General features: G+C 45.6%; 2 protein-coding genes and 1 long non-coding RNA gene across 12 annotated transcripts in view; 1 reads left to right on the top strand and 2 right to left on the bottom strand.

Moving 5' to 3' along the window:
* Positions 1-8,797, bottom strand: part of LOC127573883 (uncharacterized) — an 11,346-nt gene extending 2,549 nt beyond the window's left edge. The window contains exons 1-2 of the long non-coding RNA XR_007956834.1: positions 8,648-8,797; positions 4,784-4,914 (exon numbers count right to left, since the gene is read on the bottom strand). This is a non-coding gene — a long non-coding RNA (uncharacterized LOC127573883). The remainder of the gene's footprint in view (positions 1-4,783; positions 4,915-8,647) is intronic.
* Positions 8,798-16,710: 7,913 nt separating this feature from the next.
* LOC127573879 (T-cell-specific guanine nucleotide triphosphate-binding protein 2-like) lies at positions 16,711-64,597 on the bottom strand. Of its 7 annotated transcripts, none has more exons than XR_007956833.1 (4): positions 35,506-36,112; positions 26,271-26,414; positions 18,260-18,339; positions 16,711-16,883 (listed from the first exon to the last, which is right to left on the bottom strand). XR_007956833.1 is itself a non-coding variant. In XM_052022432.1 (4 exons), exons 1-4 carry the CDS (start codon positions 64,560-64,562, stop codon positions 16,785-16,787), a joined length of 1,080 nt encoding a protein of 359 aa, XP_051878392.1. In that variant the 5' UTR covers positions 64,563-64,597; the 3' UTR covers positions 16,711-16,784. The 7 variants fall into 7 exon arrangements, 5 of the variants coding, with proteins under 5 accessions (XP_051878392.1, XP_051878388.1, XP_051878391.1 ...); XM_052022432.1 differs by lacking the exons at positions 18,260-18,339; positions 26,271-26,414; positions 35,506-36,112 and adding exons at positions 17,451-18,222; positions 62,434-62,550; positions 64,471-64,597; XR_007956832.1 differs by lacking the exon at positions 26,271-26,414 and having other exon boundaries at positions 35,506-35,969.
* On the top strand, positions 39,843-52,144 carry LOC127573881 (interferon-inducible GTPase 5-like). Of its 4 annotated transcripts, none has more exons than XM_052022435.1 (3): positions 39,843-40,149; positions 43,383-43,517; positions 48,385-52,144. In XM_052022435.1, the coding sequence occupies exons 2-3, from the start codon at positions 43,498-43,500 to the stop codon at positions 49,583-49,585; spliced, it is 1,221 nt and encodes a 406-aa protein (XP_051878395.1). In that variant the 5' UTR covers positions 39,843-40,149; positions 43,383-43,497; the 3' UTR covers positions 49,586-52,144. The 4 variants fall into 4 exon arrangements, with proteins under 4 accessions (XP_051878395.1, XP_051878394.1, XP_051878397.1 ...); XM_052022434.1 differs by having other exon boundaries at positions 43,380-43,517; XM_052022437.1 differs by lacking the exon at positions 39,843-40,149 and adding an exon at positions 40,575-41,103.
* Positions 64,598-71,536: the final 6,939 nt, after the last annotated feature.

The following is a 71,536-nucleotide window of genomic DNA, read 5'->3' as shown; positions in this document are numbered from 1 at the left end:
GCTACTTAGTTTCTGACTCCCTTACTTCTTGAAATATTACAATCCAAGTTAGAGCAATCTCAGAAATTTAAACTAATGTGTCCATAATTCAACAGCTTTGGCTTCAATTTAAATAAGAAGGTAGAGTTGTTTGGAGTGGATGGGCTAAATACACTCAGGGATAGATCAGTGGATGAGCTCTGATAGATATTTAAGCAGCTAGTTCATAATGCTCAGCAGAACTTTATCCCAATTAGAAAGAGGGATTCCCTGAAAAAGATGAGCCATCTGTGTTTAACAAAGGAGGTCAAGAAAAAAAATACTAAACCTAAAACTAGAGCTTACAAAGTGTCAAGGGCTAGAGGTAGATGAGAGGACTGGGAATTTTACAGGAACCAGCATCATGAGCCTAAAAAGCTAAGGGGGATGGAGAAAACTGACTATGATCAAAAGTTGGCAATTAATATCAAAGCAAACATTAAGAGCTTCTAAGGATAAACGAAAAGGAAGGGGATAGCTAAGGTAAGTATAGGACCCCTGGAGAGTGAGACTAGGGAATATTGGGAAATAAGGAAATGGCAGATAAGTTAAATCAATATTTTGTGATGGAGGATGTTGCAATATTCCAAAGATAATAAACAGAGAAGAACATGTCTCTCAAGATAGGGATTGTTACAAGGTATTGGAAAAGCTAATGGAACTAAAGGCAGATAATTCACTAGGACCCAGAGGTTTGCACCCAAGGATTTAAAGTGTCTGCAGAGATCATTGGTTGAAGGTTTTCATAAGTCACTTGGGCACACTCCCACAACTAAGAAAAACCACAAATGTGGCTCTTTTCAAGAAGGGAGAGAGACAAAATGCAGGAAACTGTAGGCCTGCTAGTTTAACATCTGTTGTTCGGAAGATGTTAAAGTCCTCAATCAAGTAAGGCTCCGTCAATTGGAAAGCTTAATATAATCAAACCAAGTCAACATAATAAACCCTGTTTGACTAAACTTGCTAGAGTTCTTCAAGGGATGGGACAGGCAGAGTCAATAGAGGATAACTTAAAGATTATTTGATTTTCCAGAAGGCAGTTGACGAGGTGCCACATAAAAGGATGGTGCACAAGATAAGGGCTCATGGTATGGGGTTTGGGGAGGTGCGTGTTAGCATGGATTGAAGACCAGGTATTGCATACAAAACAGAGTCAGACTAAATGGGCCTTTTTCAGACTTGAAGGATGCAACAGGTGGAGTGTCCCTCAGATGAGAATTTGGCTGTTGATCATTTACTATCAACATTAAATCACATAGAGGAGGCCAGAGGACAAGCTATCAAATTTACTGTTGACACTAAAATAGATGGGAGGGCATGTTGTAGTGAAGAACTTTGGACTCTGCAACAGAATATAGATGGGTTGAGTGAGTGGATGAAAACTTAGCAAATGGAGTTTGAAGCGAGAAAGTGTGAGGTCAGATACTTTGGCAAGAAGAATCTAAAGTCAGATTGTTATCTAAATAGAGGGAAAATAGAAGCAAGTGAAGTACAGAGAGATCTAGGTGTTCACATACATGAATCACAAAGAGTTAACAAGCAGGTGCACCAAATGGTTGGGAAGGTGATTGTGTATTTGCATTTATTGCAATAGGATTGGAGTTAGAAGGAGGGAAGCATTGCTACAATGGCACAGGGAACTGGTGAGACCACACCTGGAACATCATGCACAGTTTTGGTCCCATTATTTAAGAAAGGACATACTAGCATGAGAGGCAGTTCAAAAGAGATTCACCAGACTAATTCTAGGGATGAGAAATCTGTCCTATCACAAGCAGCTAGAGAGGTTGAGTCTGTATTCTTTGCAGTTTTGAAGAATTGGGGGAGGGGGGGGGAGCGCGGTGAATCTTATAGAAAGACAGGATCCAAAGAGGGTTTGACAGGGTAGATGTTGAGATGTTTCCACTAGTGGAAGAGTCTCGAACAAGGGAACATATTTACAATATTAGAGAGCAGTCATTCAAAACTGAGGTGCATAGAAACTTCTTGCAGAGGGTAGTAAATCTCTGGAATTCTCTGCCCTAGAAGGTTGTGGGAGCTGGATCACTGGAGAGATTTAAAGAGGAGGTCGATGAAGTTTTCAAGATTGGGGAATTGCAGTTACATTTTCAGATCACAGATTTTCATTAATTCTACTGTCATCCATTTGGTCATTCCCCTGGGTAAAGTCACAACTCTATTAACCTTAAGTGCTTGTGTGGTTTTCAATAGGAAAAACTCATCTTTGGCAACTGCTTTCAGGTGTAGGTCTTACAATGTTCATGATTAATCAATGCCCGAGTGAAAGATCTAATAGTGATGTAACACCACAGAGCAAATCAATTTAACCACCAACCTAAAACAATAAACTATTGCAGTTCTAAATGCAAAATGTTTCAATGGATTTGACTTCACTGATGTTTACAATCATAGAATCTTGCACTGTTGAAGATAATTCAGTTCCATGGCCTTTGCTGCTGGTTCTTTGATAAAACAAAGCCACCCTTTCTCCACATCTTGCCTCAATTTCTTTCCTTTTCATGTACTTATGTAATTGCCTTTGATGTTGTTTTTGGAGAAGTGTAGTGCACAAGACACAACGCAGCTGCAAGGCCAAGAAAAATACCTCCAAACCCAAGAGTTAGTTGAGATTCAATGCAAGACAACACCTTCCTGCAGATAAGCATTTCCACTGCAGCTGAAGATGGCAAAGGATATCATGCACACACTAAATCAGACAGCGGCACTAGAATGGCCAACGATGGAAAATCTCAGGAATTCTCTACCCCAGAGGGTTGTGAAGGCTGGATTGCTGGGTGGTTTTTAAAGAGGATACAGATATATTTTTGAATGATCAGAGATTTAGGGCCATGGGGAACAGGCACAGAAGAATTGAGGCCTAGGGCAATTCAGCCATGATCATATTGAATGGCAAGGCAGGGTTGGTTGGCATGGTGGCCTACTCCTGCTTCTATTATCTTGTGTTAATTCACTTAACTTGCTTGTTCCAGTGCAGGGTGCCCAAAAGATTCATGCAGCCACACTATCATGATGTCCACAGCGAGTGCACTACTTATTGTGTCTCCGAATGTTTATGGGGTTTGATTTGTGCACGGCTTTAACTGATTGTACTGAAGCCATAGAGGAGCAGAAGCGGCTTATTTCCTGTAATTGGTGGCAATTTTTACACACTTGAAGAACTTGTTCCATCCAGCGGGTGGAACACACTGCTCAAGGCAATAGTGGAAGCAAATGCTTACAACACTTTAGTAGTATTTATATGGGCATTTAAAATCCCAAGGCATAGAGGGCTATGGCAAGTGCTGGCAAATAGGGTTTGTACAGATAGGTATGTGATATCCAACATGCTATGGTGGGCTGAAGGGCCTGGTTCTGTGCTCTGTGACTTGGAGAGGTTTGTGAAGCAGCTCAGATGACATGCACTCCCAATATTGATGGAATTCTGAGTGCCTTATAAGTATGATGGTGGCAAGGAGGCAGGTTCTCCATCTGCAGGATTCTGGAAAGTCACACAGGTGGGTGGTCAATCTTCAGTGAGAGGTGGTCACATGTGAACCTGGGGTGAAGGACTAAGAACATGGATGCACTGCTTGTAGGTAGTCACACCCAGTGCAAAACTAACCCCACACACTGCTACATTCACCCAATAACCTTTATCAAATCATAACCCCTACCACAGAGGAGATTTACGAGTATATTGCCCCAATTGGAGGACTTTAGTTATGAGGAGAGATTGATGAGGCTTAGCTTGTTTTCCCTGGAACAGAGAAGGCAGAGAGGCAACCTGATGGAAGTATATAAAATTATGAGGGGTTAGATAGGGTAAATATTAAGAATCTTTTACCCATGATGGGGGTGTCAAAACAAGAGGACAAACATTTAAGGCGAGTTTTAAAGGAGATCTGAGGGGAAAGTTCTCCAAATAGGTGGTCAATCTCTGGAATGTGCTCCAGAGGAGTTGGTGAAATCAGATACAGTCATTAAGAGACATTCAGATAGGCACTTAAATAGGCAAAGCATAGAAGGGTATGAACTTAATGCAGATAAATGGGATTAGTGTAGATAGATACAGTGGCTGGCACAGATGTGATACTGAATGACTTATTTGTGTGCTCTCTGACCTGTTGTTCATATATACAACACACATTTAATAATATCCAGTCCTCTCAAACACCACACATACCCACTGCCAGCTATTCAACTATGGCAGGCACATTAGTCATCATGCAACCCAGTCACAGACACAGGACCCACTCTCTTCCAGGATAGGGAAGCATACACCTGGGGCTAGCAATACAAGCCTGTGGCTGATAACTACTCACCCATCCCCTCAGCCACAGGAGAGTTGACTGACCATTTCCTGCAGGTTCTGTGGCTACATTAGTGGCCAATGCAGCCAACACCGAATGTACCTCTCCACTCCCACATCCCCTTGTTCCAGTCTCTTCTGATTTGCAAGCAGTGGGTGATCTGAGCAGTACTGCGTCCTCTCTACCCAATCCCTTGCTGAAAAGCTCCGCCCCTGAGCAACAAGACCATGACCCTTCAACTGCCTGACAAACCCTCTCCAGTACGGATCCTAGGACACTGCAATTTATGAGAATGAAAGCAAATCAGCACAGGTGCTGGAAATCTGAAATAAAAACAGCCAGGATCCTCAGCAGGTTGATGATCTGCTGTGATTCCCAGCATTTGCTGACTTTATTTGACACACACACACTTTGGGAAAGCAATAGCAAGGTGGTCCAGTGCACATTGTACGCACCCTCTTGTGTTGGCAGTGGATTCTTTACTCGGACTTCTGTCTTCTTTAAGCTGCCCCTGTTGAACCTCTTCACCTCTGACATGTCCTGCTTCTCACTGTTGCTCGGTTTGTCTGGCATCTTTTGCCGTTTACTGCAACAAAAATAAAACAAGTTTGATATTTAGAAAGCTTTCCCCAAAAAGAAAAGATCCTGAAAGAAGTGGCAAACACTGAAACAACAGGAACTAAAGTTGGACATAACTCAGGAAGAGGGATAAGAGGAATGAAAATAATAGTGCAAGGAAGTGGATTTTCTGCTTTATTTTAAGATTACATAGAGAAAAGAAGTAACCTAATGATGTGCTTGACACACTCTATCCATGAGAGCACTGATAGCAAGTCCAGGAGCCATCTGAAGTGATGTGCAGCTATCTTGAACTGATACAGTCTCTGGAGAGGCCCCACCTGTGAATATTGAGATACAAACCTATCCCATCCCACACAGAAGCCAAGTTGGTGTGACTTGGGAGGTGACTCTGCAGTGGGAGCATTCCTGTACACCTGTTGATTTCCCCACTGTCCAACTGGAGGCCGATAAAAGTAATCCCATGAAATGACAGACCGAGGTGCCAGACTGTCCTGTCAGAGATTGTCACCTTGCTTGCCATTCAACAGCCTTTGTTTGAACACTATCTTACCATGTTACACTTGGACACAAACTGCTACATTATCTGAGAAGTTGCAAACAGAATTGCACATTACGTGGTCAACTTATCATGAAAGGAATATCACTGATGAAGCAGCTGAAGGTCATTAGGTCAAGGACCAGATCCCAAGGAACTCCTGTAGTGATGTCCTGGGGCTGGGATGATTGACCTGCAACAACCACAACCATCTTTTTGTTTGATGTCTGACTCCAACCACTGGAGTGTTTTCTCCTTAATGCCCGTTGAGCAGTTTCACCAGGACTACTCAACGTGACACTTGGTCAAATGTTGCCCTGATGTCAAGAATACAAGGAGCAGGAGTAGGCCACTCGGCCCCTCAAGCCTGCCACTTGACTTACACTAGGCCTCATCCCCTCTTCTGTGCCAGTTCCTCATTGCCCTCAATTTTTCAAAAATTAGCTACCTCCACTTTAAGTACTTCTAATGAGCTAGCCTGGACAACTTGTTGGGGTAAAAAATTCAAAGATTCACTGAGAATAAATTTCTATGTGCCTATGACCAGCTCCTCATCATGAAACTATATCCCTTTGTTTGAGACTTTCCCTATAAGTGAAAACATACCACCACCTACCGTGCCTTGTTCCCCAAGGCAGTCCCTCTCACCTCACTGCTGAGCATGCATTCCTTCATCAAACCTCCACCCTGCTTGTCCCTCTCACCTCATTACTGGGATCCTACTCAAATCCACATTTGACCCAAGTGGTTCTGGCAGAACCCAAGCCCAGGGAGGAAGTGAGTTATTCTGAGTGTCTGCTGCTTTACAGCGCTGTTGACCTCACCTTCCATTGGGTGGATCACTTGAGCCGAATGAAACAGAAAAGTAGCAGGATTGTTTTCTCCCCTGCTTTCCATGAGCAAGACAAATGGGGGAAACAGTTCCACTATGTCAAGCATATTCCAGTACTGCAACAGCTTGGCTCAAGCAGGGCCAGTTTGAACCCAGGGACAGCAGACTGTCAGTGACGCAAGGCTTTCATTGTCATCAACTGTTTCTTCACAGCGAATAATGTAGAGTTAGGAGGACCAGATGAAGTGGTTAGCTATCTGAGTTCCACACTTCTTTCACTGGCCAGCCTGCATGTGATTCAGCAGCTCAGTCACCACCGAGATGAATTTCCCTGCTGCTGCACACCTCATTGGGATAGGGCTGTTCCTTGGCAGTGATGGCTATGCCAGACCATTCCTTTATAGAATTTGGTCAAAACCCATTCAATTGTTGTGATAGAGCAGAATATTTCATAGATACCCAGTTTTGAGCTGATAACAGCTTCGAATTTAGCCTGTTTTAGCACAGCTGGACTGCCACATAAAACAAGGCAATGGGGTTTTAACATGAATAGAAGCTTGACAGTCTGTCAAAACAATGCTGCGATAGCAAGATGCACAGAGACAGGCAAATGGGCAAGGATCACACCAGGTTCCGGGGAATACATCCGGAGGAGCAGCCTAGAGTTTCCTCTGGCATCTCTCGACCTCGGCTGCTGTCTGTATGGAGTTAGCAGGTTCTCCTTGTGAAGGTGTGGGTTTCCTGAGTGCTCTAGTTTCTTCCCACATCCCAAAGACGTGTGAGTTGGTAGGTTAATCGGCCATTGTCAGTCGTTCCTAAAGTGTAGGTGAGTGGTAGAATCTGAGAGGGTTGATGGGCATGAAAAACAGGGAATAGGTTACTGGAAAATGTGGGGGGAATGGGATCATTCTGAAAGTTGATATAGTCTTGATGGGTGAAATGCTCTCCTTTCATGTCATACAGTGTTATCAGTAATATATGTCTCTCAAACAACAGCCCTAAAAGACTGCCTAGCTGCCATGTCGTTGTTTGTGGGCACTTACTGTTGTTTGTATGCCCCAACTGGGTGTTACACATCCAGTACAACAGCAATACCAATGCATAGAGAGCAGCCCATTGGCTGTAAAACACTTTGGGAGTGAGGAGCACTCTACGGGTCCATATTCTCCTTTCTTCCAACTCAACCCCACCAACAGTGTCTCACTGGACTCGGCTCCGGGGCTTGAGGTTCATCACAGTGAGAGACGATCTTCCCAGTGTGGTCTCCAGCAGAGGGGTAATTGTTGATGCTGTAGGGAGGGGCGAGGGGTGAGCGGCTGGGGGAGGAAGGAGGGACCAGTGGTCAGAGGAGGAGTGAGGGAGAGAGCAAGGGGCGCTCATTTGGAAGAGGGAGGGTGAGAAAGTGAGGAGCGTGCCATTGGAGGAGGGAGGAGTGGTGGTTGTTTTGGACGGCTGGGCAGGGGGTGGTGCGAGACGAGAAAGACAAGTCAGGGTGGAGGTTTGATGAAGAAACCCAACGCATGCTCGGCAATCCCAGTAGGAGTCTCTGAAAGGATCCGAGATACCAGATAACCGACCAGCGAGGGGTTGAATTTGACAGAGAGCCAAATCCCAGAAACTGCACCCATCCCTGAATTTCTCTGAAACCCTTCCAGTGAGGGACAGTATCAGGGAACTCCTGATTCAGGAGCAGGCTGGTGTTGACAAACTTAGCTTAAGAAATAAGGAGTGGCCACAGGACAAGAACTTGAGTTGGACTCACCCTATTTACCCAGTCTGTGAAAAGCTCCTCCTCACAGGAGCTGGAACACCTTCCCCAGGCTAGTGCCCACAGAAAGAATGCACCCACTTTCTGCATCCCTCGTCTACAGCAAAGCTACCTCCCTGAAATCGACCAGAATGAATTCACTGCTTCTCATCACGTTCTTCTTCATCCAAGAATGAGAATAGATCTCTTCATTTTCCCTGGCGTCACTCCTTTCCCTGCTTCCAATTTAGCCTCAAGTTGCAAAATCACTTCACCTGGGATGGACATTAATAACTTTGCAAGTTTTATTCCATTATAGTGATAATTTTAGACGGACAAATTTGCAAACAGCTGTTGCAGCATTGAATTAGATTCTGGTTACATGCCAGACGCTGCACCGTCGAAGAAAAGGACAGGAGAAATATTACAGTCGGTCAACAAATCTGCGTCTTTCCCCCAATCCTGTGGAACGCACCATCATAAAAATCAACATTTATAAACCTGCTTATTCCAGAGCAAATCGGGGAAGTAATGTTGACATAAAAGTTCGAACATGCATCTGATAACATTAGTGCAATACGTCTCTAATGAGTGTCGAACTGCTGGCTAATCGTCGACCTTACCAGTACAAATCTCTCCACGTATCAGCTCCCCGACTTCTGCGCTCTCCACTCGCGGTTCCGCCTCACTGCCCTTTATTCCCACTTCACAGCTCAACCTACCCTGAAACGGTTCGCTGCTCGCCGATAGGGCGCTGCTCAGAATGTCTTCTGTTGGTTGGATTGGATTTACGTCAATCATCCGTCCGGCTCACCGCATGTTAGGCTGCGCTTGGTGCTCCCTGCGCAGGCGCCGAGACTGGATTTTTTTTCAACCGGAGATTGTAGTTCTCTAAACGTCTGCCGTGAAGAGACTACAGGTTGAATAATTCGTCTACAGCCCAGGCCTTTGCATTAGAAAAGTAATGTCTGTTGAAGTTAGTTCAATTTACTCCAATAAAGTTGGTTCAACTTATTCCAATATCTTAAATAACTGTGATACTACGTCCACTTTTTTTTCTGTGGAGGAGGCAACAGAATGTCTGATTCCTGTTTAAGATTGCCATCTGCTGGATACCTCTCCAACTAGCAAACAATCTTTCTCTTCCTTTCTTTCCATTTCTCCCCCATCCAGGCAGTCTCGTTCTCCACTTACCCTTTCTGAGACCACTGGTAACCCCATCCAAGGACCCAGTATATCGCCTCTCTTTGGGCACTTATCGGGTCTCTGATACTGCACCCAGTTTACTTAAAATGTGTTAAAGGCATGCACCAAGATTGTGATAAGGAGTGTTTGCGGAACTCAATACACAAACTGCTCACAGAATAGTCAGCAGTCGTTTGTGCATAGAAGCACATGCTTCTATGATTTAAAAGATATGCTATTTCAACACACACACCCTCTGATATCGCAAAGGCTAGAGTAGGGTTCATGGGTTTCTCTGGAGCCATACATACAGGAAGAGAGGTGAACTATATCTGGAGCAATGGGGATGGGTGGCTGTACAGAAAGCAACTGTTTGTGCTTCACAGTTCCAGATGTTGACCAAAAGTTGAGCATCCAGCATGCCCTGAGTGAGCCAAGGCTCTGTGAAATGTACAACTTGTGAAACAGGGAGAGAAAGAGAGGGAGAGAGAGAGAGAGAGAGAGAGAGAGAGTGAGAGTGAGAAGAGTTGTGGCCAGTGGGGATCGGGGATTGATTGGTGGGGCAAGCTTGAAGGACCTGGTGCTCCTACTTTCTTATGTTTTTGAGGGGAAGGAGAAGAATATATAGAGAGAGATGGAGAGGGAGGTGGGAGAGAGATGTGGGGAGAGAGAGGAGAGAGATGGTTTGACCTTCTGTGGTTTTTGATGCTTGGAGTCATTATGTTCACAATACTTCTTCAAAATGGTTTCCTTATGTCCAGGTTTTGCCATAGGAAGCTTTTAGGAACACTGACATTCAGGAGTTGTCTGTTTGAATATAGCATTTTATGTCAGTGTAGGGATAGGTAAATCCAACAACAGAGACCAGGTACTGGGCACTATTAAAGGTTTTCATTTGCCCAGCTGACATGTATACAGGTGTGTGTGTGTGTGTGTGTGTGTGTAATTTTATTGAATTGGCTTCTTCATTGAAGTATTCCTGGAGTAATGTAACCCATTGCAACTAGAGGAGTTGGTTTTAACCACCTGGAATGTAACTCACAATTAAAATTTAATGATTGTATTAACTAGCTGATGCAGATACCAATAAAAAAGTGAGGAAGGTGGGGGGGGGGGCGGGTGTGAAAGGGAAATCTACAAATTAAGTTGTTTATGACTGTCTGGTTTTTCCTTAAAAGTAAGAACTCTCAGCCACGTAGGCACTGCAATCAGGGAAAGGTGAGTTGGTCAGTCACCAGGATGACCACTGAGACAGGGATTGCAGCTGGAGAAGGGTGGCCTGGTCAGTATCAGAAGTTGTGGTCTCAATAGATCCTCAGCGGATTGACATCCAGAACAGTACTGTTACATTAAGGTTACTGTAATCTCTCAACCTCAAATAATGGTATTTCGTCACAGAATAAGGAATTCTGAATTTTCACCACTTAATAAAATTGCAAGTCAGGACTTTTGCACAGCTGGTTCATTGTAACGATCGAGGCAGGGGGAGGCCTCAGTCCTACACCTCTCTGCATCATTATTCAGAAATATAAGTAGACTAGATAGAGATTTTAGTTGCACATCTTTTGTCAAAGGCAAACAGGCCCTAACTATCAGTATTGCAGATCCATGAATGAGTAAGGAGATGGCAAATAGAATATAATGTGAAGTCGGCCATGTTGGTACAAAGAATTCAGAAAACAGACTGTATTGCAATCAGTAAGGGATTGAAAATGATTGGTGTTCAGCAGGATCTGGATGTCCTTGTACACTGACATCTGAAAGTTAATACACAGGTACTGCAAGCGATTAGGAAAGCAAACAATATATTGACCTTCACTGCAAAAGGATTTGAGTACAACAATAAAAGCTTCATGCTTCCATTATATAGGGCCCTAGTGAGACCACCCCTGGAGTTTTGGGTGCATTGGTCTTCCTAACTGAGGAAGAAGATACTGGCTGTTGATGGATTTCACCAAGTTGATTGCATGGTGGGTGGGATTTGACATTTGATTGAGAAGACTGGGACTGTACTCTGGGGTTTAAAAGAACAAAAGATAATCTCATTGAAATATACACAATTCTTTTGGGGCTTGTCAGGGTAAGTACAGAGTTGATAAGGGACAAGGGTTGGATAGATAGAAACTTTTTTCCAGGGCAGTGGAGTCGAGGACTAGAGGGCACAGATTTAAGGTGAGATCGGAGGGGTAAATTTATCACACAGAACTGGTGGTTATCTGGAACAAGCTGCCCGAGGAGGTGGTGGAGGCAGATGCAATTACAATGTTTAAAAGACATTTGGATAGGTACTTGGATAGGAAAGGTTTAGAGGGATATGGGCCAAATGTAGGCAAATGAGATTAGTTTAGGTGGGTATTATGGTCAGCATGGACAATGTGTGTCGAAGGGCCCATTCCTGTGTTGTGCAGTTCTATGATTCTGTTTCACCCTTCCAGGGCTGTCTAAAACCAGAGGTCACAGTTTCAAAGTAAGGGGTTGGCCATTCAGGACAGAGGTGAGAAGAAATTCCTTCACTCAGTGCATGGTGAACCTTTGGAATCCTTGATCTAAGAGGACTGTGGGAACTCAATCACTGCATGTATTCAAGGCAGAGATCGAAAGATTTTTGGATATTAAGAGAACCATGAAGTTCGAACAGGAAAATGGTGCTGAGGTAAAGGATCAGTCATGGTCATATTGAATGGTAGAGCAGGCCCGAGAGGCCAAATGGCCTCCTTTTGCTTCCAGATCTCATGTTCTTATAGGTAAGTGAAGAGATATCGAGGAGTGCAGTCTGAGAAGAGTTTTGTCAGACTTGGGGTGGTTGACAAGGGGCAAAGCCATGGAAAGGGGTTGAATAATAAGGATGAGTATTTTACAACTGGGTGAGAGCCAGAAGGAGGGCCTGGTGGAGGTAGGGGGTGCGCAGGATGGAAGGCCATGACAGAGAAGAGCCTTGTTGGGGTGGGACTGGAGGAGGTGATGCCAGCAGACGATAGGCCTGGTGGATATGGCACCTGGAGAAGGTGAGGTACGGGATGTCCAATGGAGCTATCAGAGGAGGAGCTGTTAAAGATGGGAGTGGTGGAGTGGGACCAGGTGGAGAGGGGCTGATGCAGGGAGCATCCACAGAGGTAGGCCTGATAGAGGAGAACCTGTTGGTGGAGCACTGACTGGTAGGGGAGAACCCAGTGAGGCCGGACTCAGTGGAGGTTGGACATGCAGGCGTCTTAGTGGTGGAGGGCATGGCAGAGGGGAAATAGATGAGGAAGTGTCTGGTTGACGTAAGACTGGTGAGAAGGGGGAAGGCTGGTTAGGAAGGCCAGGTGAAAGGGGTCAGGTGAAGAGGGACCTTGTGTAGGAGAGCCCAGTGAAGGTAGAATGATGGGGGTCCTTGGTTGAGGAGGGTCTGGTTGGGAGGGGCCCAAAGAAAATGGTACTTGTGCAGAAGGCCGTGTAGGAGGAGGACTGGAGTTGGGCCTGGAGGGAGTGTTTGTCAGTGGATAAGGAAGGGCTGAGGGAGGACAGCCTGTGGCAGATTGATCTGGTGAATGGGGCAGTGATGGAAGAGGGACGTCCTGTAGGTATTGCGGGGAAGGAGTCCACCTGGCTCTGCTGGCCCACCTGCCCCTCTCTCCAGTTGCTTTTACTGTACCTGCCTCATTCTCTTCCTCCAATTATTCCTGCAGATCCAGAGAATCCTTGGGCAGGATATCCATGGCCACACATTCCCTTTCTCCCAGTGAATCCCACAAGGTGCACAATTTACTTACTGCTTTCCGACAAAGTTCACAGAACATTTCTGGAATGATGTGATCAGACTGGTGGTAAACTGTCCCAGGGTGTGTTCCAGATATTCACATCAGATGCCCACAGGTGAGGATCTGGAGGTTCAGAAAATGTGGGATCTCTGAGCTGTGACCTATTCCTTACAATTGGCTGGTCACTGTTTGGAAACATTGCTCCACCAAATGAATGAATACTAGTGGGCATTGTAAATGACCCACATACCCCTGACTATCCTTGAGCTGAAAACACAACAACTCATCAACAAGCACCAAGACCTCTCTTGGCTGGCAGTGAGAGGACCCTCCCTGTCAGATCCTACATGCACAGTCAGAGCATCACTCCCACTGCCCTTGGGATTTCTGTGTTGTGAATGAGATGATCGCCCACCTCTTTGAGGACTGTGTTCTTGCCAGAAGGATTTGAAAAGGGATGCAAGGGTACTTGCTGAAGTTATCTTGAACAGTTGTATAACAGGGAACTGTTATCTACTGATCGACGGGCTGTTCCCAGAGCACACACACAGACAAACATTATGTGTGGGTGAAAGATCAACTCAGTAAAAGACACATTATAGTTTGCCCAAATCTTGTTGGTCAACAAGCATTGGAGCATAAAAAATGCATTGAACCTTGGTGCAACCAAAACTAAGGCTTTGTGGGGAGAGACTGCAGTCTAAGGTTCTTCTGCCACTGGCCAATGAGGGGCTAGGTCCTGGTAGCAGACCCGTAAACATTTGATGGGTGTGTTGTTCAAAAAGGCCACATGAGTGACATTGCTGCCTTGTACATCGGCCCACAACATCAATGCCGACATTTTTGGCCTAATGTTATTTGGCTACAATAGGTCCATATCCTTTAATGCATTGTCTATTCAAGTGTCTGTCTAGGTGCCTCTTAAACATAGTGATTGTAGCTGTCTCCACCACCTCCTTTGGCACAGCATTCCAGATATCAACCACTCTCTGCATAAAACACTTTCCTCAAATCCCCTTTAAATTCCTCTCTCTGTGGGGCAGGCATGGTAGTGTAGTGGTTAGCGTAACGCTACTACAGCACCAGCGACATGGGTTCAATTCCGGCTGCTGTCTGTGAGGAGTTTGTACGTTCTCCCCATGTCTGCGTGGGTTTCCTCCTGGTGCTCTGGTTTGGTCCCACATTCCAAAGACGTACGGGTTAGGAAGTTGTGGGCATGCTATGTGGGCACCAGAAGCGTGGCAACACTTGCGGGCTGCCCCCAGAACTCTACACAAAAATGCATTTCACTGTGTGTTTCAATGTACATGTGACTAATAAAGATCTTAATAATAATAAAACCTATGCCCTCTTGTTTATGTTGCCCCTCCTCACCCGGCCCACCTCCACCACCAGGCATTTCCACTAGGCCCAGCTCCACTGGGCCTTCTACATGGCCTTGCTTCACCATCTATGCTACCTATGCCTCTCATAAAGTTTAATGAGACTATTTATATATTGATTTGATGACACCATGAATGAAAAGATTTGTACTGTTTGCATTGTATTTCCTATACACTAATGAAGTTCATGTTTGAAATAAAATCCCGAACTCATTCACCAAGATGGTATCTTGAAACAAATTCAGCTCAACCTGTTTTCAGTTTTAAAGTCCCATCCTGACCACTTCCGACACTCAGTATCACTCAGAACATCCCAGGAACATCTTCCCTTCAGAGTTAAAAACTTGCTCTTTCAAAGTTCACAGCGAACAATCTGTAAATCTTAAATAGCTTAAATAGCATGTTAACATTTGGTCTGGGTGTTGATGATTGCTGTTGCTTGCTGTGCACACCCCTTATTGATGCAAAAGCTACAAAGAGGTTTAATGCAATCTTCAGGGCTGAATATATAGTCCATTTTCAGAGAAATAACAATTTAAAAGTAGAAATAATATGAACGATCCAGAATCAAGCAATATTTAGAAATATAACCTGTTTAAGGTGTACAAGGTATTTTACTCTTTCAAAATGATTTCTGTATTCACTTGGCTTTTCACTTTGAAGTTTAGCTGCCATTTTGTGCCCAGACAGTAGAAAGCAGCATGGCAACATTGCTTAGAAACTTCCCGACAATCAATCTAGAATGAGCAGCAACACAAAATGCTGGAGGAACTCAGCGGGTCAGGCAGCATCTTTGGAGGGAAATAGACAGTCAACTTTTCTGGTCGAGACCCTTAATCTGAGTCCAAATGAAGGATCTTGACCCAAAATGTTGACTGTCCATTTCCCTCCATAGATGCTGCCTGACCTGCTGATTTCCTCCCAACATCTTCTGTGTTGCTCCAGATATCGGCATCTACAGTCTCACTTATCTCTATGTGGAATGCCTGTTGGGTTTAGGGTTGGGGGGGTTGTTTGTGACGTCGTAGAATTCCCAACAGCATGAGAACGAGTCCGTAAACAGTGTTCTCAACTTAAACAAAGGCACTTACATTGTTGAGAAGGTAGGGTGGTCTCGTGTGGGTGGGGTAGATAGGCTTAGGTCTGAGACACAAAACAATGTTGCAGATGCTGGAATCTGGAGCAATACACAAAAAGTGCTGGAGGAACTCAGCAGGTCAGGCAGCATCCATGGAGGGAAATAAACAGTCGACATTTCGGGCCGAGATCCTTAATCAGGACTGGAAAGGAAGACGGCAGAAGCCAGAATAAGATGGTGGGGGGAGGGGGAGGAGCACATGCAGGCAAGTCCAGGGGATAGGTGGGTGAGGGAGGGGGGAGATGTAATAAGCTGAGAGGTGATAGGTAGAAGAGACAAGGGGCTGAAGAAGGAGGAATCCGGTGGAAGAGGGCAGTGGACCATGGAATAAAGGATGGAGGAGAGGAGATGGGCAGGTCATCAAGGTGGATGAAGGGAGCCACAGGAATAAGAGTAGACTTTGGAGTTGGGGTGGGGGTAAGAAGGGGTGGGGTTACCAGGAGTTAGAGAAATAGATATTGAGGCCATCAGGTTGGAGACTCCCAAGGCAGAATATAAGGTGTTGTTCCTCCAACCTGCAGTGGCAGATATTTAAACACCCGGTTCAGAACGCGCAGCAGAAATTTATCCCAGGAGAAATCTGAACTATCCGTGGTTTACAGAGGTCAAAAAATATTAAATCAAAGACTAAGGATATAAAGTGGTGAGAGGGAGTGGTAGACCAGAAAACTGGGGATCTGAGAGCCACCAGCGAGAGATTAAAATGTAATAAGGAGGGAGAAAACTGATTATGAAGAAAACCGTACCTAATCAACCTTGTGGTGGGCCGGTCACCCAGCGAATCATCACACAGAAAGGGGAACACAAAGTCCTGTGACAGATCCAAGATAAAAGCCAGAAAGTAGAGAGTTCATTGGAAGAGTTAAGGTCACAGAGTGAATCCCGCAGATTTTCTGGGGAAGGAAGGGCTCTTCTCTCCTCCAATCCCAGGTTTTCTCCCACTTCCAAATAAAGGTCCTATGGTGAGTCACTGTGCTCACAACGTAAGCAAACAGTGACTGAGGCAGCCAGATGTGCTCGGAAACCGTTCAGGAGCACAGGATGTCAAACCGGCGCATCTGGCCCTAAAAGTAGACCCTAGGTTCGGTCTCAGCCGCGTTCTGGGATTCCCTTCCTGTCAGAGCCCGCCTTTTTCATATTCCACACTTGTGCCGGGGGACAGAACAAGATAGTTTAACAAGGTGAAAGAGAATTTAGGGTCAATAGAAGCCGGTGAATTCAAGGGATCACAACACAAAATATAAGATTAAATGTAAGTTTATTTAGAACGGAGAACAAGGCAATGTCATTACACCGAGTTACAGCTTTGTGGGAATCACCCGAGGGTTAGGCGTTGGGGCACCGATTCAGCCGTGGCCCGTGGTCCTGTGATCCCGATGTGTTTATCCAAGAGAGAACACGGCCCATTTAGTTTCTGCAAAAGTTATCCCAAAGGTTCAAGCGGAGAAGTGTCAGTGTCAGGTAACAGCAGGGAGCAGACAACAAAAGTGAAATACAGAGAGATATCAATCGTTTATACGCAGCTATTTCTATGTGATCACTTTTACAATGTGTAAAGTGTGAAGGTATCGGGTGGCAGAAAATGAGTGTGATCCCCCACCCCAACCCGATTAACGGTGGGTTACTCGTGGCATTCTGGACCAGCACTGGGGACCACTGAAAGATGCGCGACCTAAAGGAGGTCACCGCTGTCTCGCTGAACTGTGCTGCTGGCGAGGTTTTGTTCAGATTGCAACCGGTAATCCACTAAACCCTTCAGAACCCGGAAGGTAAACACGGAGGAGGACATTAGCCCACAGCCAGAGAGTAACACTGGGGAGAAGCGGTCTGTGAACCCAGCTATTGTACAGCCCACAACGAAGGCCCCCAGCAGTGTCTTGACAATTGCTGAAGATCGATGCTGCATTGCGTTTTGCAGAAGCCGGAGGGGTCTGCCGACTCTGTTGGACAACCTGCGCAGCTCCTGGTCACTGATGCTCACCTGTCTCCGGACGTGAATCCACCCGGCAACAGTGCAGCCAATTACAGTGAGGAGAGGCAAGCCCGGCTCACGAAGTGCACCCAGTGCCCCAGAGATGAGGGACCACAACCAGACTTTCAACATCAGCATCCGCATGTAGCCTGAAGTAACTTGAATTTCCCGCATCATCTTTTTGACCCTGACCGAGAATACATTTGATTTTATGCTCTGGAGATCACTGGCAAGGGTAGACTTTAATTTCGGAAGATCATATTCTTCCACATCCAAACCGGAGATCAGGAAAATGGCTGGCGGTTTAACTCCGACACTTCGGAAGTTTTTGACACAATCCCGGTGGATTTGCATCTGCCCTTCATTAAAGCCAATGCCTTGCATCTGCATGGAATAGGCGTCATTGTCGATTTTGGACCGGATGTAGTAGAACCCTTTCTGCTGTTCTTGAATCTTTTTGGAGAGTTCGCCATCGGACTCTCTGAATCGCGACTGGGACACGATGATGTAAAAGTCATAGCTTTCAAACTGCACTTGCTTCAGGTAACGATTCAGTTCAAAACCAAAGGAGTTTAATCCAGGGAGATCCCAGAGATGAACATTGGGCAGAGATGGATAGCGATATTTGGTTGGCACCGTGCTGGGTTCATCGTTCCCAGATGGAGCAGCTCCGGGGTCGTCACTCCGAAGACCCCTCATCGCGTTGATGAAGGTAGATTTCCCGGAGCCCACATCGCCCAGCACTGCAATGTTAACCTGCACGTCGGCTAAATCCTCAGCCCTCTGCTTTATGTCAAGAATCACCGATACTACATCACCTTTATTGTGCATGGACTGAAGACTTCCCACCTTCCCATTGCTGAAGTAGTTGGACAGGACAGACGGGGCCATTGTATTCCTGGGAAAAAAATAAATTCATTAATGTCAGACTGGCGCTGGGAATATTCGAGGCGTTATCTGTTCAGGCCCGTGTCACCAGGCCCCGTATTACTGCCCGTGGCGAAGTTTAATAGAAGGGGAGATCGAGTGTGGACTTGGAAGAGGCAGGCAGAAGGAAGAGTTGCCTTTGAATAGCAGCATCTGGATGGTCCAGAGGGCTTCTCTAACAGTGGCGAATTCTCTCCGGAGCGCAGACACTGATGAAAATAAGAAATCAGACACGCCCACACAGACAGCAATAGCCGGACACCCTGGGGCAGAAATTCTTCATGTTGGCCAACGACTCTGTGCGCTTTCGGCTGAAACCGGTAGGTAAACACGGTAATGTCAGCCTGCGTGAGGACAGGTTGTGGCATCACTTGCACGAACTCCACTGGTGCATCTTGTTGTGACTGACTAAGCTGGGGCACACGGAAGCTGTAACTGGGAGATTTAAACGACTTTCTTTAACACAGCAGATCTTCTGGAGAGAATCTCCCAGTTACAACTTCCGTGTGGCTCAGTTTAGGCAGTCACAATATTTGGGGTCTAGTCCGTGGCCAGCGACCTCAGCAGTCTAAGGGGGTGAGTGTTTTTAATTGTGGCACCTATCCTTGGATCTGTTCAGGCTGAAGACCACGGGATCATGAAGTATCAAAAATCACGGCAGAGAGCTGAAATGATAGATATAAAAGTGGTGTGTGTGTGTGTGTGTGTGTGTGTGTGTGTGTGTGTGTGTGTGTGTGTGTGTGTGTGTGTGTGTGTGTGTGTGTGAGACATGGCCACCAGTTGTGAAAGGTGGTTGCTGACCCTTCGGTACAGCACAGGGATACCTGTATACTCGTTTGGTAGACTGTATAGGAGTACAATTGTTTATATAAGTGTGTTTGTGTGTGTGGGGGAGAAAACTTTGCAATGGCACAAAGGGGAGAACTCATGGATGACCTCTTTTACTTCTTCCCCTTCCTTGCTTGCTTTATGTTTGGTACTGGAATTAGCATGGAAATACTTGCAAGAGAGAATTAAGTGTCAGGCACAGTAAGAGGCACAGAATGCACAAAGAAAAGAAATGGAGAAAAAAGGGACACATACAGAGAATAGTTAGATGGGATGGAAAGAGAGAGACATGGACAGAAAGAGAATGGAGGAATTAGAACAATATCAGGGACCCGGATAGTCTGAGAGATAAATGGGGAAAGGCCCAGCAGGTGGGTGCTCACTGGGTAGCAGTCATGGGAATGGCGAAAGAAGAAGGTGAAGAGGTAGATTGGGAGGTTCTGGCTTGGGAAGTTGACAAGTGGGAACGTGCTAGCAAACAGGAGAGGTTGCACCCTGAAATGCTTATTAGGATGGCACCTATTGAGGTCAGGCAATGGCAGGCTGAGAATCCCGATGACCCCAGCCAGCTCCCAACACTGATTACCACCATCCACACACCAAGGGGTGCAGGTTGGTACCTGGGTAATTAGTAGTAGTGCCAGTCATGAGGAGAGATATTGGAACTTGAAGGGAGAAGTGAGGCAGTGACTTGGGGGAGGTGAGAGTAATTGGGGAATGATAATGTCAGTGGTTTAGAGGGCAGATGAGCCTGTCATGGATTATGTGGAGCGTAAATATCGGTCCTATGAGGAATACTCAGGGCTGGACAATCCAGGGAGGGACGACCCAGTCTTCCTGAAAATGCTCAAGGAAGGGCTGAGCTCAGCCCACCAGGAAGTTTATGATTTAGGCCTAGCTGTGGGATCGACCTACCCTGCAATAGTTACATGGGCCGTGGAGATAGACTGGAGGAGGGGAAAGGGAAGGTGTAAGGTGGCTATCATGAATGTAGCTGCTGCAAGGACAGAGACGACATGCTTTGCGTGACAGTGAGCACGGCATTTAGTGAGGGACTGCTGCACTGGACCCAAGAGGACAAGGGAGATGATAATGTGATAGCTGTGGCCTCAAAGGCCATGGTTGAAAGCGGCATCCTAACAAGGGAGGAAGGCATGAGGGTCAACTGCCAAAACAGGCAGCAACCACAACAGAAGCTTAATGCCCCACTCCATCAGTACCCTCTCTGTCCAATTTGACTGCTGACCAGATCATAGAGCTAGTAAAGACAGCATCCAGGTCAGACAAGTAGCAGGCAGCAGCCCCCCCCCCCCCCATTGCCAGCACTGGTGATCCATGGATGCACACAGCAGCATTATTAGGAGGCCAGCAAGGCAATATGTTAGTGGACACAAGGGACATCAGTCTCGATAACTGACCTACCCTTACCAACAAGTGGGAAGGCTACTTACAGTATATTGCAGGTGTGTGTGGAAAAACAATGAAGGAAGAGAGAAGTGAATCAGGGGTACTTGAAATAGGTGGAATGTTCTTCACTGTATATTCCTGGGTATGCCCAAACAATGAGGGTACTATCCTGGGAATAGATATACAAAGGGAGGCAGGGGCAATCATAGGCACTGGAAAGGGAGAAATAACATGGACAAGTCAGGGGCAGCAAACACGTACAACCAATAGAGTACACAACTTAGCCAGCATTGCCACATCTGCTCCAATCATCAGGGACTGGAGCTAATATGGTGTGTATGGGTTACTTTGTCAGCAGTTTCCAGGAGTGTGGGCTAGACACAAGCAAGATTGTGGTCAGGTAAAGATAGACCCAGTTAAAATACAGGGGGATCTGCATAAACCCCTGTAAGTAAAGAGTTAAATTAGCCAAAAGTCATTTCTGATTCCTCCTTCATATGTGCAGTAGTGTGTAACACAAAATGGTGTCAGCTCAGACTGTGGGAATATTTTGAGAACTTACGGGAGTACTGATGCACATCGTTGAGATTAGATACTGGTGAAGGATGTTTTCTTCTTTACAGACCTATTGTCTCTGTTTCTAAACTTCATGTTTAGGCCAAAAGTCATGAGTGATACGATGTTACAGGCTGGTACCACTAGGGAATGGAAAAGTACTGGGGTAAAAGTTATGTTAAGTTTTTGAAGGGTATAAAAAGGGCACCTTCTTTGTGCAAATTGGGACCTTCCCTTAGGCTGGGTCGCAACCGGTGCTAAGACACAGACAGAAGGCTGTGTGAAAGGTTGTCGGACACCTGAGGTTCCCTCCGGCATTATATGGATCGGTTCATTGATTGGTTGATAAGTATTATTTTGCTTCCTTCTGTATTTTAAGTATTCTTCTTTCTTTCTGTATCTTATTCTTCATATAACTCTAATAAAGTAGTTTCTATAACCTTTAACACATGTACAGTGCCTCCTTTGTTTGCGAATACCTCTTGCTGCTGAATCAGGAAAGAACAAGGAACGAATTTTAAAATATTTTCGTTACAACCCCATAAACACTACCCCATATAAACTGATGCATTGACAGCCATCCATAGTATAGTGAAGGAATTAAAACACCAGGGGACACTAAGAGAGACCTCATCAACCACTAACTCACCTATATAGCCAGTAAAGAAACTGGATGGATCATATCAGTTGATCATAGATTACACCAGCTTCAAAAAGACCACACTGTGATGGCATTCCACCATGACAAGCCCTACCAGAATCCTAAACAGCCTGTCCTCAGAACACGACATCTTTACAGTCCTGGACATTGTTAATGGATCTTGGGGGCTTCATTTGCACCCGAGTCCCAAGAGCAATTTGCCTTCACTCTGGGTGGGCAGCAATATACATGAAGCAGACTCCCCCAGGGATTCCACAATAGTCCAGCCATTCTTCATAAAGCCATGGCACAGACTTTGGGAAAGCTCAATCTGACACCCTACCGCAGTATCGTCTTACAATATGTAGATGATCTACTGATTGCCTCAGAGGATGAAGCAGGTCACTTAGGGGTGATAGCCAGTGGTTTAGAAATACTGAGCAACGAGGGTTTACGATCAGCCTACATAAGGCTCAGATAAAGAAGCAAACAGTACAGTACCTAGGACACACGATTTTGCTGGGTAGGAACGACATGTCAAATGACAGACATTCAGCAATCAGCTCCATGCCCTGTCCAGTCAACGTGAGGAAGGTAATGTGGCTATTTGATTACTGCTGTAATTTCATACTGGGGTTCTTGGCACTAGTGGCTCTGATACAGGCTTTAATCAAAGAAGGGAAGCTCCCTCTGGAGGAAGTAAAACAGGAGCCAGATGAGGAGAAAACTTTTATGGATATCAAGAAAGCCCTGGTCTCTGCACCTGCTTTGGGATTACCAGATGCAACTCACCCCTTTCACCTTTACTGCAGCAATGAGGGAGGATATTACAATGCTGTAGTGGTGTAGGCTCATGGGGACACAAAAAGACCAGTGGCATATTATTCAGTAAAACAGGCTACTGTTGTAGCAGACTTCCCAGCTGTGTTGCAGCTTTAGATTGTGCAGCATGGGCAGTGTGGGTTAGCGAGCCTGTAGTGATAGTGGGAGAGCACATACTACACACTCCCCACATCATTGTAGAACTCCTGAATACAGGGAGGCTGAGAGAAGTCACCAAAAGCAGGAGGGCAGCCTGGGAGGCTACCCTCATCTCCAGAGACAAATCAGTGACAATAGTGATAGACACTGGAGTGAGCCCCATAAGTGCCATCCTAACAGAGGGGGAAGACACATGAGTGCCAAATCGAAACAGAGCAGGAAGGAGATACCAGTGTAAGGTAAACACCTTTGGAAGGGGAAGCAGAGGAGATTTTTATAGATGAGTCCTGGAGGTACCTAAATGGGAAGCCACCAATTGGACGGGCTGTAGTGAAGGAAACAGGAGAGGAATTAGCTGCAAGAGCACTGCCAGGAGGATGCTCAGCTCAGGTGCCAGAACTGGTGGCTTTGCTTTCTGGGTGGTGCATGATTACCTGATGGCGTGGGGATGATGGGGATTTGTAACCTCAGCAGGAACAGGTAATCAACATGTGCACCTAATACAAGAACTGTTAGAAGCAATGAGGCTGCTGGCAGAGGTGGCAGTGATTAAAGTAAAGGCTCACCAGAAAGGGGAAAGCAAGGAGCGGACAGGGAATGAGTGGGCAGATCTTAGGGCAAAAAGAGAAGCAGAAGGACATGAGGCAACAGGAATTGCAAGTATTGAGGAAGAAACTACTGAAGCAAATTTAGTAAAATTATATGGAGAGGTAGAGGCAGAGGAGAAGGAGATATGGGGAAGAGAGGGAGCAAAGGAGGGACCAGATGGTAGCTAGACACATGGGGAGGCAGGGGTGACTGTAGCCCCAGCAGGAATTAGGCAGATACTGCTAAATTTATATCATGGGGCGATACATCAGGGAGGCACAGCATGATCAAAACCCTCCAGCAGGCCTGATGGTGGCCAGGGATGGGCAGTGAGGTAGAGAAATTCTGTCGGCAATGTATGATTTGTGCCCAGCATAACCCTGGTAGAGGGATAAGGATGTGGCTAGCAAACCAGCAACACTGAGGGAGCCCAGGGTAAACATCCAGATGGACTTTACAGGGCTCTTGCTAAGGAGTAAGGGGAAAAGCTACTGCTTAGTGACCATGGATCACTTCACCCGGTGGATAGAGGCTTTCCTAACGAGAGACTGTACCACTAACACAGCAGCATGGATTTTAGCACAGGAAATCCTCCCCAGGTGGGGAACTCCAGCCCAGGTGGATTCAAATCAAGGAGCACTTTTCACAGGAAAACTCGACAACAATTCCATGTACCCTACCACCCCCAGAGCTCAGGAATGGTTTCAGAGAATGAAGTGAACAATCAAAACTACCTTAGCTAAAGCCAAGGAGAGACAGGAAAGACATGGGTTAACATACTGCCAGCAACCCTGATGACAATGCGAGTGACCCCAAACCACAGGCTGGGTCTTAGCCCCAATGAACAACTGATGGCGTGAGCAATGTGGCTCCCTTATGGAGTGATTACGGGTTGTGGTGAACCAGGAACCTCTAGGGATAAAATGAGCCAGTATGTAAAGGACCTTAGTAACCAGCTTAAAGTGTTGAGGGACCAAGCAAAACAGCAGCAACATATTGCTGATCAGAAAGAGTCAGGGGGAGAGAAGGTAAATTTCCCATAGCTGGGTGACCAAGTCATGGTATGGGAGCTGCCAGAAAAGGCAGGATTCACTCCCAGGTAGATAGGACCACAGGTGGTGCTACTGACAAATGGCACCTGTGTCTGTGTGTAGACCCGGCAAGACAGCCAGTGGATACATTGGACTCAGGTTAAATGATATCACTCATCTTCTTCTCACCCACACAGGCAGACCAAGAGACCAAGTCCACCCAATAACAATGTCATTACAGATAATTTAAATGATGAACACCAGCCTACTGCTTCACATCTGACTGCTTCTGATGGAAGCAGAGCTACGAGTGAAAGGGAACGGGGATGCAAATGCAGAAGAGACAGAGCGTGTGTCAGCAAACCATGATTAAAGCGTTACAGTGTAATGGTAATTGTACTTTGTAATGAAGGCTGGTTCTGGGAGGTACATGTTTAGTAATATAGATCAGAATGGAAAGGCATTGGGATATAGACGGGAAGGGATCTGAGTTAATGACAATGTCAAGTTCCACAACATTGAAGGCCAGGCAGACCAAGCTGAGAGAGAGAGAAAAAGAGAAGATGTGTGCACAGAACTTCAGAAGGCAGTTACTCCAGCTTGGATGGGAGTGAATCAAGTGAGCTGGGTCCTTTCAGTGGTAGGGCCAGCCAGCAAAAGGTCACACCAGAAGGGAGCGTCATTGGGGATGATGTGCTTAGACCACCCAAATCCTCCTGGAGACATCAAAAGGACTGAGAGCCTTTTGATTATTCTGAAGATCTTCTGTGGTGGCACAGAGTATGAACTGTTGCTTGTAACCTTGAGACAAAATAAGTTAACCAGCTGGTGCCCCTTGCCAACACAGTAACTACTGACAGTCATGTCTCAAGTTTCAGTTATCAGAGATTGAATGGGCGAAGATAACAATGCAAGATATACCACAGTGGGGTAGCAGAGAAGGAGGCAGCAAGCAAAGTCATGAATGACAAAGACATCATTTTAAAACTGGTTGAAATCATCAAGGGGATAAATGTATCCAAGAAGAAACTGTGGTCAAATGCCTACCAACAACATTTTATTGCCATCACTACAAAAATCTTGTCGATAGCTGGTTAGGGATGATGAATAGTTTAGATGTAGGTCCACGAAGAGACATGATAGCTGAGTAATTGGGATGGGGTACTCAGTGAAGGGCATTTTTGCTGCCCTGCATATTCAGAACCTCCTTAAAGTTTGGCCTTCCTGGGACAGATTTCTGTCCAGGGTCCATCAGGGGAGTACGTTTGGGATTATTCTTGAGTTATGAAATCATGGATAGCAAATATTAATTAAAATGAGGACATAACAGACTGCAGAACCAGTCTTTGGGAAATAAAACCTGTTCACGATTTAAATTTACTGATATTTTAAAGCTATTGAAACTAGTCTTTGGGCATGGGACATTCTGATTCTGTACCATTGAAATATGCAGCAGAAGACAATAGATGTATGTTCATGTTAATTGATGGTCATTGAAAACCTCAGGATGAGATCAGGGAAGGCATAACGTGGCCATCTCCTGTATTAGCACATTGCTGAATGTGTATCCCTGCCACTTTATGCACAGTTCAGGACAGGTCTGCTTTGTCACATAATATTCTGGCTACTTGTATATTCAGTATAGTTGTATACTCCCTCAACACTGTAACAAACAAGGTATTTTTGAAGGTCTGGAGTTTGTGCTCAGAAGCTTTGGGACCAGCCACCAGCATTGAATATTCAAAGGGATTCTGCTAGTAGGGATGTGTTACCATTGAAAATATGTAATTCTGCAAAGTTACCTGACTCTATTCAAAATGTTAAAGTAGGTGATTATAGCCATTGAAATTGTAATTAATAGTTTGTTGTTACCTTTGTGTTTAACAAGTATGAAACATTGTGTTTTATTCTCTCCAGAAGATCTGCTGTGTTCAATAAAGATTTTTATATCTCCCATTTACAGCTTCTGTGTGGCTCAGTTCAGTCTGTCACAACACACCTGATCCCCATGAACACCTATTTTAATTTCAAAATAAACATTATTCATAATAAAAAATATGTACAAGAATAAACAGTGCAAAACCTTTACATTCGTGGACAATTACTTTAGTAGTGTTAACTTATTTTTTAGAACCCATAGCACCGTTGCCACTCATGTGGCTCCCTCAGATGATACACCAATACAATAATTACAATATTTAAGCGACATCCCCAACTGACCCAGCCCCTCCATGTCCAGTAGTGGAAGAACACTAGACTGTGGTCCTTCCCCACCGAGCCCTTACATTGGCTGCACCAAGCTTCAGTGCGTCCCTCAGCACGTACCCCTGCAACCTGGAATGTGCCAGTCAGCAGCATTCCCCCTTGGACATCTCACGGTGTTGGGAGACCAACAGGTTTCGGGCAGATCAAAGGGTGTCTTTCACCGAGTTGATGATCTTCCAGCAGCAGTTGATGTCCGTCTCCGTGTGTGTCCCCGGGAACAGTCCGTAGATCAGAAAGTCCTCTGTTACGCAGCTGCTCGGGATGAATCATAACAAGGACCCTTGCATCTTTCTCCACACCCTCTGTGCAAACTCAGAGCCCGCAATGAGGTGGGTGACCGTCCTGTCCCCAGCGTAGCTATCCCAGGGGCAGCGCGCATAGGGAATGATATTCCGACCATGCAGGAAGGATCTGACTGGGAGGGCCCCCCTCACTGCCAGCCAAACAAGGTTTTGGTGCTTGTTGGTGAGTTCTGGTGATGAGGCGTTCTGCCAGATGGTCTGGATGGTCTGCTCCGGGAACCAGCCCACAGTATCCATCCAGTATCTGCAGGATGTTCCGTGCTGACCACTGCCTGATGGACTTGTGGTCGAAGATGTTGGTCTGGAAGGACAGGTAGTGTGGCAACGTCCAGCTGACTGGGACGTTGCGTGGCAACGGGGCCAGGCCTATCATTTGCAACACTGGGGACAGATAGAACTTCAGCACATAGTGACACCTGGTGCCCATGTACTTTGGTTCCACGCAATTTGGAGAGCACATCCAACATGTATGTGTGAGATATCCTGTCGAAGGCCTTCTCCTGGTCCAAGCTGACCATGCAGGTGTCCACCTCTCTGTCCTGCACATAGGCGATGGTATCCCTGAGCAGCACAAGGCTGTCAAAGATCTTCCTGCCAGCTACAACACAGGTTTGGTCCGGGTGAATCACCTGTCCCAGAGCCAACAACCCTGCTGACGGTGGCCTTGAAAAGGATCTTATAATCCACATTCAACAGTGAGATGGATCTCCAATTTCTGATGTCCTCCCTCTCCCCCTTCTGCTTGTAAATGAGGTTAATGATACCCTTCCTCATGGATTCTGATATGCGGCCAGCCAGAAGCATAGCGTGGTACACTTCCAGCAGGTCCAGGCCCATCCAGACCCACAGAGCCGAGTACAACTCAGCCGGTAAGCCGTCGCTTCCGGGAGTTTTATTCAAATCAAAAGAATGGATGAAGCCAGTCAGCTCCTCCAGGGTCAGTGGTTGGTCCAGACTCTCCCACTTGCTGTCATCTAACACCACCATGATAAGACAGGAAGTTCTGGGACGCTGTGCTGTCTGTGGCCTTTTTGTTGTACAGACCAGCAAAGAAGGATCTGTAGATCCTTGATATGTCTGTCTTCAAGGATGTTACAGAGCCATCCTCTTCCTTTAGGCTGTGGTTCTCAGAGCTCCCCTGTGAACCTTTTGGAAGAAGAAGTGTGAGCACATCTCATCCTGCTCCACGGAGCAGACTCTGGATTAGAAGGTGATCTTGGACAATTCAGAGGTATAGAGCTGGGCTTGCCGGCTCTTCACCTCTCGGAGTTCCTCCCTGACATCCACCCCCCTTGACTGCAGAAGAGGTTTCTGCAAGTCTACCTGGAATTGGCACAATTTCCACTTACTCTGTCTTGTTTTCTGAACACCTTTGTGGATGAAGAACCTCTCAATGTTCTCCTTGGTTGCTTCCCACCAGTGCAGAGGGGTGTCAAAGAGGGGATTCATGATTCTCCAACCTGTGTAATCCTTTTTTAGTTCCTCAATGCTCTCTGGGGTTAGCAGCTTGACATTCAACTTCCATGTACCCTTGCCTGCCTCTGGTCCTCCTGCAGGTGACAGGCAGCTCGAAGGAGACAGTGGTCAGAGAAGAACACTAGCATAATGTCGGTGGATCTCACTGTGACTGGCTCCGACATGAAGAGGAAGTCCATGCGGGACCAGGCTGAGCTGTCCAATCTCGACCAGGTGGGTTGCGGCTGTGCTCCACCTGCAGGGGTGCTGAAGGTGTTGTGCAACTTGCCACTTTTAACCGTTTCCATCAGGATTCTGGAGGTGCTGTCCAGTCCGCTGTCGGCATTGCTGGATCGTCCAGTCGCATCAATGATGTAGTTGAAGTCACTGGCCAGAACGTCACCAGCAGTAGTGGGAGCTGGTGGAGGATGGGCAGACACTCGCTCCACATGGGCGAGGGGTACATGTTAATTAACCAGAATGGATTGTTATGGTACATTACGTCTGCTATGAGGAGATGCCCACCAACCACCTCTTTGACTTTGGTGATTGAGAAGTTGCCTCCCTGCAGCAGAATCCCCAGGCTGGAAACATGACAATCATTGCTCCCCGACCACACAAACAACCCGTGGTGGGCATCTCCTCATAGCAGATGTAATGTAGTGTAACACTCCGCTTTGGTTAATTAACGTGTCTAGGTTTGTTGCACTTGCGACACACCCCTGGGTTGTCCTGTGTACACCATGGTTCCCTCTGATAGTGAACACTGAGGGAGGGTGAATGATAAGAGAGATATCTTTATTAGTCACATGTACATCGAGACACAGTGAAATGATGAATCCATTTGCGTCGACCCTCAGCCTGTCCTTCACCTGGTGCTTGCTGGTCCAGATCCTGAACAAGTCCTTGATGTCCATGCAGCTTCCTGCTCCCTTGACAAAATGAGCCAGGAAGGTGAGGACATCCACCATGAGCATATCTGGGTTGAACATGTGGACCGTTATCACACATTACTTCTGAGTGGGGGGGGGGGGGGGGATGTGAGAAGAGTGGCTGCACCTTCAGCAGTGACAGTGAAGCTTCATTTCCCTTCTCCCGAAAGTTCTGCAGCAGCTTCTGCCATCTACGGGTACTTGAAGGTAATGTCGAAGTACCTATTACCTGTGAAGTCCTGGAGACCGGAGATGTCCTTGGCCTCAAATTTGCAGGTTTCCATCAAGACTTTTCTGATGAAAAGGTCCTGTGTGAAGGGGATCCCCTTTCTCAGGTCTTTCACTGTCACTCTGACAGTGTTGCAAATCCTTCCTCCCAAGGTGCTTGGCACTGCCTCCATCCTGATAGAGCCTGATATAGCAAGTTATGTGCTGGAAAGGGGTGTTAGACTGTTTCCCAATCAGCATTAGGATACAACCCTACCTTAGCAAATTGAGCTCTCATCAGGCAGTCAATTGATCGCTAAGAGTCCTCGTCGTCTTCTTTTATCAATGTCGGTGTCCGCAGAGGTCCACCACAAATCGGTCCCCGCAGATACTACACTTGATCTTAGCCAAAAGGCCGAGGAAAGACCCTAACCCCGTGAACACCTGGACCACAAACGCTCAGCAGCAAAGCTCAACAAGAGAGCTGGGATCTGCTTCTATCTTCCTTAAAAGGGGCCCAGGCTTACCTGCTGTGCGAGCATTGGACCTACACTGTTGTTCTATTGTTCCGCCCCTCCCTCCCCCTCAACCAGCCAACCGCACATCTGGTGATGCCCTTAGCTCCCTTCCATCATGGATTGCGCATTGACACAATGCCAGAGACCCAGGTTCGATTCTGATCTCGGATGCCCTCTATGTGGAGTTTGCAAGTTTTCCCCATGAATGCCGGTGCTCTGGTTTCTTCCCACATCGGTAGGTTAATTGGCCCCTGTAAATTGTCCACTAATGTGTGAGATAGAGGTAGAATCTTTGGGGGGGGAATTGCTGGGAATATGGGGAGAATAAAAACGTGATTAATGCAAATGGGTGCTTGACGGTTGGCACGGACTTAGTGGGCCGAAGAGCCATACTTCTGTCTATGACCCCTCCCCTGCCCCCAACAGACCCAACCCAATTGTATCTCCAGATCCTAGTCCCCAACATTTCGTGGCTTTCAATGCCCTGACTCTCAGTGGGACTCTGGTCTGTCCTTCCTGCCCCACTGTGTTTGTACCCTACCCCAGTGCTCCAAAGTCCCCACACCTCACTCCGAGTCTGTGTGCAGATTAACGGCCTCTGTGTGGACCTAGGCTGTGAGCAACCAATGCTGTATGGTTTCCCTAATATCTAATGGAATGTCTAACAGTGAAGTGTCGACCATACTACCAGCTACGAGAGTTCACTTCAGCTATCCTGATGGCACCATTGAGGATGTAAGATCTGCCTTCTGGAGAGTGAACCCGAGGAAAGCATCTGGCCTGGATGGTGTCCCTGGCTGTGTGCTCAGATCTTGTGCTGATCAGCTAGTGGGGGTATTTGCAGACATATTTAACCTCTCCCTGCTTCAATTTGAGGTTCCCATCTGTTCTAAGAAGATCACTATCATCCTGGTACTGAAGAAAAACAAGGTATCATGCCTTAATGATCACTGCCGAACAGTAGCTCTGACACCTACCATCATGAAGTGCTATGAGAGGCTGGTCATGTCACGCCTCCAGCCTCCCAGACAACCTTGACCCACTGCAATTCGCCTACTACCGAAACAGATCTACAGGGGACACCATCTCCCTGGCCCTACACTCATCTCTGGAGCATCTGGACAGTAAAGACACCTACATTAGACAATTGTTTATTGCTATAGCTCCACCTTCAACACTATAATTCCAAGCAAACCCATCACCAAACTCCGAGACCTGGGACTCAACACCTCCGTCTGCAACTGGATCCTTGACTTTCTGACCAACAGACCACAATCAGTGAGGATAGGCAGGAACAACTCCAGCATGATTATTCTCAAGACTGGTGCCCCACAAGGCTACGTCCTCAGCCCTCTACTCTACTCCCTATATACTCATGACTGTGTGGCCAGATTCTGCTCTAATGCCATCTACAAGTTTGCAGATGATACCACCATAGCAGGCCGTATCTCAAATAATGATGAGTCAGAGTACAGGAAGGAGATAGAGAGCTTCGTGACATGGTGTCATGACAACAACCTTTCCCTTAATGTTAAAACAACAAAAGAGCTGGTCATTGACTTCAGGAAAGGGGGCAGTGTACATGCACCTGTCTACATCAATGGTGCTGAGGTTGAGGGGGTTGAGAGCTTCAAGTTCCTTGGAGTGAACATTGCCAATAGCCTGTCCTGGTCCAACCATATAGATGCCACGGCCAGGAAAGCTCACCAGTTCCTCTACTTCCTCAGGAGGCTAAAGAAATTTGGCATGTCCCCTTTGACACTCACCAATTTTTATTCATGCACCACAGAAAGCATGATATCTGCATGTATCACGGCTTGGTATGGCAACTGCTCTGCCGGGACCACAAGAAACTGAGAGGGTTGTGGACACAGCCCAGTGCATCACGGAAACCATCCTCCCCTCCTTAGACTCTGTCTTTACCTTTCGCTGTCTTGGTGAAGAAGTTAGCATTATCAAAGACCCCAACCACCCAGGTCATTCTCTCTTCTTCCCTCTTCCATCAGGCAGAAGATACAAGAGCCTGAGGGCACGTACCACCAGGCTCAAGGACAGCTTCTATCCCACTGTGATAAGACTATTGAATGGTTCTCTTATATGATGAGATGGACTCTTGACCTCACAATCTACCTTGTTTGACCTTGCACCTTATTGTCTACCTGCAATGCACTTCCCTGTAGCTGTGACACTTTACTCTGTATTCTGTTATTGTTTTTACCCTGTACTACCTCAATGCACTGTGTAATGAATTGATCTGTAGGAACAGTATGCAAGACAAGTTTTTCACTGTACCTCTGTACAAATGACAAGAATAAACCAATACCAACACCCTGCTCACTGACCTTGGTGATTTTAGGGGGACTTGCGAGTATGGAGGGCTTGGTGTATGTGCGAGCGACTAGCGAGTGGGTGAGGGGCAGATCAGTGGGTACAGGTCTATAAATCCAGGCCCGTAAGTTCTGGATATGTCCCATGGATTGTGACACTAAGATCTAGGCTGACATTCCAGCCCAGTGCTGCGGGAGCGCCAGGTTATCAGAGCTTCCAACTTTCAGAAGGTCTGTTAAATCTGGGCCCAGACCGGACTCTCATGTTTCGTGAAAGGTTCCACAGCTGCTTTAAAAAGCACAGAAAAAGTTTGAAACACCTCTGTCCAACATCTTTTAAGACTCTGACACATACAGAACATGTGAATTAAAGAAGCCTCTCCATTATTGCATTCGTCACAGTAGGAAGATATATCAGAATAAAAACAGGATAGTTTGTCTTCGGACAAGCGAGCTCTATGGACCACTTTAAATTGAAGGAGAGAATGAGGAGCACATAATGATGAAGTAGTAACCAATTTAAATACTTCATTCCAAGTTTCCTCAGAAATTGACATCCACAAATCTTGGTCCCAAGCATTTTTAATTTTATCTAGTGGAACGTTACTCATTCCTAATAACCTGTCATAAATATTAGATATTGAACCATCGTGAAAAGACTTCAAATTAGAAATTACATCTAATAAATTTTTGTCAGGACTCATAGGAAAAGAATGTAGTTGAGATTGAAGAAAGTCTCTAATTTGTAAATATGGGAAAAAATGAGTCTTTGGTAAATTATACTTGGTAGACAATTGTTTGAATGAAGAAACGTTTCCTCCAACAAACAGATCCTGAAAACAAGTAATACCCGATTTGTCCCACTCTTTAAAAAATACATCAGTCATAGAAGGTTTAAAAAAGTAATTAAAGAAAATGGGACTGGACAAAGAAAAACTCAATAAACCAAAATATTTTCTAAATTGTAACCAAATCCTCAAAGCGTGTTTAACTACTAAATTATGTTAGTTTATTTAATGATATTGGAAGTGAAGAACCAAGCAGAGAAATGATAGAAAAATTTTTAACAGAGTTAGCTTCCGAAGAAACCCATACTGGACAAGCTTCTTGATTAATGTAATGTAACCAAAATGTAAGACTTTGTATTATTTTGTAAGATTACTGCCCAGTAATAAAACCTAAAATTAGGTAAGGCTAAATCTCCGTTCTTTTTAACCTTCTGAAGGTGAACTTTATTTAGTCTAGGATGTTTGTTTTTCCATATGTTGGAAGATATAATTAAATCAAAAGAGTCAAAGAAAGACTTAGGAATAAAAACAGGTAAAGCCTGAAATAGATATATGAATTTAGGTAAAATATTCATTTTAATAGAATTAATTCGGACAATCAATGATATAGAAAGTGGTGACCAACCTGATAAAACCCTTTTCACATAATACAGTAAGGTGAGAAAATTTTCTTTAAATAAATGTTTATAGTTTTTAGTAATTGATACCCTCAGATAGATAAAATGATTTCTTACAATTGTAAAAGGAATGTTAATATCAAGTGGTACCAGGTTATTCAAAGGAAAAAGTTCACTTTTGTGTAAGTTCAATTTGCATCCTGAAAACTGACTAAAACAAGAAAGTAAAGAAAGCATAGGAGGTAAGGAGGCTTCAACCTTAGAGAAAAAAAGTAATAAATCATCAGCATATAACGAAACTTTATGGTTAATACCTCTTCTGGAGATACCAACGATATCTCTAGATTCTCGGAGAGAAATAGCCAAAGGTTCAAAGGCCAAATCAAAGAGCAAAGGGCTCAAAGTAACTGATCTCAAAGCTACAATGAACAACAGGTCAAAGAAAGATCCGCACTGCCCCCGATATCTGGGTGTACAAGTCTCTCCAAACCTCCACCCACAAACAGCGAGAGCCGGGCTCTCACTGTGAGACTCTGATCCCAGTCGCAGACTCCTCAACCAGCGAGAGTGGTTCCTATCCGGCCTCCCAACCCCCCTCTTGGGCTCCAACAGTTTGGACACGGCTGTCTGAACGAACTCCAGGGAATACGATTCAGGTTAGCGCAATCTCTCTAAACCCTGGAGCATTGGTGTGAAGCTTTTGCATCTCCAGCCCACTCTCTGAAAGGCCGATGTCTCCACCCAATAGAGAGTTCTCGGACAGCTGCTTTCTCGGGCTGATCTAACCAAGGTTCTTTTTAACCGGCGTGTAAACTTAATTCCCCCCAATTCCAGGTTATAAAACCAACCGTCCATTATGCTCCTTGATTCGTTTTGTCCCATTTTGTGACATTTATTCCCCCCGAGTCCTGAAGTGGGGCTCTCCCGTTTTCCCCATTCAGGAAGGGTCCTCCCCGGGTCCAAAGTGGGTGCCTCACACCAGCCCAGAGGGAATCCATTCTTTGTGTCTGTCTGGTCGTGGGACGCCTCACCCTAACCCGGTGACCTTCTCTACTTGCTGACTGCACTGAGCGTCATGGCCGGTCAGAACGGAGGGCAGTCAAGAGCTAACCATATGGCTCTGAGGGAGGATGGCGGATTTCCTACAGGGGGCTCAGTGCTTTTTTCGAGCATCTAGCAGTTCTACAGTCCCCGTTTCTGACACTGCTTGGTTTACGTTCACGGTTTATTTATTTACATGAATTTGAATTCCCCAGCTGCTGGCGTTGGATTTGAACTCGTGTATCCCAGATTAACTTCATGCCTGCCGCCCTTGTATTCTGATTTTGCAATTCCTCGAAACTGGCGACATCGCTTGGTGATGTGTACTTGCTGCTGTGCTGCCTACACTGCCTCCTGGCGGGGCCACGTCCCCATACATGAACATGTAGCTTTCAAACTCCCATCCAAACTGGTCATAAATATCGTCAACATCTGAGAACCCAAACAGCTCCTTTCGGGTCAGCCCGAGTCACAAGCTGCTCATTCTCCCTTTGGGTCCCTGCTGTTCAGGGACTGTGAACCACACACACCCGGACCTGCCTTTTCAACGGCATCACATTATCACCGAGCAAACGGAAATCAACAGCACTTGGACTGTGAACTCAGAGAACAGCGGCCCGAGCAGTGAAGCGGGAGTTGGGGCTGAGACACTCACATTATTATGTGGGACTTTTCTGGCTCACTCCGCTTCTCTTGTGGATCTGGACGGGTTGGAACCGCGAATCCTCGTGATTAGGGAGTTTCCGTGAGAGGTCGGTCACAGCAGCAACTTTCGGTGAAAAGGCGGAACCGAAAGTGAAACCTTTTCGGAGAGAGGGGCGGGGACTGCAACACTATTATCGCAGCTAAGGTTGAAGCTAATACAACAGCTTGCAAATAACCCATCCACCTGAACACAGAAGTGACCCCGAGCTTCCGGGTGCCCACCAGTTTAATTCCTCATCCCATCCCCATTCTGATCTATGAGTCTGTGGCCTCCTGCACCGCTACAAGGAGGCCCGAGGCAAGCTGGAGGAGCAGTATCTAAGCTTCTCTCTGGACAGTTTGCAGCCTGGAGGACTCGATATCGAATTCTCCACTTTTAGGCAACTCTCTCTCTATACTCTGTCTTTATCAGAACTGATTATTTCTGCCTGTCATCATTTTGGGTCCATTTATTAATTTTATCTGACCTGTCCCACAGCATATCCATTAGTGACACTTAAAGAAGTCTAAAGTGCTTCCAACTGCCACTTCAAGTCATTTGGTCTCATGCTTTCACAGATATTCCCCATTTGCTTTGTTCTATCCCCACCCTATCCCACCCACCCCGGTCTTCTCTGCTACAGAAAACCAATTAGATTTCCCTCCTTCTGATGAAAGGTCTTGGCCCAGAAACATTAACTCTGTTTCTCTTCCTGCTGATGCAAGTAGGTTAATTGGTTGATGTAAATTGGCTTTTACTCTAAGTAGCAAAGGAACCAAAAGGGGTGTTAATGTGCATGTAAATTACGGGAATGAATGAGGTGGAAGGGGAGTGATGGGATCGCTCCGCTGACAGCCACCTTGGGCCTGATGGACTGATTGGCCTCTTTCTGTGTTTTATTGAAATAAGTGACTAGTAGTTGCTCCCCCACCTTCTCCTCGCTGCTCCCTCATTGATCCCACTAATCCAGGTTCCCCACCCGCTGCATTTCTGCTTCTTCTTTCCACCTCGCCAATGACCATGTCATTTCCCAGGCTCCTTTTAAAAGCTCTCGAGCCTCCCTTTGGTTGGTAAGGGGAAAGGGTTTTTAATCGAATATTTCGGCCAAAAGTCAAACACATAGTATCCCAGGGAGACCCCGAGGTGGCTCAGATAATGTGAACAGTTTTGGAGCCGACTGCTGACTGGACAATTCCAGTAAAAAAGAGCCTTGTCTCACTAATTAAAATGGGGAAGTTTATCCCACGGGCATTAGGACCCCAGCGAGTGCAGGATTAGTGTAAATGGGTGGTTGATGATCGGCACAGACTCGGTGGGCCGAATAGCCTGTTTCCCTACTGTATCTCACTGTGACGCTCTGACTCATAATATAACATGGACCACTCTCCAATGAAATGTGACCTTCATGTGTGTGTTAGCTGCAAATCAAAAGCAGGGATCCCATAAGAGAAATGCGAGATCCACTTGGGCCCCACCTCCTCCTTCCCTTCACAAGGTTAGGTGTATGTTATACTTGTGATAAAGCCAGGAGCTTCTGCTCAGGAATTTGAGTGGGGCAAGGATTCAGGGGCATGATGGCGGGGTGGGGTGGGGGCAAGGAGAAAGGAAATTTTGGTATGATTCTTTCTGGGTGCCGGTGACTATAGTGGATTAAGAATCAGAATCAGGTTCAGAATCAGGTTTATTATCACTGATGTACAGTATGTCATGAAATTTGTTGTTTTGCAGCAGCAGTACAGTGTAAGACATAAAGACATAAAATTTACTATAAGTAACAAAAATAAATATGTCGTGCAAAAGAGGAATAACGAGTTAGTGGTCATGGTTTCATGGACCATTCATAAATCTGATGGCGGAGGGGAAGAAGCTGTCCTGAAACATTGAGTGTGGATCTTCAGGCTCCTCTACCTCCTCCCTGATGAAGAAGGCATATCCCGGGTGGTGAAGGTCCTTAATGATGGATGGTGCCTTCTTGCGGCATCACCTCTTGAAGATGTCCTCGATGGCAGGGAGGGCTGTGCCTGTGATGGAGCTGGTTGAATCTACAACCCTCTGCAGCATCTTTCGATCCTGCACATTGAAGCCTCCATACCAGGCGATGATGCAATCAGTCAAAATGCTCTCCACTGTATATCTATAGAAATTTGCAAGAGTCTTTGGTGACATACAAAATCTCCTCAAACTCCTAATGAAGTAGACCCACTGGCGAGCCTTCTTCATGATTGCATCAATATGTTGTGCCCAAGATAGATCCTCTGAGATGTTGATGCCCAGGAACTTGAAGCTGCTCACCCTTTCCATTGCTGACCCCTCAATAAAAACTGGTGTGTGTTCTTCTGACTTCCTCTTCCTAAAGTTCACAATCAATTCTTTGGTTTTGCTGATGTTGAGTGTGAGGTTTTTGTTGCAACACTACTCAACCAGCCGATCTTTCTCACTTCTCTATGCTTCCTCATTGCCATTCCAATCAAGGTTGTGTCCCAGTGAGTTGATGCTTGGGGAGTTTGGATGGGTCTCAGGCATTCACTTAGAATTTCATAATTTGACTCAGGGAGTGCATTTTGGAGACAGTGGCCATAAACCTATAAGTTTCAAGGTACTTATGGAAAGGAATAAGGATGGTCCAGAAATTAAGGCCCTGAATTGGAGATCGGCCAATTTCAATATCATAAGACAGAACCTGGCAAACTAGACTGGCAGCAGCTACTTGCAGGTAAGTCTACACCTGAGCAAAGTGAAGGAGGAGGACGTTGCAGTTGGAGGAGTCAGGGAGAGGAATGGTGAAATTTGAGAAAACCTTTATCATTAAAAGAGAAGAGGTAAAAGTTGGCTTTGCAGGCTGAAAAGTGAACAAATCCCCAGGGCCTGATATGATGTAGTCCAGGCAGTGGTGGGACACAACATTGCTGGGGTTCTGACAGAGATTTTTAATTTTTTACTGGCCACAAATGAGGCTCCAGAGGACTGGATGGCAGCAAATGTGCCATCCTTATGCAAGAAGGGTAGCTGGGATAAGCCATGTAATGATAGGCCTGAGAGTCTAGTGACAGTGGTAGGGAAATTACTGGAAAATATTCCGAAGGACATGATACTCTTTGAAAAGTGGGGATAAATTAAAGAGCATCAAAGTGGTTTTGTTAGGGGGAGATCCTGCTTCACTGATCTGACTGAATTTTTTTGAAGATATAACAAAATGTATTGATCAGTGAGTGTGGTTCTTATAGTTTACATGAATTTCAGTAAAGCCTTTAACAAGGTTCCATATGGGAGACTGGGCAAAGGTGCTAGAGCCTGCGAGATCCAGGACAAGTTGATATATGAGATCCAAAGTTTGCTTGGCAATAGGTACCAAATGGTGGAGGATTGTTTTTGTGACTTTTGTTCACTGAGAACCCTCCACAGTGACGAAATGGTGCCAGATCTGCTGGAAGTGTAAGGTGCTATGATTCTAGCATGCAACATTCCAGAATTGTTACCCTCATCTACAAGCAGAAGTGGGAGAGGAAGGATATTGGAAATTGGTGATCCATATCACTATTGAACTTGGTTTACAAGATCCTTCGCAGGGTTGTCACCAGTTGGATCAAGTTTATTCTGCGACAGGTTGGTCCATTTCAATATCATAAGACAGGACCTGGCAAACTCTACTGGGAGCAGCTGCTTGCAGGTAGGTCCACATCTGAGTAAATAACAACATTCAAAGGCATTGAAGGAGAAGTACACTGCAGTTGGAGAAGCCAGGGAAGGGCGGTGAAATTCAAGAAAACTTTATCATTGAAAAAGGAAGAGGTATTAGTAGTCTTTCCAGGCTTAAGGATGGACAGATCCCCGGGGCCTGATGTGATGTAGTCCAGGCTGTGGTGGGACACAAGATTGTCGGGGTTCTGACAGATTATTTAACTTTTTACTGGGCACAAGTGAATTGCCAGATGGAAGGAGGTGAATAACGTGCTTGTGAGCTGCCTTCTTGAACTGCTACAGTCCTTGAAGTGTGGTTGTATCCACATGCTATGAAGAAAGTGTTCCGACATTTTGGCCTAGTCCAGTCTTTATCGGTACATCTTTCTTTAATTTCGGATCTCAACTGGAGCCATTTAACAATTACCTCAACCATCGGTTCTTTAATTATCCAGAGCGTCTGATTATGCTTTTGCAATTTATCAGACTGTCCCTTTTACAGGATGGCTGTTCTCAGAGCTCTCTCTCTCTCTCACTGTTCACCCACATTTCTTTGCCTGCCACACAACAAACTGAGTCAGCTGTGTTACGTCAGTCATGTTTTCCGCTCGTCTTTCACCCCCAGAGGGGTTCTGTGGAGGTTCCAGTGAAGGTGAAACGAAACTGGAACATCAACAACAAACTGCTCTAAACTAATAAAAGAAAACAGGGTGGAGAAATTCCGGGAATTGGGAGCGAAGTGTAATACAAAACCGATTTAGAGAAGCCGGAAGTGTTGCAACCAGTGCGGAGAACTTGTGTCAAACTGATCAAAGTGACTAAGAGAAAGAAACAAGTTACTGCAAGTTTCGCTTCATTTTTCTCGGTCCGTCTGATTATTCTGAGTGCTAAACGAGGGAACACTGCTGCTATCACCACAAAACTGCTGAACACCAGGTAAAGGTAGATCAACACAAACCTCTGGGCTGGCGGGGACAGAGTGGAGGGCCGAGCCGACTGTCTGTAGCCTCCAAGGTTCCGACCGTGGCCAGGTGTCCCTGGAGAGGAAACACACTGCCCACTGGAGCCATTCTGAGACCAGTGGCCACCCGAGGGACTGGATGGCAGCCGAGAGAGCGAGGGCAACATTTTATGGGCGTTAGCATTTTAAACATTTATTTAATAAGAAAGCTGAGGGGAATTTTGGGGGACATTGATAGCCTAGATACTGGGAAACGTTTCCCCATAACGGAGACTTGTGAATTCAGAGGACCTAGGTCCAAGGTGTAAAGGAGAGCTGAGGCAAACAAAATCCACTAGATGGGGTGGTTGGAAGCGGGAGCACACTGCCTGAGGGGGTGGTGGAGGCAGAGACTCTTAGACAACTTAAAACAAATTATCTGGATGAGCACTTGCATCAAGATGGCATAATATCTACGGACCAAGCGCTGGTAAAGCGCATGGAACTTTACCATGAACATGAGTACTTGATGGTTGGGATAGACATGGTGGGTTGAAGGGCCTGTTTCTGTGCTGTACAATATGACTCTACAATTAAAAACATGGAAGAAAACCTTTGGCTTCAGAGCTGTCTATCAAAATGGTCACAGACCATTTCTCAAAGGTTTCTCTTGCAGTTGTCAATCAAATGAAGGAGGGCAGAAGCCGAGACTTTCTTGTGATTCAGCTCTGGGATGTGGGTATTCCTGGCAAGGCCAGGGTGTAATCTCCAACCCTAAATGCCCACAAGAAGATATGGTGAGATACTTTCTGGAACTGCTCTCAGTCTGGAGGTGATCGTATTCCCCCAGTGTTGTCAGAAGCATTCCACGATTTTGCCCCAATGGAGGAACAGCAATGCAAATCTAGACTGAGTTGGAGTGTGGCACACAGGCGAAGTTGTGAAGGGTGGTGAGTACCTGCCTGCTGCCCTTTTCCTTCCGGGTGATCTAACCTCCGACCTGCTCACACAGCCACAGTACTTCTGTACCTGCTCCAGTTTGGTTTCTAGTCCTGCGACAAGCCGATGATGGGGGATTTGCCACCAGTAATGATGATGCCTGTCAGGTAGGGAAGGGATAGGCAGTCAGGCATTCGCTTGCTGGAGATGATGATTGCTTTCATTTGTGACTGGAGTCTGATATCTATCACCTCATGCCTGCATATTGTCTTGGTCTTCCTGCCTGCAGGCACAACTTGTTTTATTATCCTACAGTCCGAAGTGAGGCATTTGCTGATGATTGCATGATGTTCATTTTGTTTCAAAAATTCTCAGCAAATGTTTCACTCATCTCCTGCCTGAGCAAGATCAAAACAATGTTCTGTCAATGGAAATCAGTAGCTGGTAATATTTGTGCCACTGAAATGCTAGGCAATGACCATTACCAATTAGGGAAGGCCCAACCATCAACCTTTCTCACTCAGTGCCATTACCATTGCAAACTCTCCTCTTGGTGGGTACCAGTGACTCTATAAATACTATAAATACTTTGGCAAGAAAAGCAGATGAGAAGCACTGGGTAAGTCCTGACACCCAAAGCCTTTCTACCACCCCATGTTTCCTTGAAGGACGAAGTGTGAATCAGCTCAGTATTGGTGATAATCTGGTGATTTAATGATGACTATTATGCAAGCTGACTGTGTTCTCCACACCTCAATCAATTAAGGTTATATTTTCCTGCTGCTGTGGTGTGACCTGAATTCATTTTTCTGAATCATCAGTCCATGCCTCCTCATTCCTCATCCAGTAACAGAATCCTTGTGCAGTATTGTTGTTTGACCAAATGCTTTGGTCATCACTACATGGTGTCCAAATTCGCAGTCATACACTGAAAGTTTCCCACAACAGTAATCAGTCTTAACTTCAGTTTCTTTCTCTTCCCTTTGTTAAATAATTGAGTGCCATAAATAACTTTACAATCAGAGGAAGACTTCCAAAATCAGAGAAGCTGTGGAAGATCATGAGAGGATCATCTTTGAATATGCTGAGCTTGGAGCCTCTTGGGACTGGGAATATATTTATATTTTGTTTCACTGTATTCTCAATGTTTTATGGATGTAAAGCCAAATTATCTTCTCTTCATTTAGTTTTACATTTAAGTGTGCCCCTCTTTTGAGGAGACGATGTAAATAGTCACTGTAAGCTATTATTTGATTGTAGTTGCAATCTCACAGATGTATCATCAGCCTATAGATGTAACAAGTTCCTCTGAATCTTGGGAACTCGAGAAGAAAATGCTGTTTTGTTCAAAGTAATTGTCACAGGGCTTCCATTCAGACAGCAGTGTGGCATTTTGCAGGTGCTGGCAGATTTGCAGATTTGATGCTGTAGAGTGTACAACAGACAACTTTATTTTTTCCCATTCCACTCACCTTCAGTTCTGTGCATCCTGTGTTCCATACAAGTCCTTCTTTCCTGAAATGCGGAGGAGTGAAAATACACAACTGCATTGTCTCACCTCGTCTTTCAGGCTGACTAAGACAAGGTGAGACAATGCAGTTGTGTCTTTTCTATTTAGCTGTAAGGAGAGATTGGGCAAAGTTGGATTTGTTGCAGCTTTCATATGATGCAGCTCTAGTTAGGCTGCATCTGGAGGATTCCATTGAATTCTGGTTGCCCCATTATAGGAAGGATGTGAGGGCTTTGGCGAGGGTGCCGAAAAAACCTCTAATGTGTGGATTAAGGGTATGTGCTACAAGGAGAGGTTGGAGAAACGAGGGTTGTTTTCTCCGGAGCATTAAGGGCTGGGGGGAGACCTGATGGAAGTATACAAAGTTATGAGAGGCATGGACTAGAAGGAGTCTTTTTTCCCATTGTAGAAGTGTCAAATACTAGAGGGCATAGATTTAAGGCGAGAAAGAGAGGAAGTTTAAAGGAGATGTGCAGGGTGATGTTTTCACACAGAGTGTGGTAGGTGCCTGGAACGTGCTGCCAGGGGTGCTGGTGGAAGTCGACACAATAGTGACATTTAAGAGGTATTTAGACAGGCACATGAATGTGCAGGGAATGCAGAGATATGGATCATGTGCAGACAGATGGGATTAGTTTATTTGGTCAGCACAGACAAATGTTCTATGTTCTGGTTTCTTTCACTATTCTCCAGTAATTAAGGGTGATTTGCTCAGCACTATTAAATGCATTTCTGGTATAAAAAGAACCACCAATCAGTCTTTCTACTTCCTTCCAGAAGGAGAGAACTTACACAAAGACAAAGAGGAGACCTGAGCCCCTAACTTCTTCCCCCGTGAAGTGCTGGGATCACTGGATTGTCACGCAGTCCGGGCTGCGAGAGACAGACATCGAGAATGGGAGGAGCCAGCTCCAGGTAGGTCAGGACATGCCGCATGTTGTGTCTCCTCAACTAATCCTGCCTCAGCAAAACCTGCTAGTGCAGAACACGTCAAGTGCTCAGCATTTTCATTTGCGGCGGGGATCAGCTTTGTCAAGCAGCTGCTGTCCTGATAAATCTGATCCCATCATGGGGTCAGGTCTGGAATTCCTGAGTATACACCAGTGAGAATAAAGGAGGAGTGATACCAAGTCAGTATGCTGTATGATGGAGGGGAAGCTGCAGGTGGTGGTGTTCCCTTGCACCAAAGTCTTGTCATTAGATCATAGAACATTATAGCACAGGAACAGGCCCTTCAGGAACAGGCACTAATTAAACTGATGCTGCCTTATTAAATGAATTCCTTCTGCCCACACATGGTTCATATCCCTCCATTCTCTGCAATTTCATGTGCCAATTGAAGAGGCTCTTCAACACCTCTATCATATTTGTTGTCACCTCCACCCCTGGCAGCACATTCCAGGCACCTACCAGTCTATATATAAAGAAAAACTTGCCCTGCACATCTCCATTGAACTTTCCCCCCCTCACCTTAAATACGTGCCCTCTTGTATTGGACATAATGATACTGTGAAAAAGATACTGGCTGTTTACTCTATCTGTGCCTCTCATAATTTTACAAACTTCTGTCAGGTCTCCCCTAGTCTCCGTTGCTCTAGAGAAAACAACCCTGGTTTGTCCAACCTCTTCTTATAACACATGCTCTCCAATCCAGGCAACATCCAGGTAAACCTCTTCTGCACCGTCATCAAAGTCCCCATATCCTTCCTATAATGGGGTGGCCAGAATTGAACAGAATCCTCCAGATGTGGCCTAGCCAGAGTTGCATCATTATAAAGTTGTAACATAACTTCCTGACTCTTGAACTCAGTGCTTCGACTAATAAAGGCAAGAATGTCATTTGCCTTCTTTACCACCACTTCTTTGGACCCCAAGATCAATCTGTACATCAGTGCTGTTAAGAGTCCTGCCACTTTCCCTTCACATTTGATCTGCCAAAGTGCAAGACCTCACATTTGTGCCCAGATTAAACTCCCTTGTGCCCAGATTAAAGGCCATCTCTCTTCTCTGCTCTTCCATCGGGTAGAAGATACAGGACCCTGAGGGCACGTACCACCAGACTTAAGGACAGCTTCTACCCCACTGTGATAAGAATATTGAATGGTTCCCTGATACAATGAGATGGACTATGACCTCACGATCTACCTTGTTGTGACTTTGCACCTTATTGCACTGCACTTTCTCTGTAGCTGTGACACTTTGTATTGTTATTGTTTTTATCTGTGCTACATCAATGCACTCTGTACTAACTCAATGTAACTGCACTGTGTGATGAATTGACCTGTACGATCGGTTTGTAAGACAAGGTTTTCACTGTACCTCGGTACAAGCGACAATAATAAACCAATACCAATAACATATCCCACTGTATCCATTGGCAATCTTCTACACTATCCACAATGCCATCAATCTTTGTGACATAAGCAAACTTACTAACCCCCCCCCCCCCCCCCATACACTGTTTCACCTGAGTCATATCACATACAGCAGACGTCCCAGTACAGATCCCTATGGAACACCACTAGTCACAGATCTCCAGCCAGAATGTGACCCATCAAACAGTACCCTCTGTCTTCTATGGGCAAGCCAATTCTGAATCCAAACTGCCAAGTCACTATGGATCCCATGCATCTTAATCTTCTGGATGAGACTACCATGAGGGTCCTTGTTAAATGCCTTACTAAAATCCATGCAGACAACATCCACATTTTTACCTTCAATAATTACCTTTGTCACCTCTCAAAAAAACTTGATTGTTATTGGATATGACCTGCCATGCACAAAGCCATGCTAACTGGTCCTAATTAGGCCATGCTTTTCCAAATGTTCATAAATCTTATCCCTAAGAATCCTCTCCAATAGCTTCCCTACCACTGACATGAGACTCACCAATCTATCATTTCCAGGATTATCCCTACTTCCTGTCTTGAACAAAAGAACAGTATTATCTACTCGCCAGTCCTCTGAGACCTGGCCTGTGGCTAGAGTGGACACAAAGATCTTGGTCAAGGCCCCAGCAATCTCATCTCTAGCCTCTCTGAACAACCCGGGGATGTATCCACCTGAACGTTCTTCAAGAGACCCAACATCACCCCTTTCTTTATCTCAAAATGCCCTAATATATTAGCATGGTCCATGCTGCTCTCACTATCCTCCATATCCTTCTCCTTGGTGAATACCAACACAAAGTACTCACTTAGGAGACATAAGAGAGACTGTGGATGCTGGAAATCTAGGTCAGTACACAAATGCCGGAACTCAGAAGGTCAGGTATAGATGCTGCCTGACCTGCTGAGTTCCTCCAGCACTTTGTGTGGTACTCATTTAGGACTTTACCACATCCTCCATCTCCAAGCATATGTTCAGTCTATCCTTGAGTGGTCCTACCCTTTCCCTAGTTATCCTCTTGCACTTGATGTACGTAGAGAATGCCTTGGGATTCTCTTTAATTCTACATGCCAAGGACTTTTCATGGCCCCTCCTGGCTCTCTTAATTCTCTTCCTGAGTTCTGTTCTGGCTTCTTTATATTCCTCAAGGGCCCTGTTTGATTTTTAGCTTCTTAAACCTTACATATGCTTCCTTTTTCTTCTTGACTAAATTCGCAACCTCTCTCATCATCCAATGTTCCCTTACCTTGCCATCCTCATCCTTCTTTCTTACTGGAACATACTGGTTCTATACTCTGTGCAGTTGGTCTCTATACAACCTCCACATGTCAGATGTGGATTTGCCCAAAAACAACTGGTCCCAATTAACTCTACTTGGTCGTTGTTGCTTAATTCTTAGAATTTCCCTCCTCCAATTTAATGCTTTCCCATAAGCTCCATACTATCTTAAAACTTAAGGTGTTGTGATCACTGTTTCTTAAATGTTCCCCCAGTGAAAGGTCAGTCACATAGCGAGGCTCATTTCCCAATACCAGGTCCAATATGGACCCTCTTCTATTTGGACTACCCACATACTGTTTGAAGAAACTCTCTTGGATGCAACTAACAAATTTTACCGCATCTAACCTTCTTGCACTAAGGAGGTCCCAGTCTATACTTGGGAAGTCACCCACTACAACAACCCAGTTGTTTTTGCTCCTTTCCCTAATCTGCCTGCATATCTGTTCCTCAATGTCCTGGTGGCGACTGGGTAGTCTATAGTATAATCCCATCAGAGTAATTGCACCTTTCTTATTTTTGAGTTCTACCCATATAGACTCAGTGGATGAGCTCTCCATTATGTCCCATCAGAGTGTAGCTGCAATATTGTCCCTGATTAGTTGTGCCCTGTTTTGTTGGTGGAGTTCATGTGGTTGGGAGAAAAACATGATTATGCTGGAGGAACTCAGCAGGGGCCTGGCCCTAAACATTGACCACCTGCTTTTCTCCACAGATGCTGCCTGGCCTGCTGAGTTCCTCCAGCATCATCGTGTTTTTCATCTAGATTCCAGCATCTGCAATCCTTTGTTTCTCATGGGGCTGGAAGGTGCTGTCAGAGTAGCCAAGAGAAACAGTGTAGGACATGTGCATGTGGCACACAGTGAAACCTCTGTGTGGTATTGGTGTGACTGCTTAGGGTGTGGAGGGTGTGACTGCTTAGGGTGGTGGATGGTGTATCAGTCCACCTTCCTGAGTGTTGGAGGTGCCTTCAATGCAGGCAAATGGAGGGTAATCCAGCATGCTCATCATTTCTGCCTTGCAGGTGGTGGAAGGGCTTCGGGGTATCAGGAGGTGAGTCACTCGATGTAGGATACGTTGCCTCAGACTTTCCTGACCAGCTCTTTAAGCCACTGTTTTCACATGGCCAGTCCAGTTGGTTTCAGGTTAATAGTGAGGGATTTAACAGTAGTATTGTCATTGAATGTGAAGAGCAGGTAGTTAGACTCTCCCTCTTTGGAGATGGTTACAGACTGGCACTTCTGTTACATACATGTAACTAGTCTTTGTGTATCACTTACCTGAATGTTTTACAGCTCTTTCATATCTTCAAATTATTATATTTATACTTTTTATTTTTCCTTAAAACACCTGGAACTATTCAGCCCATGAAATCTCCACTGGACCCCCGAGCAGTCCCACCTTTCCCATGCACCCTCTTTGTTTCCTTCTAACCTATTCTCCCTCGTGCCCATGAAATCTCCAATTCTCCCACCACCACCTGCACAATGAGCAATTTACAGTGGCCCGTTAACCTACCAGCCAACACAATTTTAGAATGTGGCAGGATCACCCATGGGAAATTGACGGTCACAGGGAGAACATGCAAACTCCATACACAGACAGCACCAGAGGCCATGATTGGACCCAGGTCACTGGAGGTGTTAATCAGCCGCACTACTTACAGTGCCACACCGCCACCCTGTGTCACCTTGTTACATGCAGGCATGAATTTGTCTTTTTCTCATCAGCAAACATCCAACTTCTGACGTTATAAAGGAAGGGAGATCATTTATGATGCAGTTAATGCTGCTTGGGCCTGCAACTTTGACCTGATGAACTTCTGCATTGATATCATGAGGCTGAATAGATAGATCTCCAATAATCAAAGTCCCAGAGACACATATTGCAGGCTGACCTGTGGTACTATCAGCATGGAGTTTACAAGTCTTGCTTGTGGACATGTGGGTTCCCCCGTATGCTGCGATTACCACCCACATCCCAAAGATGTGCTAGTTATTAGATTAATTGGTCACTGCAAGTTGTCCCAGGTGTAGATGGGTGACAGGAGAATGGGGAACTGTAAAAATGGAAGTTGTTTTGATTAGACACTATAATGGATCATGTTTCCTTTCAGCAAACAAGCAGCTCAGTCTGAGAACCCCACATTCTTCACACAGGAAGAGCTCAACAAACTGAAGTCTGATTTTGTAACAGGTGGAGTGGAAAAGGTTAAACCTCTGATAGATAAGAAGGTTGCTGAGCTGGACAACACAGAGCTTAACATTGCAGTGACAGGAGAAACAGGCACAGGAAAATCCACCTTCATTAATGCCATGAGAGGGCTTCGGAGCACCGATGTGGGAGCAGCTGAAGTTGGGACCTGGGAAACTACAATGAAGCCAACCAGGTACCCACATCCCCATCTGCCCAATGTCTGCTACTGGGATCTGCCAGGGATTGGATCGACAGAATTTACAGCAGGTAGATACCTGAAGGAAATGAAATTTGAAAGATATGATTTCTTTATCATAATCTCAGCATGTCGATTCAAAGAAAATGAAGTAAAAATTGCCAAAGAGATTAAACGGCTGGGGAAGAATTTCTATTTTGTCCGCTCCAAGATTGACGTGGATTTTTATTCAATAAGAAAAGAAGGGAAGGAAATTAATGAAGAAAAGGAACTGAAATATATTCGGAATGACTGTGTCAGAAAGTTGGCAGAGGCAGGGATTCCAACCCCGACTGTATTTCTGATATCCAGTTTTGAGCAGGATCGATATGATTTCGTTCGGTTAAATGAAGCACTTGAAAATGATCTACCGAATGCAAAGAAAAGTATCTTTGTCCTGGCCTTTCCAAACCGAAGTGTGGAGATCATTCAGAAGAAAAGCAAGGAGCTGATGAAACGTGTCTGGATGTTGGCGACTCTCTCGGGAGCAGTGGGAGCGGTCCCAGTTCCTGGTGTCTCTCTTGCTTGTGATATCAGTATACTGGTTGGAGGAATAATCAGTTTCCGTAAATGCCTGGGTCTAGATGATGCTTCTCTTCAAAGATTGGCCAACAGCACGGGTAAACCTGTGGAAGAGCTGAAGGCAGAAGTAAAACCTCCTCTGCTGGGAAAAATAGACAAAAATGTAATTATGAGGTTAGGTTGGGGTGCCACAGTCGTTGCCATTTCAGCCATGGAACTCGGTCTTGACTTCGTCCCTGTCATTGGTTCCATTTTTGGAGCAGGATCATCATTTCTCATGACTTACAAGATACTGAACGATGCACTGAAGGATCTTACGGAGAGTGCAGAGAGGGTGGTGAAGGTTGCGTTTGGGATCGATTAACTGGTCTGCACAGACATTGATCCAGTGAGTTCATATCATGCTGTGGCTAATATTTTGAAGAAGCCTAATGCCAAACCTTGCTGTAATTCTTTTTGACAACATTCCCCCTTGTTGCATTCCTTCCTGGAAATATTTCTCATCCATTTTCCGGGACATACTTGTGCATTACTGAGGGAATGCTGCTCAGTTGAAGGAGACATGAAACAGGTGGACATAAATAACATATGACCCTAATTTGAAGAAAAGCCAAGATATTATCCCCAGAGGCTTGAGGAATGTTCATCTGTCAATCAACAGCACTGTGGCAGATGGTCTGGTTATTATCAGGTTGCGGTGTATGGGATACCACTGTGTGCATATCACTCCAGCACGATTATTCTTAACACTGGTGTCCTACAAGGCTGTGTCCTCAGCCCTCTACTCTACTCCCTATACACTCATGACTGCATGGCCAGATTCTGCTCTAACTCCATCTACAAGTTTGCAGATGATACCACCGTAGTAGGCAGTATCTCAAATAACGATGAGTCGGAGTACAGGAAGGAGATAGAGAGCTTAGTGACAATGGTGTCGTGACAACAACCTTTCCCTCAATGTCAGCAAAACAAAAGAGCTGGTCCTTGACTTCACGAAAGGGGAGTGGTGCACATGCACCTGTCTACATCAATGGTGCTGAGGTCGAGAAGGTTGAGTGCTTCAAGTTCCTTGGAGTGAACATCACCAATAGCCTGTCCTGGTCTCACCAGCACCTTTACTTCCTCAGGAGGCTGAAGAAGTTTGGCATGTCCCCTTTGACACTCACCAACTTATATCGATGCACCACTGAAAGCATGCTATCTGGATGCATCATGGCTCGGTATGGCAACTGCCATGCATGGGACTGGAAGAAATTGCGAAGAGTCATGGACACAGCCCAGCGCATCACGGAAACCGGCCTCCCCTCCATGGACTCTGTCTATACCTCTGGCTGCCTTGGTGAAGCAGCCAGCATAATCAAAGACCCCACCCACCCGGGTCATTCTCTCTTATCCCCTCTCCCATCAGGCAGAAGATACAGGAGCCTGAGGGCACATATCACTAGGCTCAAGGACAGCTTCTATCCTACTGTTATAAGACTATTAAATGGTGAGATGGACTCTTGACCTCACAATCTACCTTGTTATGACCTTGCACCTTATTATCTACCTGCAATGCACTTCCCTGTAGCTGTGACACTTTGCTCTGTATTCTATTATTGTTTTTACTCTGTACTACCTCGATACACTGTGTAATGAATTGATCTGTGTGAATGGTATGCAAGACAATTTTTTCACTGTACCTCGGTGCAAGTGACAATAATATACCAATACCAAAGTTATGGCTGTGTTTTCCACACCACAACTGTGAACACAGCAAAAACCTTCCAATATCTGTAAAGCCCCAATCCTGAGGTCACAAAAAGGGCAATGGAGAGGCAAGTCATTTTTTGGAGAAAGTATTTGTCTTGGTGCTACAGGAGGAGGGACATTAAGGGTGTCAGTTTGAGCAGTACCAGTCCAGTGTTATTCGTACCAGTTATATTCCCAGTGGGTCTTGGAGACAACAGTCCAGCCTGACTGGTCATGCTCAGTAAATACAATCCCAACAACCATCAGCAGTGGGGCCATTGTCCAATGCTATGTAGCTGAGCAATTATCAAACAATAATACCCACGGTGTGAGGTCGCCTTACTAAAGTCCTGGCTTTTAAATCATTGCTGCACCCAACATTGTCTGTCTGGATATGGATAGCCGAGATTAGACGGTACAAATTATACAAATCATACAAATTACCCATGGGTTGAGCTTTCCTGGAGCTTTTGTAGAGTTTTCCCTACAAAAGACCATCCCTCACATAGCATGTTATGCCTGATAGGAAACAGACTCTCGATAGACCAACAATTATATCGATGATTCAGAATGTCCCTTGACTGCTGCTCCTAAATATACACTCTTATACAGACTAAGTCACATACAGTCCAGCTCTCAGAAATCTCTTCAATAGACCACTCACCTGTACAGACCATTGATCTCTATCAGCCTGCTTTCATCCCTTGTAATTTCTTCACCTACTGTCCAAGAGGAACAAAATTCCAGAATTCTTAATTAGCTGCAAAATACCTTTATTCCATTGATTCAACATCAATGCAACTCAAGCTCGTCTACTTCATCCGAGCGTGCCTGACAGAGAGTGCCCAATAGGAGCGATTCTCTCTGGGTGGGAAACCATTCCTGTAATGATGAAGAGGAAATGTGTTTGAAAATCTGTTACTTTCCTTATTCCCTGCAAATATCACAAAGATGAATACATACAGAAAAAAATTAAGGTCTCTCATTGGGAATTGGAAGCAAGTCTATCAAACACTAATACAGATCTTAGATATGAAGAATCTTGAGTAATGATGAGAAAGATTTGTTGGAATTAAAATACCTTCTAATATTACTGAAGTTGTCCTAGTGTTATTTTGCTTGATCAGACGAAAAGCTGGAAGAACTCAGTGGATCAGGTGGCATCTATGGAGGGAAATGGACTGTTGATGTTTCAGTTCGAGACACTTCATCAGGACTGGAAAGAAAAAGGGGAGATAGCCAGTATAAAAGATGGGGAGAGGGGGTGGAGCAAGAGCTGGCAGGTGATAGATGGATCCAGGTGCGGGGGTGGGCGGTGATAGGCAGGTGGGGGACGGGGAGAGTGGGAATGATGTAAGAAGCTGGGAGGTGGAAATAATAAAGGGCTAAAGACAGAATCTGATAGAAGAGGACAGTGGACCGTGGAATAAAGGGAAGCAGGTGAGAAGTGGAACTGGAGGGAGGAATGGGCAGATTGAGAAGGTGGGGGTAGAGGAAGGAGATGGGGTGATGGGGACCGAGAGGATAAGGGAAAAGGGGCAGAGTAGAGTGGTTACCAGAAGTTAGAGAAATCGATGTTTATGCCATCAGGCTGGCCAGCTCCAGATGAAGGGTCTTGACCCGAACCATTGACTGTCCATTTCCCTCCATAGATGCTGCCTGATTTCCAGCATCTGCACCCTCTTGTGTCTTTATTTTGCTCGATGTTATTATACATAAGTTTTGTTGCAAATGTAACGGCAAGTTATTATGGAAACTTTGATCAAATAGCTCATATATTAAGTTGCAAAAGCTGATAGGAAAAGAAGCAAAGTTGGAGAGATTAAAATCAACTTGTGAAACCTCATTAGTAAGGCCGGGGGGTGTGCCCAATGACTGATGTGTTGGTGGGGAATGACTGTTATCTCATCAATCAATCACAAACACAGATAAGAAAGATTTCGGAGTATTTGTGTCGTAAGGAAAGCTGCCTTCAGGCAGGGGACCAGAAGGTGATCAATGAGAAGAGGTCCAATGGAAAGGGCTGAATGTGCAATTGAAACTGGAATTAAACTGGTGTCGCTGCAAGAGAGATCTGGTGATACAGGAGGGAGAGCTGGGAGAGCTGGGAGCACTGGAAATGGACAAAATAGACCTAGAAATGAAATGATTCCAGACATCACTGACACACTTGGAAGAAGTAGAAATGCTGCAGTCAGCAGAAAACATGCTAGAGGGAAAAGGAGGAGATCCCTGGAGGAACTCAGAAGCAAAAGCCATGGTGCTGTGCACCAGATACCGATTATATTTTAATATGTTTTTTGTATGTCTGATTTCTACTTAATAAAGCACACTCTAATTTAAGGTCTTGCAGTTATCCATCAACAAGAACCCAGCGACAGTGTTAAAGAGACCAGGTATAGAACCAAGCTCTTCAGCCTCCTGTGTCCGTGCTGACCATCAAGCACCCATCTGATTACTTGCAGTACAGAATTATATTGTTTCTGTTGGTGCTTTTTACTTCTAATTAGCTTTGATAATACATCGTCAGTGTTGCCTATGGAGAAGTGGGGTTTGGAGGGGATAATGTGAGAAAAGGAGAGGGGTGAAGTACCGATGTGACAATGAATAATCTCCTTGAAATAATGGACATGATACACATTGCTGATGAGTGCACTCAAATGAGAATATGTAAAATCACTGTGACTGTGGTCTCTGCCTTTTGGTATATCAAAAAGGAATCTGCCAATTGTAAACACTTCACCTGTAGAAGGCAGAGTAATGAACACGTATCTTCCAGACCACTCAGTCGCTAATATCTTTCATTATACAAATAGTTGATTGGGTACTCGACTGAACAGCCACAACAATGGCAGCTGGAATTTGGTAGAATTACCTACTCCCCGAGATACAGGTCTATCCTTAACCACAAGTGGGATAAAGAAAAGGGCCTGCTCCACTAATCCAGTGGGGCATAGTAACCATTGAGTTTTACATGGGCTGTTTTGGGCACAGCAATCCTCTATTGTGAAGTGGAAGTGGTACATTGCAGAACAGGCAAGTAAGGGTCTGGAGGTGGTCAGTAAGTTGCACGAACATGCAGCTCATGTGCTCATGGATAGGTGCACAGAGAATATCAAACCTCCCATCTCAGTGCCTCCCTCTCCTGTTTAGCAGGGCATGCCGTATGAACAGCTGTCTGAAGCAGACAGACACCATACCTGGTTTACGGACGGCTCCAGTCACTGGAAGGCCAGTGTACGGGGGTGGAAAGCTGATGTGGTGAACCCAGTCACAGGAACAGTTCTGCAACAACAGGGAGAGGGTGGTTCCAGCTAGCAGTCACCTTGCCACTGCAGCACGAAACGTATCAGCTGCACATATACACAGACCCCTGGGCAGTGGCGAATGGGATGGCTGTGTGATGACCGGGAGGCAGACTGAGGAACTGGCAGATACAGGAAAGCCCCCGGTGGGGGACAGGCATTTCTGGGAAACAGATTTGAGAGGCGGACCAATGAATGAAGATCACTGTTTTTCACATAGTCACCCACCAGAAAGACTCCTCTCCATCCACTACGTTTAATAATCGAGTGGACCAGCTAGTCCAGGGAAACCAGATTCACATCCCCAGATCCTGTGCAATAGGACAATGGACACATAACGTGGTTGGCCATCTGGGAGTGCATGGTACCATGGAATGGGCGAAGCATTGAGGTGTATGATTACCAGTGGACGTGACTAAGGAAGTTGTCATTGCATGAGATGTTTGCCAGCAGGTTAAAAAGAGAGCTCTCCCTGAAAGACCAGCTGTCCACAATTAAAAGAGGAACTGGCCCAGTCCAGGTGTGGCAGAGCGATTACATTGGACACCTGCCACAGCAGCAGCAAATTAAATACTCGCTCACTATGGATGACATTTATTCAGGCCTTCTGATGGAAATTCCTTGTACAAAAGTTGATCAGGACCATACTCAAGGGATTGCAGAAGCTGATCAGTTGTTATGGGGACCCGCAAGAGATGCAATTGGATAAGGAATCTCATTTTTCAGGACAAGCCATGAAAGGCTGGGCCACCAGCAAAGGCATTTATTGATTGTATCACATACCCTACTAACCCCAAGCATCAGAGCTGATTGATGAGGATGAATAGACTTTTGAAGCAACAAATCCGTCTGTTAACACCAACCCACACCCTACAGGGATGGCTGGCAGTACTACCCCAAGCCTTGTACAACCTGATTAACAGACCCTTACCCCAAGGATCCCCTATAACTAGAATGATGAAGTGTGCCCCGGAACCTGAGGAAGAAGTGGGCACTGCAGAAAAGGGTTCATACGGTGGGTGGGAGTGTATGGGTGCACATACCAAATTCTCTGGCTTGCAAGGAGGAGGACTGTGGCAAATGGAGATGATGACACTTACTGTGTATCAGTACAAGGGAAAGACCATTTGGTGTGTTTGGGAGAAATTGACAAAATGAGAGTAATCTCAACATTTCTGAAAACCCATAATAACAGATGCTTTGTTTTCTCTTATGCGGAATGGGGTGTGTGGGAATTAATTTTATCGACAACATGGATCCTCCTTCAGGCAGACAGTACTGTTCGAGCATGCGGGAAGAACACACAGGGAACCTCGCCCCAACATGAAAGAGGAGATGTCCTCCGATGCGACAACCCCCAGCTCACCCATGAATCTGACAGTTAACTGTAATATTTATACACGGCAGGAAGCATTATGTAGCTAACAGCTTGGCTTCAGTAATCAGAAGAAGGGACTATATTGCTCACTGCCTTATCATAAACATATTGATCCAAGGGTTAACCTCTCCCTATTAGTATATGGATATGGTGATTACACCAGGGTCTGAGGAAGAAGTAGTGATCATCACCCTGAGTGTCAGAGCCAAGGAAAGGAATGAGGATTTGTGGAAACTCTGAGCACCCGATTTATCTCCGATTCCACATTGAGAGATTGATTTAGATAGGTTAATTATCCGTGAGGAACAAGTAATACATGAGTGGATTGACAGGGAGGACCAAGGCCGAGAAACCAAGAAGGAGATAGATAAGACTCTGAGGGGCCAGAGTTGGTGCAGTCAGTTTCTGGAATTGGGGAAACAAACATTCAAATACACCACTGGCTTAGGATCCTTTCGCATCTTGCTGTAATCATATTTGTTGTGCTTGTAGTGCTGTTTATTTTTGCTTATTGCCTTAAGCGAGAGGTTAAGCGGCTGCAGCATCAGGCCTCTCCTGTGTTGTATGATCTCTATTACCCATATGGAACCTTCATTATGATAATCCCACTGTTTAATCAATTTCCCATTTAATGTAGCGTTTTGTTTTTATATAACATACCAACAAAGAATCAAGGAGTGGAGTGTAAGGAGAGAATTAAGTTTTCTCGAGGTCATATTTGACTCCTCCTTGATATGTGACAAAAGTAGTGTAACACGAAATGGTGGTTGTAAGACAAAATGGCGTCAGCTTGGAATGTAGTAATGTTTTTGAGAATGTACAGGAGTACATAGCCTTGAGATTAAATAATGCTGAAAACATGTTCTTCTGCAAAACATGCTGTCACTGCATGCTGTCTCTGTTTTTAATTTATATGCCTAGGCCGAAGGTCATGAGGGATAAGAAGGTGCAGACTGGTACAATGATTGAGTGCAAAATTACGAGGGTAGAGGTTTTGAAAGGTATAAAAAGGGGGAATCTTACCTTAGGCTGGGGTCACAACCAGTGCTAAGGGATAGACTGACACAAGGCAGAGAGAAGGAGGCTGCTGGACACCTGGGGTTCCCTCCAGCATTGTCTCAGATTAGTTGATAAGTATTTTTTTTCCCTTATGTATTTTATTAAGTGTTCTTCATTACATAACCCTGATAAAGTAGTTTTCTTTAATAACCTTTAACAAGTGTATAATGCCTCCTTTGTTTGCGAATACCTCTTGCTGCTGAATCAGGAAAGATCAAGGAATGAATTTTAAAATATTTTGTTACAGAATCCTCACAGAAGTTGTTCCCAATCTTCATTGGTGAGTTCTTGAGTAAACGAGAGATTTCTACATTTAAATGCCTTCACACAGTAGGGCTAAACAAGCAGCGCCCACAGAAATGTTGAAAGCAACTGGCAGATGGCTAATTCACATCTCTTAGCTAGCGCTATTCCTGATGTCCCTGGTTGTGAAGTAGGTAACATCCTTGTCTCTATTGAATACTGTGCTAATGCTCCTGATGACTGCTGTAAAAATTAAAAAATACTCTGTGAATGTCAGCAGCTCATTCCATCTATAGCCTGGACCTTCAGATGTATGGTTGTCACCCTGACACACTCTGCCTTGTGACACAGTGACAAACGGAAGAAGCTTCACTGAAAACTTTTATTTACATGAAGTTACATTGATCCAGTGTCTCCTCCAGTAAATCCAAGAATCTTAGCTTTGGCAGCGGAACATTAATCGTACTGTAGGAATTTCAGATGGGCAATATTGACTGTGTAGATAATGATTAACTATTGATGTGGTTGTTTGGGAGGTATACAAAAAGTTCCAAGAGGAACGTGGCATTTCCCCATGTGACTGTCAGGAATTTCAGAACTTCTGGACAAATGTGGGGATGGAGAATCTCCTCATATAAATCAGGGAATTTCTGGCAGTTTCTGAACAATTACACGGGTAAATCTATACACTGAACTTGCGGCAGTTTAAAATTGGTCTGGGAGCAGTGACCCCATTCACTTTTACTGAGTGGAATGGCCTTGAGAAATCACAGTAGGTATAACGAAATTAACATATTTTATTTAATTAATTTTACTTCAATATTTTGGTTTGTTATTGTCTTTTTCTCTCTCCTTTTATACAATTTTAATAGTTAACTGAATTTTTAATAGTTCTGGGATGTCTTTTTAATGTTTCCAAATGCATTCAATGTTTTTGAAATCTGTGACAGCCATATAAATCACTGATTTATATGAGGAGATTCTCCATCCCCACGTTTGTCCAGAAGTTCTGAAATTCCTGACAGTCACATGAGAAAAGGTCACGTTCCTCTTGGAACTTTTTGTATACCTCCCAAACACCCACATCAATAGTTAATCATTATCTAAACAGTCAATATTGCCCATCTGAAATTCCTACAGTACGATTAATGTTCTGCTGCCAAAGCTAAGATTCTTGGATTTACTGGAGGAGACACTGGATCAATGTAACTTTATGTAAGCAGAAATTTTCAGTGAAGTTTCTTCCGTTTGTCACTGTGTCACAAGGCAGAGTGTGTCAGGGTGACAACCATACATCTAAAGGTCCAGGCTATAGATGGAATGAGCTGCTGACATTCACAGAGCTTTTGTTTATTTTTACAGCAGTCATCAGGAGCATTAGCACAGTATTCAATGGAGATGAGGATGTTATCTACTTCACAACTTGTTGAGACCAGGGACATCAGGAATAGCGCCAATCACAGTCCAATAGAATTACCAGCTTCCCTAAGGAAGTCACTAACTGCACACACAATGCACTCTGTTGGCTCCCAACAGGGGAATTGACTCAGTGTTCAATGAAGGTGAAGGTTGCCCTGGGTTGGACATTGTGACCATCAGCAGGAACCAGTAATGTGAAGTCCTTGGGAATGAGGGGAGGGAGAGGAGAACAATCTTAAGAAGAGCCTGCAGAAGACTGGTGACACTGGGAAGAATTATGTGGGAGCACCTGTTGGCCAGAACTGCTATTTGACCATCCCTGAACAACAGAATGATGCTTGTCATGTGATATATTATACTATTACTTTGTGCCATGATTTATTGTGTGTGGGTTAAATCAACTGAAAAATTCACAATTAAACCTCTGTGTCAAGGGAAGTTACTGGTATCTGTCTCTTTAACTTGTTCTGTCCTGTAATTACCAGCACTGTGACTTGTGGCAGTTAAACATGCAATGATTAGTTGTGCTTCAACATATTGTGAACATAGAGACGGTTATTTGGGCTGGAGAAATATATCAAACTTTATTGACAGGTTCTATGACCTTGTAATGAATCAGATTCTACAATAGAGACATTGTTGTTGAGATAATTCTGTGTCAACTGAGGCAGGCGGTATTTGCAAATGTTACAATCATCCTGAAGTCTGCCCACAGACCTCGTCTTTATACCATTTTGGTCTTTGAGGGGCCCTAATCTCTCTAGTTACTCTTTGTCCCTTAATGTACTTAAACCATCTCTTTGGATTCTCCTTAATCTCCTCTGCCAAAGTTATTTCTTGCCCCCTTTTGTTCTTCTGATTTCCTTCCTGAGTGTACCCCTGAATCCCCTACGCTTCTCCAGGGATTCACTTGCTCCCAGCCGCCTGTACCTCAGCCATGCCTCCTTCTTTTTCCAGTCAAGAGCATCAATATCCCTTGTCATTCAGAGTTCCCTATGCTGGCCAGCCTTGTCCTTTACTCTGACAGGAACATGCAGCTGTCTCGATATCTCACTTTTAAAAGCCTTCCACTTGCCAGCCATCTCTTTGCCTGCAAACAGCCTATCCATCAATGTTTGCAAGTTGTGGTCTAATACAATTAAAATTTGCCTTCCTTTAATTTAGAACTTTAACTTCTGGACCAGATCTGTACCTTTCCATAACTAATTTAAAACTAACAGAACTATGGTTACTGGTCCCAAAGTGCGCCCCCAGTAACACCTCAGTCACTTGTCCTGCCCTATCTCCCAAGTGTAGGCCAAGCTTTGCCCTCTCCCCAAGTAGGATCATTCTGTAGGAAAGCCTGAGGAAACTTTACTGAACAACAAATTCCACCCCATCTAAGCCCTTAGCACTATGGCAGTCCAACTCTATATCAGGAAAGTTAAAATCCCCTGCCATGTCAACCCTATTATTCTTGCAACCCTTCTGCAATCTCTCTGTATATTTGTTCCTCTAATTCCTGTTGACCTATTAGGGGGGCTATTGTACAATACCATCAAGGTTGACCATTCCCTCTTATTCCACCCATAAAGCCTCACTGGATGATCCCTCAGTAATTTCATCTCAGACTACTGCCATGACATTTTCCTTAATCAGAAATCCAACTAGTCCAAAGTAGCTCTCTGTGCCCTGAGTTCATCCACCTTACCTGTTAGGTCTCTCATATTGAAATAAATGCAATTTAATTCAACAGTCTTTCCTTGCTCCCTGCCATACTGCTGCCTGTCTTGTCTGCTGACCTTACTGGCATTGAATTCGATCCCAACTTCCAACCGCCTATCTGTGTCACTTCTGATTTGGAACTCCACCCACCCCCCCCCCCCCCAATCTAATTTAAACTCTTCCTAGTAGAACTAGCAAATCCACCTGTGAGGATATTGGTCCACCTTCCAGTTCAGGTGCAACCCATCCCACTTGTGCAAGTCACCTCTGTCCCAGAAGTGATCCAAATGGTCCAAAAAGACTGAAACCCTGCCCCGTGTACCAACTCTCAGCCATACATTCATCTGCCATACCCTCCTATTCTTACCTCTCAGTAGCACATGGCACAGGGAGTAATCCAGAGATTACTACACTCGAGGTCCTGCTTCTTAACCTCTTTCCTAACTCCTATATTCACTCCACAGGATCTCATTCACTTTTCAATATATGTCACTTGTGCCAACATGCATTAATTACTCTGGCTGCTCACCTCCCCCTTGAATATGTTCTGCAACTGCACTGAGACATCCTCCATACTGGCACCTGAAGGCAACACCCCAACTGGAGTCCCTTTTGTGAGCCACAGAATCTCCTGTCTGCCCACAAACTGTCGAGTCTCCTACCACTATCAGCCCTGTCTGTCTTCATCCTTCCCCGCTGAGCCTCAGAATCAGTCCTGTTGCTACAGACCTGGCTGCTGCTGCTTTCTCCTGAACTGTCATCCTCCCAGTAGTATCCAAAACGGTATATTTGTTTTCAAGGGGAATAACCACAGGAGAATCCTGCGGCTATCTGTCTATCCCTTCTACCTTTCGTGGTGGTCCACCCAATTACCTGCAGCCTGCTCCTTAGGTGTGACCACCTCACTGAAAGTCTTTATCAAGGATGTTCTCACCATTCCGGATGACTTGAAGTGGTCGGGCTTAAACTGGATTTATTTTAACTCGAGCCATTTATTTTCTGCAAACGTTACAGCAGAGCTTCAAGCAAAGAATTGCCGGTGTCACAGAGCAGCAGGTAATAGGTCAACAAAAAGCGAAATACAATGCAGTATCAATACTTTGCACTCAGGTATTTCTACGTTAGTAATTTTTATAATGTGTAAAGTATGAACATATGGGATGACCCTACGAAGAAAATGAGCGTGACCCCCAACGGAACAAAACAGGTTAACTGTTGACATTCTGCATCAAGCAGAACTTTGACACTGTGAGTGGTGCGACCTAATGGAGGTCACCGCCGTCTTGTCCAAGTGCGCTTTTGGCGAGGCTTTGTACAGATCGCAACCAGCCATCCAGTGAACCCTGTAGAATCAGGAAGGTGAAAGCAAAGGAGGACACTGCCCCAAAGACAGAGATTGTCACTGAGTGGAGGTTGTCTGTGAAGCCAACTACCGTACAGCTCACAATGACGATGAACGACAGCACCTTGGAAACCAACAGAAGCAACTTGCAAGGCGATCCATGATCCACTCAATTTTCAGAAGCGACACAAACTTCCTAGTGGAACTTTCAGAAGCGACTCTGCTGGAAAAACTTCGGAGCACCCGATCACTGAGTGCCAACTGCCACCCAAGATATATCAACCCGGCAACAACGCAGCCAATGGCAGTGAGGAAAGGTAAGCTCGGGGCTCGGAATACGCCCAGTGCCCCAGCGAGGAAGGCCAACAGCCCGACGAACCACATCAGCAGCCTGCGTTTGGATCGTTGGATTTCCAGCATAATCTTTGGGATTGCGCGAGAGAAGGTACTTGATTTTATGCTCTGGAGATCACTGGCAAGGGCAGACTTTAATTTCGGAAGATCATATTCTTCCACATCCAAACTGGAGATCAGGAAAATGGCTGGCGGTTTAACTCCGACGCTTTGGAAGTTTTTGACACAATCCTGGATGATTTGATTCTGCCCTTCACTGAAGTCAACGCCTTGCATCTGCATCGGAATAGGCGTCATTGTCGATTTTGGACCGGATGTAGTAGAAACCCTTTTCTGCTGTTCTTGAATCTTTTTGGAGAGTTCGCCATCGGACTCTCTGAATCGCGACTGGGACACGATGATGTAAAAGTCATAACTTTCAAACTGCACTTGCTTCAGGTAACGATTCAGTTCAAAACCAAGGAGTTTAATCCAGGGAGATCCCAGAGATGAACATTGGGCAGAGATGGATAGCGATATTTGGTTGGCACCGTGCTGGGTTCATCGTTCCCAGATGGAGCAGCTCCGGGGTCGTCACTCCGAAGACCCTCATCGCGTTTGATGAAGGTAGATTTCCCGGAGCCCACATCGCCCCAGCACTGCAATGTTAACCTGCAACGTCGGCTAAATCCTCAGACCTCTGCTTTATCTCAAAGATCACCGGTACCACATCACCTCTACTGTACATGGACTGAAGCCTCCTCACCTCCTCATTGCTGAAGTACTTGGACAGGACAGACGGGACCATTTTATTCCTGGGAGAAAAATAAATTTGTAAATGTCAGACTGGCGCTGGGAATATTCGAGGCGTTAGCTGTTCAGGCACAGTGGCCTCGTATTACTGCACATGGGCAAGCTTAATGAAAGGTGGAGATCGAGTATGGAATTGGGAGAGGCTGACAGAACGAAGATTGCTTTTACATGGCAGCCTCTGGACGGGCCCAGAGGGCTTCACGACCAGTGGGAATTTTCTGTCTAAGGTGCAGGCATTGATGAAACTGAATAAAAACCAAACAAACGTGTCCATACATTTACACACAGCACACAGAGAGCAATGGCCGGACACCTTTGGGAAGAAATCCTTCATGTTGTTCAACGACTCAGTGCGCGACGTGAATGTACCAGCAGACCACTCTGGCAAACACAGTGACGTCAGACTGTGTGAGAACAAGATCTGGCATCACTTGCACAAACTCCACTAGTGCACCTGACCCGTGTGAACACATGGACCACAAACACTGAGCAGCAAATCCCAACAAGAGATCTGGAACTGCTTCTGTCTTCCTTAAAGGGCCCAGGCGAACCTGCTGTATGGGCATTGCACTTGCATTATTCTTCACTTAGTTCTCCCGTCTCCTCCCATCCATCCAGCGAACCCCACATCTAGTGACACCCCTAGCACCTGCTATCATGTGCGGCACATTGCCACAGCGCCATAGACTCAGGTTCGATGCTGACCTCGGGTGCTGTCTGAAAGGAGTTTAGACGTTCTCCCCGTGACCGCGTGGGTTTCGCTCGGGTGCTCCGGTTTCCTTCCACATCCCACAAACATGCGCTTGGTGCATTGAGTTAAATGCAATCCCTCATAATTTATCCCTTGGAGCACGGAGATGAAGCTGCTAGATTGCCAGCCCATTCCCTCTCAGGCCAATGACTCCTCCCCGTGGAGTGTCCCTCGCGCTCAGTTTTCCAGGCCTGGTCGAACCAAGCTTTTGTTTATCCTGCGTGTAACTTCTGCTCCCTGATTCCAGGCTATAAAACTACCAGCCCATTAGTTACTAATTCTCTTTGTCCTAGATTGTGACATTTATTCCCGTGGAGCCCCGAATTCCCTCTGGGATCTACTGCTAACCCCACTCAGAAAGGGTCCCCCCCCCGGTCCAAAATGGGTGATTCACACCAGCCCAGAGCGAATCCATTCCTTCACTCCTGCCCGTGGCATGCAGTAAGGACTCAGTCTACACCGACGTGAATGAGCGTCTTCCGCACCAGACCGGAGGGCAGTCAAGAGTTAACCACAATGCTCCAGGACTAGAGCCATATGGAGAGAGAGGATGGCGAATTTCTTTCGGGAGCCTCAGTGAACCACAAGGTTTTATTTTAGCAGTTCACTCTCCCCGTTTCTGATGGTGCTTGGTTTTCGTTCCCGGTTTATCTATTTAAGTAAATTTAAGTTCCCCAACTGTTGGTGTTGGATTTGAACCGGTTATTCCCAGATTAACAGAAGGGTCTCCGGACGGCAGTCAATAGCTTCATGCTTGACGCTTCCCTCGTCTGTGTTCCCACCTGTGTTTGCCATTCCCCGAAACGTTTATGTCCCTTGGTGATGTGCACTTGCTGCTGTGCTGCTTACACTGCCACCTGGCGGGGCCACTTCCCCATACCGGAACATGTAGCATTCAAACTCCCACCCAAACTGGTCATAAATACCGTAAACATCTGAGATTCCAAACAGCAACTTGCGGGTTAGCACTCGACATATTCTGATCGGTCCCCTTCCTCTGCGTCCCTGTTGTTCAGGGACTCTGAACCAAATACTCCTGATCTGCCTCTCGACGCCGTCACCCACCAGTGAGCAAGTAGAACACAACAGTACACAGACGGTGAACCCAGAGAGCAACGACGACCCGAACAGCGAGGCAGGAGGGGGGGGGGGGGGGGGGGCCGGGACACACCTTAAGGTGGGGGACCTTCCAAGCTGTGCGACTCTGTTTCTCTTCGGGATCTGCAAGGGTTTGAACCTCTGGCTCGTTGGCTGCAGGAACATCAAGTGAAACAGCGAGATTGAAAGTGAAACGAACCTTTTCGAGAAAGGGGCGTGGACTGAAACATTCATTGGAGCTGAGCTTGAAGCCAATACAGTAAGACAACAACTGGTTGCAAACAACCCATCCCCCTCATCGGGGTCAAACCAGACGCACCTTCTCTAATACTGGGCAAGTCACCAGGGACTGGTAACCTGAACACAGGAGTGACCCCGACCTTCAGTTAGCTCCCAAGTTTATTTCCTCATCCCTTTCTACACTCTGTCAAGCTGTGGCCTCCTGCATGGTTACAAGGAGGCGAAATGCAATCTTAAGGAGAAACACTTTGCCTTCCTACTAGGCAGCTTTCCGGATTCAATATTGAACTCTCCAACATTAGGTAACTAGCCCCTTCTCTCTACCTGTATTAGAACGGACCATTTCTGCCTGTCATCATGTTGGCTTAGTTTATCTCTTCCTACTCGTATAATTTGGTCTCGGTCATGTCTCACAACCTTTCTATCAGCAACGCAAAGCACAGACAAGCAAGCGTAATAGGCTTTTAACTGGTCCCTTTAATTCACCTGGTCTCAGTCTATGATAGATATTCCCTTTATTCAACGCATGGCTCTCCCATCTACTCTGCAATTGTAAACACATTTTTTCTCTCTCCTTCTCTAGGGTTGATGAAGGGGTTCAGAACAGGAACATTAACTCTCTCTCTCTCCATAGATGCTGACTGCTTCCTGAATTTTCTATTTATTTCAGATTTGCAGCAATTGTAGGTTTTTAATTTTTCACTTAATCATTATGCGGTCTGCCACTCAGTCAGTGAATGAGATGGTCTCGGGGCCTCGGATCTGGTTCACAGCCAAAGCTGTTTGTTCCTGGGTGACGCATTTCAAATCCATTGAGCTCCCATTGGTCCACGTATTTCGATGCCATTGCCTGTCCTAAATCTATGCATTCAGGTTCCAGCTTCCATCCTCTCGAGTATTTTGGGACGGAAGTTCTATGATTACAGAGATTTCATGTGAAATTGTGATTCCAATGTTCTCTCGCACTCTCATTTGCAAGGAGAGCCTATCCTTACGAAGCAGAGGGAGCATGTTCCCCCCACCAACCCCATCACAACCTTCCCTCACTCTCAGCTCATTGATCAGAACATCACTCTCAGCTTATAAATCCGTGTAATGGACTCCAGTTATCACCATTCAGCGTTCCGAGCCCCACTATCAGTGTACCCATCCTGAGACCAGGATCAGGGATTGAGGGCAGTTAATTTGCATGGTCGCGGACCACAGGTCAATTGCTTCCCTTCCTCTCATTAGCACCGTGAGGTAACAGCCAACTTCCATTGCCTTTCTCACAGTGACAAGGGACAACCCACTGGCTTTTGGTAACTTTAATAAAGCTGACTTCCATCTGCTCCACATTCCACAATCTCTGGTCTCTCACGACCGATAACTTTCTCTGACATCATTCTGCCCCCACCACACTGAGTCTGTCACTGGTTCTCTACAGCCTCCTGCTCCCTAATGCACAGCTCAACATCACATCTGGCATTTCAGTCCTTTGAGCTGTTCTATCATTTAATAAGATTGTGGTATATCTCTCAATGTTCAGAAATCTATCATAGAGTCATGGTGCCATACAGTATGAAAACAAGTCATTCGGCTCACTACGTCCACGCCGACCAATGGGCACCCACCCGTATTTATCCCGTCTTTGAGTACTTGGCCCGTCGCCTTCGATGTCTTGAGGATTCAAGTGCTCAACTAAACAATCCTTAAATGCCATCAGCGAATCTGCTTCCACCACTCTCTCGGGCAGTGTATTGCAGGTACCCACTTCTCTACGCGAAAAAAGATACAACTCAGAGCCCCTCTGAATCTCTTGCCACTTACCCTTAATCTACGTCCTCTAATTTTATTTACCTCTCATCGGAGGAAAATTCCTCTGTTGACACTCTCTACACCCGTCAAAATTTTATATATCTCAATCAAGTATTCTCTTAACCTTCTCCACTCCAGGGAAAACAGACCTAGTTTCTCCAGTCTCCCTTCATAACTGAACCCCTCCATCCCAGCTGGATGACCTTCAGCTCATACGGGAGAATGAGGAGGTGACAGATAAAAGTTACAGGGAGGTGGCCACACCTAAATTGCAGGAGACAGGTAGCTTTGTGACTGTCAGGAGAGAGGAAGGGAAAAGGCAGATAGTAGAGAGTACCCCTGTGGCTGTTCCCCTCAATAACAGATACATCACTTTGGATACTGTTGGGAGGAGGGGCGGGAGGGGGGGGGGGGTGGTGGTGGTGGAACGACCTACCGGCGAAAGCTGCAGCAGTCAGATTGCTGGCACTGAGTCTGGCTCTATGGCTTAGAAGGGAAGGGGGGGGGGGGGCCGAGGAGAGAAGAAGAGAGCAATAGTGATAGACAACTCTATAGTTAGGGGACCAGTCAGGAGATTCTGTTGACGTGAAAGGGACTCCCGGATGGTATGTTGCCTCCCTGGTGCCAGGGTCAGGGACATCTCAGATCGGGTCCACAGCATTCTAAAGGGGGAGAGTGAGCAGCCAGCAGTCGTGGTGCACATTGTTACCAACAACGTAGGTAGGATAAAGGATGAGGTCCTGAAAAGTGAATATAGGGATCTAGGTAGGAAGTTGAAAAGCAGGACCCCAAGGGTAGTAATCTCTGGATTGCTGCCTGTGCCACACACCAGTGAGGGTAAGAATAGGTTGATTTGGCAGATGGATGTGTGGCTGAGAAGTTGGTGCAGTGGGCAGGGTTTCAGATTTGTGGATCACTGGGATCTCTTCAGGGGAAGGTATGACCTGCACAGAAGGGTTGGGTTACATCTGAACTGGAGGGGGACCAATATCCTTGCGGGCAGGTTTGCTAGTGCTGTTGCAGAGGGTTTAAACTAGTTTGGCAGGGGGTGGGAACCCAAGTGATATGTCAGAGGATGGGGCAGTTGGTCTACAGGTTGATGCAGCGAGTAGAGAGATTGTGAGGAAGGATAGACAGTTGATTGGGCAAGATTGCAGTCAGCTGGATGGGTTGAAATATGTGTATTTTAATGCAAGAAGTATCAGGAACAAGGGTGATGAACTTAGAGCACATGGAACTACGATGTTGTGGTCATTACAGAGACTTGGCTGTCACAACTGCAGCAGTGGCTCCTGGGTGTTCTAGGGTTTAGGTGTTTCAACAGGGATAGGGAGGGAGATAAAAGAGGTGGGGGAGTGGCATTGCTGATCAGGAATAGTATCGCAACTGCAGAAATGGAAGAAGTTTTGGAGGGATCATCTACTGAGTCAGTGTGGGTACAGGTGTGAAACTGGAAGGGAGTAATAACTCTATTGGAAGTATTCTATAGACCTCCCCTGTAGCAAAAGAGACATTGAGGAACAGATGGGGAGGCAGATTTTGGAAAGGTGTGAAAATAACAGGGTTGTTGTCATGGGTGATTTCAACTTCCCTAATATTAACTGGCACCTCCTTAGTGCAAAAGGTTTGGATGGGGCAGAATTTGTTAGGTGTGTCCAGGAAGGAGTCCTGACACAATATGTAGATAGGCTGACCAGAGGAGAGACCATTCTGGATCTGGTACTAGGCAATGAACCTGGTCAGCTGTCAGATTTCTCAGTGGGTAAGCATTTCAGAGAAAATGACCACAACTCCCTGACCTTTACGCTTTCCTTGGAGAGGGATAGGAGCAGAGAGTATGTGAAAATATTTAATTGGGGGATGGGGAATTATGATGCTATTAGGCAGGAGCTTAAGAGTGTAAATTGGGAGTAGATGCACTCAGGGAAATGCACAATGGAAATGTGCAAGTTGTTTTGGGATCACTTGCAGGGGGTTCTGGATAGGTTTGTACCATTGAAACAGGAAAAGGATAGCAGGGTGAAGGAACCATGGTTGACTAGAGGTTTGGAATATCTAGTGAAGAAGAAGAAAGAAGCTTATTTAAGTTTCGTGAAGAAAGGATCAGACAGGGCACCAGAGAATTACAAGGTAGCCAGGAAGGAGCTTAAGAATGGACAGGAGAGCTAGAAGGGAGCATGAAAAGACCTTGGTGAGTAGGATTAAGGAAGACCCCAAGGCCTTTTCATGCCCTTTCTAGCTCTCCTGTCTAATCTTAAACTCCTTGCTGGCTACCTTGTAATTCTCTAGAGTCCTGTCTGATACTCATATGTGAAGAACAGGAGGATGATGAGAGTGAAGGTAGGACTGATTAGAGATAGAGGAAGAAACATTCGCCTGGAGTCGGAGGAGATAGGGGAGGTCCTTAATGAATACTTTGCTTCAGTATTTACATGTGAGAGAGAACAACGTTTGTGAGGCTAAAACAGCGTATAACGGGCTGATAAGCTGGGACATTTTGATGTGAAGAAGGAGGATGTGCTGGAACGTTTGAAAAACATTAGGGTAGATAAGTCAGCCGGGCTGGATGGGATATATCCATGGATACTACGGGAAGTGAGGGAAGAGATTTCTGAGCCCTTGGCGATGATCTTTGCCACCTCACTGGCCACAGGAGTAGTACCAGATGATTGGAGGGTGGCAAATGTTATTCCTTTGTCGAAGAAAGGGAGCAGGGAGAAACCGGGGAATTATAGACCAGTGTGTCTTACTTCAGTGGTGGGAAAATTATTGGAAAAGATTCTTAGGGACAGGATTTATGAGAATTTGGAGAAGCTTGGTCTGCTTAAGTATAGTCAGCACAACTTTGTGAGGGGCAGGTCATGCTTCACGAGCTTGACTGAATTCTTTGAGGATGTGACAAAGGACATTGATGAGGGCAGAGCAGTGGAAGTGGTGTACATGGACTTTAGTGGGCGTTTGATAAGGTTTCCCCATGATAGGCTCATTCAGGATGTCGGGAGGCATGGGAAACCTGGCTGTGTGGATTCGCAAATGGCTTGTCAGAGAAGGCAGAGTGTGGGTGTAGATAGAGCATATTCTGTCTGGAGGTCGATGACCATTGGTGTTCTGCAGGGGTCTGTTCTGGGACCACTGCTCTTGTGATTTTTATAAATGAATTGGATGAGGAAGTGGAAGGGTGGATTAGTAAGTTTGCAGATGACACAAAGGTTGGTGGTGTTGTGGATCGTGTAGAAGGTTGCCGAAGGTTGCAACGGGTCATTGATAGGATCAAAGCTGGGCTGAAAAGTGGCAGATGGAGTTCAACCTGGAAAAGTGTGAAGTGATTCGCTTTGGAAGGTCGAATTTGAAGGTAGAATGCAAGGTTAATAGCACGTTGGTCTTCATTAGTCGGGGGATTGAGTTGAAGAGCCATGACGTAATGTTGCAGCTCTATAAAACCTGAGTTAGACCACACTTCCGTTCTGGTCGCCTCACTATAGAAAGGATGTGGAAGCTTTAGAAAGGGTTCAGAGCAGATTTACCCTGATGCTACCTGGATTGGAGAGCACGTCTTTTGAGGATAGGTTGAACGAGCAGCAGCTTTCCTCTTGGGGTGAAGGAGGATGAGAGGTGACCTGATTTGCCATTTTATAATCTGTGGGAAACACTCTCTAATCTATAGAATTTTATAAGCTAAAAGACAGTGCATTCACTAATACTGCATAATCACCTCTGAAAACATTGTTCTCAGGTCAATCTTTATCTAACCCTCTCTGTTCCCAGCATCTGTAAGTAACTCGCCATGCTCCCAGATCACCCGGTGTCTCTCTTGAGCCATTACAATTTCATTCCGTTTCTTACCGTCCTGACTACCAGCAGCATTCACTCACTCTACTTCCCTCTCAAAGGACGAAACTCACAAAACTAAAGACAAAGAGAAGGCCCCAGCCCCCGTCCTTTTCCCTTATCTGAAGATGATGCGCGGGGTTCACAGAGAGAGAACGGGAATAGAGGAGCCAGCTGCAGATTTGGCCGGGACACGCCGCACATGGTGTCTCCTCAGCTCCTTGTGCTTAAGCCAGTGCATGGAATTTTCATCTGCACTGGACACCACCGACCAATCAGCAGCTGAAATAACTCTAGTAACCTCTCGACTCTGCAGCTCGTCAGCCCAGGGGAAGCAGCTCATTCCCCACCACTGTTTTCCAATCCACCTCTTCCCCTGAACACCACTTTCACCCTCACACTCCCATACACCAACCTTGTTTCTCTGCTCTCTCCTTCCCTACAGACTGACAAATCTTTCACCTCACTGCTGCGGTCGCTGATTTCAAAGCTCATATAAGGTTCTACTGTTACTTCGACTTGCGCTCTCCTGTGGGTTTCCTGGCCGCGAAGTTCCACCCACCTCTCCATCCTCCTCCCAATATTGAGGCCCGTGTCTCTCGTAGCAACCCACCTACTAGTGAACAGACTGTGAAGACAACAAATGATTTCTCAAGACCAAGTATTTGCACAGATTGAACCGTGATTAACTGTCATGTTTAATATTGCTGTGTGAGTCACTCTGGGGTCTATTCATCCCGAGGGGTGTTGGGCTTCCTCATCCTAGATCTACTCCACCCCTGTCACAGCTGTGACTCAAATCATACAAATTGCCCCATTGTTCAGCAACATGTTACACCTGCAACTTTGTTACTGACAACTGGTTGCCGCTGATTGTGTTGTGTTCAATTGACAAGTGTTTGCACAGATTGCATGCGATGTTTGTCGCTGGAATTCCTCATAAACTTTATACAATCACAAAGTTAGGAGGCAAAAGAAGACGAGTCAGCCTGTTTAAAGTAATGATATGAGTCCCTCAATGATAAGAGTCCCTGTGAAAACATACCGGGAATATTGTGCACGTTTAGTCTCCTAACCCGAAGAAGGATGTACTTTCCATGGAGACAGTGTAGTGAAGATTCATCAGGTATCATTCTGGTATAGTAGGAGTGTGATAGGAGAGTGTAGACTATGTCTCTTCACTAGAACTTAACAAGAATGAGGGGAGATTTCATTGACACTCGCTAAATTCTATCAGGGCTCGACAAGCTGGATGCAGGGAGGAAGTTTCCCCA

The sequence above is a fragment of the Pristis pectinata genome, chromosome 8, assembly GCF_009764475.1.
Source record: "Pristis pectinata isolate sPriPec2 chromosome 8, sPriPec2.1.pri, whole genome shotgun sequence".
NCBI classification, from domain to species: domain Eukaryota; kingdom Metazoa; phylum Chordata; class Chondrichthyes; order Rhinopristiformes; family Pristidae; genus Pristis; species Pristis pectinata.
This window is presented reverse-complemented; position numbering and strand designations above follow the sequence as displayed.

What these genes read in the sequence shown, in the direction of transcription:
- LOC127573881 (XM_052022435.1), top strand. Translation starts at nt 43,498, where the DNA reads ATGGGAGGAGCCAGCTCCAG. An exon ending in ATGGGAGGAGCCAGCTCCAG is followed by an intron (nt 43,518 to 48,384) that starts GTAGGTCAGGAC and finishes GTTTCCTTTCAG; the next exon opens with CAAACAAGCAGCTCAGTCTG.
- LOC127573879 (XM_052022428.1), bottom strand. Translation starts at nt 64,562, where the DNA reads ATGTTCCTGCAGCCAACGAGCCAGAGGTTCAAACCCTTGCAGATCCCG. An exon ending in GGAAGGTCCCCCACCTTAAG is followed by an intron (nt 62,551 to 64,470) that starts GTGTGTCCCGGC and finishes TTTTTCTCCCAG; the next exon opens with GAATAAAATGGTCCCGTCTG. An exon ending in ATCTTTGAGATAAAGCAGAG is followed by an intron (nt 18,223 to 62,433) that starts GTCTGAGGATTT and finishes CATAAAGCAGAG; the next exon opens with GGCTGAGGATTTAGCCGACG.